The sequence below is a fragment of the Centropristis striata genome, chromosome 18, assembly GCF_030273125.1.
Source record: "Centropristis striata isolate RG_2023a ecotype Rhode Island chromosome 18, C.striata_1.0, whole genome shotgun sequence".
Taxonomy (NCBI): domain Eukaryota; kingdom Metazoa; phylum Chordata; class Actinopteri; order Perciformes; family Serranidae; genus Centropristis; species Centropristis striata.
Window position 1 is genome coordinate 30,648,386 of NC_081534.1, and position 61,729 is coordinate 30,710,114.

The window sequence follows — 61,729 nt, forward strand, 5'->3', positions numbered from 1 at the left end:
GTGCAGCTTTTCAGATAATATTTATGAGTGATAATTAAAGAAAAACAGTAATTAATACAGAGTTATGACAGTTTTTAGTTATGGCATCCATACATTTTCTTGCAACCGCTCCAAAGTTGCCCCCCTGTATCATTTTATATTGTGTTTATAATTTATGAAATTGATTTAAAATATGTTCATGAACCTGGAAAAACATTTCAACAGTACTGCAGTATAAATTTCGTGCCAGCAGAGAAATTAGATTCTGGTGGAACTTCTGATTTTACATATCAACACATAACAAGAAGTGGATGTATTTTTGTAACATTTTGGAAAGATTCTTTGTTTGTAAATAAACAACTTGTGTTTTTACATGTTGCTGCTGTCGGTTTAATGTGTTTTCTTATCACGAGCTGCTGCTTAAAGGAATAAACGGCCTGTCTGAGGGGTCAGGGCGTGAAAAATAAGGACACTTTATTATGTTTTCTCCACTGAAAAGGCACCCTAGATGGCTTTTTTATCAAATTTTCTCCATTCAAGGGCACCCTAGGAGGTATTTTTTCCACGTTTTCTCCACTCAAAGGCCACCCTAGATGGCATTTTATGATCGGTTCCCCATTTAACGGCACCCCATATGACACTTTGTCATGTGTTCTCTGTTTAAAGACACCCTAGAGTCCACTTTGTCATGTTTTCTTCACTGGAAGGCCATTCTAGATTGCTTTTTATCACGTTTTCTCCATTCAAGGGCACTCAGAAGGTATTTTTCTCATGTTTTTTCCACTGAAAGGACACCCTAGATGGCATTTTAAGATCGGTTCCCAATTTAATGGCACCGCATAGCACACTTTATCATGTTTTCTCCATTTGAGGGCACCCTAGAGTCAACTTTGTCATGTTTTCTCCAATGGAAGGGCACCTAAGAGCTCATGTTTTCTCCATTTAGGGTAATCTGAGATGATCATGTTTTCTTTGTTTAAAGACACCCTAGAGTCAACTTCGTCATGTTTTCTCCACTGGAGGACACCCTAGATGGCATTTTATGATCAGTTCCCCATTTAACGGCACCCCAGAGGACACTTTGTTTTGTTTTCTCCACTGGAAGGCCATCATAGATTGCTTTTTATCATGTTTTCTCCATTCAAGGGCGCCCTTAGAGGTATTTTTCTAAGGTTTTTCCACTGGAAGGACACCCTAGATGGCAATTTATGATCAGTTCCCCATTTAACGGCACCCCATAGCACACTTTGTCATGTTTTCTCCATGTAGGGGCATCTTATAGGGCTCTTCACCATGTTTTCTCCATTTAGGGTCATCTGAGATGGCACTTTTTTGTATTTTCTCCACTGAAAAGGCACCCTAGATGGCTTTTTTTCACATTATTCTCCATTCAAGGACACCCTAGATGGCATTTTATGATGTGTTCCCCATTTAACGGCACCCCCATTTGACACTTTGTCATGTTTTCTCTGTTTAAAGGCACCCTAGAGTCCACTTCGTCATGTTTTCTTCACTGGAAGGGCACCTAAGAGCTCACGTTACCATGTTTTCTTCATTTAGGGGCGTCCGAGATGGCCCTTTATTATGTTTTCTCCACTGGAGGCGCCCTAGATTGCATTTAACTGCACCCCATAGGACACTTTGTCATGTTTTCTCCATATAAGGGCATCTTAGAGGGCCCCTTAACATGATTTTTTTCATTTAGGGTAATCTAAGATGGCACTTTATCATGTTTTCTCCACTGGAAAGGCCATCCTAGATTGCTTTTTATCACGTTTTCTCCATTCAAGGGCACCCCTAGGAGGTATCTTCCCCATGTTTTCTCCACTGGAAGGACACCCTAGATGGCATTTTATGATCGGTTCCCCATTTAACGACACCCCCATAGGACAATTTCTCATGTTTTCTCCAATGGAATGGTACTTAAGAGCTCACTTTACCATGTTTTCTTCATTTAGGGTCATCTGAGATGGCACTTTATTATGTTTTATCCACTGAAAAGGCACCCTAGATTGCTTTTTATCACGTTTTCTCCATTCAAGGGCACCCTAGGAGGTATTTTTCCCACGCTTTCTCCACTGGAAGGACACCCGAGATGGCATTTTATGATGCGTTCCCCATTTAACGGCATGTCATCATGTTTTCTCCATTTGAGGGCACCCTAGAGTCAACTTTGTCATGTTTTCTCCAATGGAAGGGCACCTAAGAGCCCAGGTTTTCTCCATTTAGGGTCATCTGAGATGATCTAGATGGCATTTTATGATCGGTTCCCCATTTAATGGCCCCCAATATGACACTTTGTTATGCTTTCTCTGTTTAAAGGCACCCTAGAGTCAACTTTGTCATGTTTTCTCCACTGGAAGACACCCTACATTGCTTTTATCATGTTTTCTCCATTCAAGGGCACCGTAGGAGGCATTTTTCTCCACTGGAAGGACACCCTAGATGGCATTTTATGATCGGTTCCCCATTTAACTACACTCCATAGGACAATTCCTCATGTTTTCTCCTTATAGGGGCATCTTATAGGGCCCCTTAACATGTTTTCTCCATTTAGGGTCATCTGAGATGGCACTTTATTATGTTTTCTCCACTGGAAAGGCACCCTAGATGGCTTTTTTCCACATTTTCTCCATTGCAGGGCACCTTAGGAGGCATTTTCTAACGTTTTCTCCACTGGAAGGACCACCTAGATGGCATTTTATGATGTGTTCCCCATTTAACGGCACCCCATAGGACACTTTGTCATGTTTTCTCCATTTGAGGGCACCCTGGGCACTGGAGAGACCATTTTATCAAGTTTTTCTCCAGGTTAGAGCACAGTAGATGGCACCTTACAATGATTCTTCCCACGGATGGGCACCCGAGAGGGAATTTTATCACATTTTTTCCAGTAGAAGGGCACCGTAGAGTGCATTTTATCATGTGTTTTTCATTTAAGAGCACCCTAATGGGTACTTTATCACATTCTCTCTCCTTGAAAGGCACTGAAACGGGCACTTCATCACATTTTCTCCATTATCAGGCATCCTAGAGGGTGCTTTATCTTGTCATTCCTGCTGCGAGGCACCAAGGGCGGCAGTGAATCCACCACTGCCTTAATGCCTTTTTAGCAAGAAGTTTAGTTTGCTTGTCACCTTTCCTCCTGTGTGCAGTCACTGTAACTTACTGTAGTTTGTTTCTGAAGAAGGATGTCTTTGTGTCTCTCTGTTTAATGGCAGCTGGCTGGTTTCTGCTCTTTATTTGTCATCAGAGAAGTAGCTGCTGACAGCGGCAGTTGTTTTGTTTCTGTGCATTATTCTGCAGGGAGTCGGTTGTTTGTCCTCTTCAGCCTGACGGGATGGAGTTGTTGTTTTTTTCATATTCATGCATAATGAGACTCTGCTGCTTCATGTTAACTTGAAGATGAAAGTGGCTGTTTTCAGTTGTTTTCAAATTGATTCTTCCATTTCCACGTCTCAGTGAAAGGTGACACTATAGTGTGTGTATGTGTGTGTATGTGTGTGTTTGTGTGTCTAATGGTGACAGATGGTTGCACCGTTTTCCTCGGCTACACACACACACACACACACACACACACACACACACACACACTGTGCAGCAAGGGCCTCTTGGTATTCTGTGCATCACTCTGCACTGCAGCAGGACTCTACAGACTCTACAGAGCGTCTCTTCTTATAGCGAGTCCACGAGGGACAGAGTCCGGTCCCTTTGTTTCTCTGGTCCCCGTTAACAGAGAACAACATAAAGCAGAGACTTCTCTCTGCAAACTGAGCATCAAAAACTTAAAGCAGAATTAAGTGAGCAGCAGTGTTTGATATTGGCTCAATAATGCGCAAAATCCTAATTAATAATTAAAGTAAGTATTGAGATCAGGATTATTTAATGTCATACACTTATTGATCTGGGTTTTTTTTTTTTTATGTTATTTTATCAGAACATTTTCTGGAAATATATTTATCATTTCACCGGAAAACCCAAAAAATAAAATGATAAATAATATATGAATATATATATATATACATTTAAATAGATAAATAATAAAAATGTACTAAAAACAAAAAACAATGTAAAAAAATAAAAGGAATAAAAGAATAAATAAAATATTTATATGTAAATGAATAATAAAAATGTACTAAATACAATTAAATAATAAAAAAATAAAAGGAATACAATTATAATATATGTAAATAAATTATAATAATGTACTAAATACAAAAACAATATAAGAAACAGGAATACAATATATTAACATATATTTAGATTTAAATAAATAATAAAATTGAACTAAATACAATTAAACATAAAAAATTAAAAAGAATAAAATTTAAAATGTATAGATTTAGATAAATAATAAAAATGTTCTAAATACAAATGAGCAATAAAAAAAGGAATACAATTATAAATAATATATACATTTAAATAAAAAAATGTACTAAATACAAATAAACAATACAAAAAATAAAATGAATAAAATTTAAAATATATAGATTTAAATAAATAATAAAAATTTACTAAATACAAATAAACAATATAATAAATAAAAAGGAATACAATTGAAAATATGTATATGTATTAAATAGATAAAAAAAATAATATATAAAAATATATTAGACCAAAAGAAGTGAGGTCAAAGATGTCATAGCACACTGCCACAAACTACTGAAAACCTCTAAACATATTTAATCATTCATTAAAATTATTACATTACTACATTTTTAAAGAGTAAACTGCAACCTATTATATAAAAAAACAGTTTTTCCAAATTTGTATTACTTTTGTGCTGCTGTAGTACATCATAATGTGTTTGTAACATTATATATATATATATATATATATATATATATATATATATATATATATATATGCATTATTATTATTATATCTGAGTAGCCCGCTGCTCTGTCACCTGAGCGTTTCCTCCTGATGACTGTGTGTTTCCTGGTGTCGTCTCACTGCAGGAAACCATCAGCAGCTTTTTATTCTCCTCAGATTTCTTGGCCGCGTCCCAACAAGCTCAGCTGACTTCCTGCAGCAGTTTCCTCCGAGGAAACCAGAGAAAGATTCTCTGCTGCTGTTTAAGTCTGTGAGCACTAGAGGGCAGCAGTGAGCTGTGTGTTAACCAGCACTGAGAGGAGATTTATGGTCTGAAGTTACTAACAGAAGAGCCATTGTTGGACAAAAACAGAGAAAAAACTTCAGATTGGGGCCAGAAACATTAATGTTCATAATATTTTGTCAATTTCGTAGCTTGATTGCAGACTTTCTTGCAACTGTTTGGGTCACTTTTAGTATTTTTACTTATTTATTTACCTTGTCTGTTGTTTTACAACAATGCCTTACCAGTTTAAATAAACATTATTAATAATAAAATAATAATAATAATAATTTTAGCCTTACAATGATGGTAAAACAGCATACTAAGTCTAAATTAGCCTACGGACATTACTAACAGGTCATAATGAACATTTATTAATATGATTTTGTCAATATCTCAAGAGTTTGGAATCAAATCTAGACTAGAAATTGTCCATGGTTTTCTTGACAATCATTTTGGTTATTATGAAGAAAACCATGTTAAATGTCTAGATATCAGCTCTTAAATTAAACTCTTATCAGCTATTTTTGTTGTTATCATTATATCTGTCCAAACCAATAGACCTTTGGTTGTAGCAGGCATTAAAATGAACAGATATTGAAGAAAAAGGGTCTAATATATTTTTCCATGACTGTATATCCTATTTTCCTTGACCATGTATCAAACTTTTTTAAAATTAATCAGTGTCTCAAGTGAAAAGCACCTCAAGAATTAACCCAGGATAGTTTCATAACATTGAAAAGCTGAATGCACCAATATACATTACATAATAAGATTAAATAATGTATGCAAACTATTTAGTTTATCAATTTATGTGATTATTTGTGATAAGGAAAATGCGAAGTATCATAGTGCCTCTATAAAACTAGAATGTTATATTATTTAAGCACCACTTTTTTTTTGCACAATACAGCACAACTGTGATTAAAAACATAGACCAACAAGTTACTGCACATTTAGCTTCCATGTCTCCTCTGCAGCTACTCTGAAGTTCACCTGGACCTGGTGGGAAAAACTTCTGACGTGTTCTTTGTAGAAAGTTAGAAGGAAATCAGTCTCTCTTCCTGAGTCAAGTCAGAGGAGCATCAACGTGATGCTTTGAAGCTCTGAATCTGCAGTGATTGTTGCTTTAACTGATGGTGTTAATTAGTCCAAATTCTTATTTTTGGTCTAATGGTTGGCATCCCTTCTTCTGAACAGTAGAATATTGTCATTGTGATTTTCTTCTGTCGTTTTTAAGCTTTCGTTCCTGCAGAAAGGAGGATTTTGTGCAGATTAAACTCGACTTGTCAGGCTCTAAAACACAGCATGAGTTAGAAAATGAGTTTTTGTGTCAGTCACCCCCCCCCCCCCCCCCCCCCCCCCCCACACACACACACACACACACAGATATGATTTGTGAAGAATTATAATTGTGTCTGTCTGAAGGACAAATCATACTAGAAGGCAAACAGGGACTGAATTGTTATTTTTTTCCCTCATTTAAGCTGCGTTGGCTTCTTGTCATCTCACCTTGACAGCTCAGTTAACAGCCTGATCCTCACACACACACACACACACACACACACACACACACACACTCTTACATCATAAGCCACAGAAACACACACACACACTGAGTGAGGTGAGCTTCCCTGCCTTCCAATCCCTAAACTGCTGCATAGATGAGAAATGAAGGATTATTTCTGTAAATCTGCTGCCTCCATGTGCTTGTCTAAAACACACACACACACACACACACACACACACACTTACATCTGCAGTGGGACGTAAGCAGATTATTTTATCAGAAGCTGTAGCGTGGTGTGAGTGTGTACAGTAGTTTCCACTGCAGATGATAATTATATATATACACACACTATAAAAATACTCATATATAATATATATATATATATGAGTATTTTTATAGTGTGGCATTTGTATTTTATCTGCCTAGAATTTAGACAAATTAGTTTATTTACACTTTCGATGTTTGCCTGATTTTTCCTTCCTATTTCTTACAAAAGAACGCTGCATCATTGTGATTCTCAGCTACAGTTTAGGTCATTAATTCAATTATTAAACTGTATTAATTACATAATAAAAAGTCCTTGTATAGTACGCCATCAAGAAAATATTATAGTATGCAATTAAAATGAAAACTTAAAACAAAACATAAAAATTCACAGCACAAAATCCTAAAAAAACAAACCCATCATAGTAGAATATGTCATTAAAAAGTAGCCGTATCATATAGTATAATATACCAAAAAAAATCATAATATATGCCATAAAATAATTAAAAATTTCATAATATAGTATGCCATAAAAAAAAAACATTGTAGTAGTTTTAAAAAATTTCATGTATTTTACATTAAAATAATCCTACAAAAAACAGTATAAAAGTCTTAAAAAATTAGTCTTCTTTCCCATAAAAAAATCCAATAAATTGTGATAGTATAGTTTGTCATAAAAATACCAAAAAATAATATAATACGTTATAAAAAGTAGTCCTAAAAAAAAAAGTTAGGGTTAGGTATGAAGTATGCCATTAAAAAATCCTAAAAAATAAAATAAAACACTTAAACAATAAACTATATTATTCAAAAAGACTTTCAAAGTAACAAATATCTGCAGTCAGCAGATAAATATAGTCTAGTCCAAAATTGGAGTCACTTGTAGTACTTAGTATAGAAATCTATGATATATTTCTCCGTCATCAGACAGCGTTGAGAGTAAAAGAAGAGCCCGTTAAAAACATAGATCATTTATTAAAAGAAGACATGCTGCTACAGTTGTTGGTAGAAACAGCTGCTGTCACACACTGATACTGTAACAGTAGGAAAGTTACAATAATTATATTTACTCAGGGTCACATTATCTTCCTACTATTGATCTCCACAGGATACAAAACACACCACGTCCTCACACAGGGAACAAGCGCTCTTTAAAATAATAATAATAATCATCATCAGTGTGTGTGTGTGTGTGTGTGTGTGTGTGTGTGTGTGTGTGTGTCCAGTCTGATCAGTTCCTCGCTGGTTTTAAAGTGTTGCTGTGGTTTAAACACACACACTGTATTTTTTGCTCGTCTTTGCCGCGTCAGAGCGCGTACTGTCCCTTTAAATGTTCCTAACGAGAAAAATATTTCCAGAAAACGGCAAAAACGAGGAACAAAACAAAACTCGTCACAGATGATCAGAACATGTTTGATGAGGAAAATAAAACAGTTTGTCAAAAGAATCCTGATGACAGAATATTTCTGTTCGCACATGTACAACTCCTCAAAAAAACACAAAATCATAACTTTAATTGAAGATGTTTTTATCTGATTACAGCCGTACTGCTGAGGCACTGGGAGCTTTGCATGAACTATTTTTTTTAATTAAAAATTATTATTTTTATTTTGAACATTGCTCAGATATGTTTCTCTTAATTTATTTCAGCTTTTTGGAGGAGAAAATATATATATTTTTTCATTTTAAATCCTTTTTTTTTTGTCAATTCAGGATCCGTAGTGCACAAATACAAAATGTAAAGCTTTTTTTTATCCAGCAAAAAATTTAGAATATCATCTTATGCATCAGGGAACTTTTGGATTTCATGTTTTTTAGGATAGAGAGACCAAATTTATGTTAAAATCATAACTTTAATAAAGATATTTTTATCTGATTTCAGCCATACTGCTGAGGCACTGGAAGCTCTGCACAAACTTGTTTTTTAATTTATAATTATTATTTTTATTTTAAACATTGCTTGGATATGTTTCTATTAATTTATTTCAGCTTTTTGGAGACAAAAATATATATTTTTCTAAATTTTAATTACATTTTTTCTGTCAATTTAGGATCCGTAGTGCACACATACAAAATGTAAAGCTTTTTTTTGTCGAGCAAAAATTTTGAAAAAAAAAAATCCCTGATATATAATATGCTATGTATCAGGGTTTTTTTTAATTTCATGTGGAATTTCTATTTTTTTGTTTATTTTTTTTTTAGGATTTTTAGGATAGAGAGACCAAATTGATGTTAAAATCATAAAGTTATACAAGCCAAAGCAGAGCTGAAACACCTTAGTGACTTTAAATTTGTGTCCATATTAAAATGGTTCTTATTATGGTAAGTTGATCACAGGACAATAAATTGAGGAGAAACGTGGTATCAGCACTTTGGATAAAAACAAAAACAAAACAAAGGCCATTAAAAAGAAAACACCTGCTACAACTCTCAGGTGTTTCTTTCTTCTTCTAAACAATGTTTGCATTCAAAATGATAATGTACAATCAATGACTCAAACCCAAATAAAACAGATTCAAGAAGTCAAACCACAAACAGAATCGTATCTTTAAAAAAAAACCCTAATAAAATAAAAAAAATAAAACATTCAAGAAGACAAATTGTCAAGCACAGAAGTCTCTATTGCAAACTGACACAGGAACAGAATTCAGTTGCTACATCGAGTTTCACCGTTTCAGCTTGTTGTTGTTGTTGTTTTTTGTTGTCTGTGTCCCTGCTGAGCTGTCAGGTAGTTTTTTTGTCTCTGTTGTCGGGTAAAAAAACCCAAAACTGCAGATTAAATCCATCGTTTTCATTTAATTTGTGCATCGAGAGGATTTAGCAAACTTTAGGTCCGTGGTAACAGCTGAATCTCCATTTTTGTAGTTCCAAAAATACATAAATATGAGTCAGAAAAACAAATATACTCCAAGATATGTTGCACCGATTCTCGTCTGTTTGTCCAACAACCCCGGTTTTTTTTCAGGATTTTTTTTAAACACTCAAAATAAAAGCAAAAGCAGCTTTGTGCTTCTTCTGTCTGCTAACAAACATCAAGACTTTTAGAAAGTATCAACACTTGAGCTTCAGTAGAAACGTGAACACGGTGAGCTGGTTGTTTTGTGCCAGAGTCGTTATGGTCCAAACGTCAGAAACATGGAGAAGTTTTCTGCTTTTTTTCTCACAGCACCTTGAATCAGTAATAATGGCTCCGGCTGGATCTGCACAGAGGCTTCTTGGTGCCATCAACCCGTCCAAAACGTATAAAAACACACAACAATCTTGGTGAGTAGAATTATTCTTATTTACCAAGATTTGTTCTTTTTTTTCTTCCTGTGCAGATGTTTTTAAAAATGCAACTGTGCAGATCGAGCCACAAACACCTTCCTCCTCCATCGTCTGAATTGTGGAAGACTCAGATTTTTCGTTTTTTTTTTTTTCTTCAGCGTGTGCATAGCTTGTTGTAGAAACAAAAAGCTCGGATAAAATGTTCAGTTGGCAACAAAAACACTTGTTGTGTAAGCGAGAAGTGAAACATTCAAAGAAAAGTGATAAAACAATCAGAAGACAATATTCAGAAACAATCTGTACACAGACAATTGAAACTCTCCGGCTGATGATTAATGTGACCAAAATACCAAAAGGCGTTCATGTTTTTCACCGAAACTTTACAGGTATTAGATTATCTTTGCTCCATTAGATATAAAGTCAAAGCTGCACCAGGAACTTAAAAACAAAGATGCTGCAGAGATTTCTCACTGAAATACATCAGTTTGAGTCATTTTTGTGAGAATTTAAAACTTTAAAAACACGTTATATGCCATATGTTTGATTGTATAGGAGTCTATGAGAAAATTACCCTACTTTACATTTGATTTATTACCTCAGTGAACATTTTCCTAACAAGTTTTTGGTCTTAATCTGGTCTTTGAAGTCTTCCTAATTCAGCATGATGTTAATTTTAAAGCATGGTGAAACCCTAACCCTGCTACAGGACTTTAATAAATTTTGATAAAATCCTGCAGAAGTTGACAGGTGCCACTTTTGGCCACCAAAAATCTGAATTTCCTGGTGCAGCTTCATGGAACAAAGATAATCTTTGCGTTCAATCCTTCAGATGGAAACTACAGAAGTCAGTTTTTTTAGTATCTTTAAGTTTAAAGTAGTCAAACATCAAGGGAGCAAGTCATGAAATTTGCTTTTTTTCGAATCAGGGATTAAATCTGAACAAAAAATGCTTTATTCTGTGAATAGAGCCGCTCAGGGACCAGCGTCACAGGACACTACTTGTACTTATCAATACATCTTTTTTTATTTAAAACTGACCTATATATGTATCTAGTTCCCAGTCTGAAGGGTTGAACTGTGCAGTACATTCTGTGGATGTTACAAACTTGAATAAACATAGATGTGTTTAGATGATCCGTATCTAAGTGCGGTATGTGTAACAGTATGTGTGTAATATCTGTTTCAGAATGATTAAAATCAGCTGGACATGTCACACAAGATTTCAAGCTTTCTTTGATTTCAAGCTTCTGATTCACTGAAGGCCTCAACAGGAGAATCCAAAAAAAAAAAAAGGATATTTTTTGGATAATCCTTATGATAGAACACGTATACGAGCGTGCAGCAGTGCATACAGTGCTGAACGGGCTCTCGTAGGTCACTTGGTACAGAAGCTTCTCCGAGCAAAAAGACGACTCGCTGAGCTGCTCGGAGAACTTTTGTGGGTTTCCTGACACTTATTAACCTCCTGCAAAGAACTTAAAATATGAGTTACTGCCTGAAAAACTGCATTAATACACTGTTTTTATGCTTTAGGTTGTGGAACACTAAGCAGAGCGGATTTGCAACCCTCAAGTTGCAGGATTATAGTTGTATTCTTTGATTTTTTTTGTCATTTTGTGACCAAACAGCCATCCTGGAGCTCTTCTGACTGCCTTTAACTCTTTATCGGGCCAAGAACTATATTTGGTAACTTCAGTGGATATCAAAATGGGGTCGTAGAACCACATGGATTTGTAATATTTAGAGAAAAAAGTTGCAAATTTACTAGATTAAAGTGGCAAATCTACAAGAAAACAAGTTGCAGATTTAAGAGATTTAAAGTGGTGAATCTGCGCGAAAAAAGTCGCAGATTTACGAGAAAAAAGTGAACAAAAGCAACTTTGCCAAAAAGTGGCACCTGTCAACTTCTGCAGGATTTTATCAAAATGAATTAAAGTCCTGTAGCAGGTTTAGGGTAACCATGCTTTAAAATTAACATCATGCTGAATTATGAAGACTTTAAAGACCAGATTAAGACCAAAAACTTGTTAGGAAAATGTTCACTGAGCTAACAAATCAAATTAAAAGTAGGGTAATTTTCTCATAGACTCCTATACAATCAAACATACTCTTCAGGCCCAGAAATTGGATGTTTTTAAAGTTTGAAATTTTCACAAAAAGGACTCAAACTGATGTATTTCAGTGAGAAATCTCTGCAGCATCTTTGTTTTTAAATTCCTGGTGCAGCTTTAACTTTATATCCAATGGAAAGAAGTGAACAAAAGTAACTTTTTTTTTCTTGCAGATTCACCACTTTAAATCTCATAAATCTGCACATTTTTTTCTTGTAGATTTGCCACTTTAATCTCGTAAACTTTTTCTCAAAATATGACCCCCCTCCCCCGATCGGTATGTTTTTTTACACATTCTAGCTGTATGTAAAATCCTCCAATATTCTCTAGGGTTGAAATCTGGAATTTGGAAGCATTTCAATGAGTCCTGTTAAGGGTTAATGTCCACTGATGGTGCATACAGAGTGTTACACTCTTCTGTCAGATAAATCCGTCTTGAATGAGTCTTTTGTTGCAGCGTTCACTCGGCCAACAACGTCGCCCTTCACTCCTCTTTTGTCTGAGTGGACAGAGTGGCTGCAGCTGAACTCTGATCAGCTGAATGACTTTATATTCCAGATGTTGTTGGAGCAGCTGTGGAGGCAGCAGCAGCCAGCTGGCCCACAGTCTGTTAGTTTACTAGTCAACACGTGGTTCACAGCCTTCTGACCACTTATTTGGGAAATACTAGCGATTGCAGGTTTTTTTTTAAGATAATCTTTGATCGGTAGTGATGTCCAGATGAAGCTTCATGAACCATAACTTGTATTTTTTTTACCCCACTAGATGGCGCTCTTGGTTTAACCCATTTAAGGCGGGAAAGCATTACCGCAATACTGCCATTAAAACCGGGGGCGCTGTTGTGTTATTCTACCATTAAAGCCGGGAAAGCGGATTTCGTTTTGTAGTATTTCTAGTTTTTTCCACCTATTTTTGGTCTATAGTACTTTTTTTTAGCGGGTCATTTTTGGACATCCCATAATATGGTGTTTTCCCGCTATTTTTGGACAAACTATACCTCTACATGTATCAACAGACTATAAATGACCCATTTTAAGCATTTTTAGACATTTTAAAATTTGACAATTTTACAACAATCTGTTGAACACATTGCGTCATCTAGTGGCCTCAGAAAATAAAGATAATGAAGCTTCATTTGGCCATCACTACGGATCAGAATACTTCTAATTTAACTCAAGTTCTTATTCGTCAAACATGGAACTACATAGTGGTTTATGCTGCATCATTCACATTTAAATATAAGGCAATGTGTCTTTAACTTTTATATAAAACTGGATTTTTTCACAAGGTGATTAAAAGGATGAGAAAGTTACACAAAATTATGTCTTTTTTTGATGTTTCCAAAAAATGTGCTTGTTTCTTGTGTAATACTGGATACTTTCACCTCTTCAGGCCTCTAAAATCCACTGTTTCCCAACTTTTTTGTCCTTGGGACCCCTTTAACTAAAGCCATTTCTATTTGTGGCCCTGAATCACAGGCGATGTTCTCGGTGTGGACTTGAGATGCGAGTGTTTCGGCCTGAGAATGGTGAAAGTATCACGTTTTACATCTTTTTCTCAGGCCTTTAATCAAGTCGTGACCCCTCCAGTTTTTCTGGTTCCATCTCAAACAACAGACACGTTCTCATTGTAGTTACACGATAAATAACATCGACCAATTTGTTAAATAAATAATGTTGTGGACGTTGAATGATGGAGCCAATTAATACTTAGACGCAGAACTTTTTCTTTCATCTTGACAGTAAGTGCATTTCTGTATTCAAGTTAAATGACGTATTTTAACTTCTTGTCATTTCAATTTGAGATTGACTCGTTCTGTTTGAAGAGTTTCTTTCTGGCGTTCAGAAACCTCGGTGGTTATATATTCAGTTATGAGTCAACAGAGGGCAGAGGAAGAGGAGAATGAGAGAGAGAGAGAGGGAAAGAGAGAGAGAGGGGGCAGGAGGTTTGCCGCAGTGCTCTAATGATCCTCCACTGATCTCCTGCAGTGAATCCTCTCTGTATCACTCCCTCTCTCCTCAACTCCTTCCTCCTCTTCTGCTCCTCTTCCCATTGACTCTGTGTCTTTGATTTCCCTGCATACGTTATTGAACTCCCCCTCGTTATTCTGCGCTCGTCCGCTCTGATCAATAGAATCTGCATTTGGAAGTCTACTTAGTCATCTTATTTGAGCAGCTGTTGGTTCAGGACGGGGTTTTATAATGGAGAAGTCAAAGTGTAAATAAGACATTCCTTCAGTGATCCTCGTCTTAAAGCCAACGTGCTGCAGTGGTTGTGGGATAAAAACACCTCCACCTGTGAAACGGCCTCTTTAAACACCGCCATGTTGGAAAAGTGACAACAAAACGAAGCCCGCTCCCAACCCTGACGAAAGATACTAACTGCCTAAACTTTTTAGTTAGATTGTGCGATAGAATGGCATCATAAAAAGGCCAAAACTACCAAGAAATTAATGCATCTTTTGTCGTATTCTGATTAAAAACAATCTTTTTGTTGCAACTCTTCCAGCATGGCTACCTGTCTCTCAACCACTGAAGAATATTTTCTCTTCACTTCTCTACGCTCTTCAATTTCTTACAGCCAGTTGTTGAAAATTGTTGTAAATCTAGAAATAGATATCTTCTTCTGATCGTATGAGCCCTTCAGCTACATGTCTGAAAGAAAGAACAGCCACTCTCAGCTGTGTGATTTGGAGGTTTAGGTTTAGGTTAACCCTAAACTTAACCCTTGTTGTCAAGGATTCTTAGCTACTAAATGGGTAAATGGAGTCCACCATGAAGTCTTTAAACCAGAACAATCAGTCACTTTTTGTCTGAATCTCAGCTTCTAAGAAGTTCTTCCTGTTCCAGCTCAGAAAAGCGCTTGTATGTTTGTTTTTTTTCTCTGTTTTTCATCCATCTTGTCTGTGTGAAACCACTCCAGCTGCAGTGACGGCTGTCCTGATGGCAGGTGGAGACTCTTCAGGAGGATCGGAGCGGCTGGAGAGTCCGGACGGATCTGGTGATGCTCGGAGGGTGGCGTAGTGGATCAGATGCGGATCTGGTAGCCGTCGTTGAGAGTGCTGAGCTCCGGAGGTTTCCTCTCCACCGAGGCCGGCCTGGAAGACAGAGAGAGCGGAGAAATGGTCAGATCACAGCAGGAATAAACTACGTCAAAACTAAACTGTCTCCAGACAAACCAGATCAGACATGTTTCTGCCTCTCACAGCTAGAATAGGATCGTATGTCGAAAAAAGTCAAAAATCAAGTGAAGTTTGTCCAAAAAATGCCAAAAAACACCATAGAATAGAATGCTGATAATGATAATATCATATATTGCCCCAAAATGTTAAAAACATGCAATATTGTAAAATGTCCAACAATTTAAAAAAGATTATACTGTTTTAAGCCTTTTTTAGGAATTTTAAAATTTGACGGTTTTTTTTGACAAAAATTAACACACTATAGTACGACTTTTTTTCTTCTTCCATTTTTTGGACATCTCAAAATCTGGTGTTTTTCCATAATTTTTTAACAGATTGTACTAAAACATGTATCAACAGACTATAATTTGACCATTTTTAGGCTTTTAAAAATTTGATCTTTTCTATACTATGACTTTTTTTTGCGGGTCATTTTTGGACATCCCATAATATGGTGTTTTTTTTGCTACTTTTCGACAACATATACCTCTACATGTATCAACAGACTTTTTAGGCATTTTAAAATGTCACCATTTTTGACAAAAATCGACATAATATACTATGACTTTTTTAAACCTCTAATAGTATAGTTAAATAGTATAGTTTCTCAAAAAAAAAAAAAAAACATATTATAGTGTGTTGAAAAAAGATTTTTTTTAAAAGGACCAAATTTGTTAAAAAAATGTCCAAACTGTCATTACAAAAATCACAGTATAATATTTCACAACAATGTAATTACAATAGTAATTGTATAGTATAATATTGTTGTGTTGTCTGTGTTCTATGCTGTTGTCATTTTCTCTCTCCTGCAGCTCTGTCCCACAACATAAACCTGGACTAGCAAGGAGAGCTTTAAAGCTGCTGTTTGAGGCCTCTGGTGTGGGAACAACTGCTCCTGTTGTCCCAAGCCTGGGATTTGAATTGTTTTGCTGTATGGTTGTTTTGTTGTATTTCTTTGTTAATAAATCCCATGGATTTGTGTGTTTTCTTTGGGTCAGTGGTGGAGTGTTCATCTCCAAAACATGGCCGCCCAGGGCTGGGGCATTAACATGTAATTAAATAAAGTGAAAAATGTTATTTTGCACACCACCACCTCTTTCTGTGGAAGGTCAAGACACTGGTGCACCCATGGTCGAACATAGTGCAGTAGGGTGGCTTTTGTAGAATAACAAAAAAAAACATTATATTATGGTATGTCCAAAAATGGCTGTCTTAAAAAAAAGGCATACTATAGCATGTCGATTTTTGTCAAAAATGGTCAAACTTTAAAATGCCTAAAAATGGAAAAAAATTACTTTTTTAATGTCTGTTGATACATATTAGGGCATTATATGGCCAGAAATAACAAAAACACACCATATTATGGGATGTCCAAAAATGGCTGTCTTAAAAAAAAGTAATACTATAGCATGTCGATTTTTGTCAAAAATGGTCAAATTTGTTGAAATGCCTAAAAATGCTAAAAAAAATGTATATAGTCTGTTGATACATGTTATAGTATAATCTGTTCAAAAATGACAGAACGTCAAAAAAAAGTCAAAAATTGGTTGAAGTGAAGTTAGTCCAAAAATGCCAAAAAACACTCGATACATGGTAATTACCTGATAATGGTAATTACATAGTTTGTTCAGAAAGGTCACGCTATAGTATGTCAAAAATTGGGAGAAAAACATCATAGTGTAGTAAGTCGGAAGAAGTCAAATATAGGTTGAAGTGAAGTTATATACTGAAAAATAAAAGCATAGAATAGTATGCCGATTATGGTAAAAGCATAGTTTGTCCAAAAATATGGCATATCTTACAGTATTTCCAAAACTGGGGAAAAAACATCATAGTATAGTAAGTCGAAAAAAGTCAAAAATCAGTCGTAGTTTGTCAAAAAATGCCAAAATAAAACCCTACTTAAGAATAAGTGTGCTGATAATGTTAATAGCATAGTTTGTCCAAAAATGAAAAAAAAAAAAAAACGGTAAAGCTTTATATTAAGGTCCTTGTAATAACCATTAATTAACAAGTAATAAGGCCCTTGTAAGTCCTTACAAGATGCTTATTAACATTATTGTGTGTTTATAAGCTTATATAAGTGTTAATAATGGCATTACAAACACCCATGACCCACCCATTATGTCTTTGCCATGCCTTTATTAATCTCATTTTGTTTGCTTATTGATATTAAAATATACTTTATTGCTCATCTATTATAAGTTAACTATAAGTTACAACCTGGTCTCACAGAAATCCGTGGAATAGCCACAGAATCACTCAAATTTCCGTGAAACTTACACGGATTTCGCTACAATGCAAGTTAATGACAGTCATATCCCGTGACTATTGGTTAGTTCCAAGTCACGTGACTTTCAAGGTCCCGGCGGTCAGAACAAAAAACACGGCGGACAGTTCTCTCATTTTTTGTGAAAAATCAATATTTTGACTTAGTTTCTGCATAAAAATGGATTTTGATCACATTTGTAGCGAGAAATATATGTTTTATTTTCTAAATATTCACTCAGTGAATATACATAATCACTTTGTATGTTGGAATAGCCACGGGATATGACTGTCATTAACTTGCATTGTAGCGAAATCTGTGTCAGTTTCACGGAAATTTGAGCGAATCCGTGGCTATTCCACGGATTTTGAGTTAAGCGGATTTCTGTGAGATCATGTTGATAAATTAACTATGCTTTTTGCAACTACCGGAGCTAAAGCGAGAACAATGCCTTATTACTTGTTAATTAATGGTTTTTAAGGACCTTATTATAAAGCGTTACCAAAAAGACTATTTTAAAGTTATTCTTAAAATATTCCAAGACAGATCTTTTTTGTAAATGTTCCAACCCCTGACTGTTTGTGTAGATCAGGCAGTGGTGAGATGTTTAGCTCCTGCTGCTATAATAACCCTGTGCCGCCTGCTGAAGCTCCCGGCAGCAGATCATTACCTCGTCCCTGTTGGAGTCGTCTGTATGAAGTGGCAACATGTTGTTAAGTGCTCTGTTGATAACACTAATGGCTTTTCAAGTACCACATTCAAGTGGTTAAAAGTGCTAATGTGCTGCTCTGATATGTCAGAGACAATTAACTTTTATGAAGATTAAAATAACAATGTATTCCACTGAACCCTTCAGGGGGAAAAAAAAAGCAAATTTAGACTAATGAAGAAAACTTTCCACATTTCATTTGACTTAAAAAGAAAAAAACCTGCATGCAGCCTCTTGGATAAAGTGGAGATTTAATAGGAGAAATCAGTGCATGTTAACACGTTTTAACTGTTTTTTTTTTTTTACCTCACTGAACATTATTAAAACATCACGTAATACCACTTAAAAATAGTCAACAAAACTCGATTTTAGTGATGCATATATACATTGTTGATTGTTGTTGTTGTTGTTGTTATTGTACTATGAGATTTGGTTGGGTCATACCATTAAAATATTGGACTATCAATTTTTGCACACTACATCTTACTATTTCTAACCGTCCGGTGTGAAATAAACTAAAAGGTTATGATCTTCTTTGTACAATAATAAAATGTGAAATTGTTGGTAATCTTATCAATATCTGCAATGAGGCATTTATCAGTTATCATTAACAGCTGAAAAAAAGTCCATACCGTCCATCACTACAGGATTTATACTTTTTCTACACTTTTTTTTTTACCTGCCGGTTTTCTATACTAATTATGGGGTCTATTAAAAGTCCAAATACACTAAAGTAACAGTGATTTAAAATAGGTTGGCTGGGCATCAGGACTAATTGATGGTCATAATTGTTGCTTAAATGATTTAGATCATTATCATCATCATGGTTGAGGAAAATGAGCAAAGAATATAACATTGAATAGAGAAAAAAATTGAAAAAACGTGTGAAGTTTGTCCAAAAATGCAAAGAACCCACCATACAACAGCAAATTTATAGTACACACAGACACACACACATTCTTGTACTTCTATCTTTGTGAGGACCATCATTGGAATAATGAATTCCCGAGCCCCTTACCCTAACCTTTAACCTAACCTTCACCATCACAACTAAATGCCAAACCCTAACCCTAGCATAAACCTAATTGTAACCTTTAACCCTTAAACAAAGTCTGAACTCTAAAACAAGCCTTTAAAGAAGTGAGGACCGGCCAAAATGTCCTCACGTCACAAAAATGTCCTCACTCTGTTGGTTAAAAACGGGTTCCGGTCCTCACTATGTAGAAAGTACAAGAACACACACACAGAGACACACACACACACACACACACAGCTTAGGTTGCGTAGATAGTATCTGAACCTTAATTACCAACTGTAATATTTACCGTTTTATAGCTGAATTGCATTTGGGGTTTTATGATTTTGTTGATGATTTCTTGAGCCAATAACTGGTTTATTTCTTAATAATTTGATAGAGTGGTGATATGGCCTTGGATGATTTAAAAAGATTAAATGGAATAACCTTCTTTCTGTATTTTAAAACACACACATACACACACACACACAAGTGAATAATTAGGTGGTTAATCTTGGTAGAGCTTCTCATAAGAAAGGTCGTAGCACTGCCGCGTCACATGGCAACACGGGGCATGTCACTAATTCTGGTGCAGCGTGTGTGTGTGTGTGTGTGTGTGTGTGTGTGTGTTTGTGGTGACTCTGCAGTACGGCCGGGCTGCAGCTGTTGTCCAAGTCAGATTGGGTTACATCCCACCACACAGCTGACAGCACACACAAACACGCTCAGCACCCTGCATGTGTGTGTGTGTGTGTGTGTGTGTGTGTGTGTGTGTGTGTGTGTGTCACAGTTCTCCTGCCACTGAGTCGGAGTGGTGAGTCACCTTTTTTTTTAAGAGCTGCTACCCCAGAAAACATTTCATCCATCTGAGTTAGAAGTGAGAGTTTTAACAAGCTTTCAACAGTCTTTTTGTTATAAGATATATGACAGTAATTACATTAGACGTGACTTTATTTAACCTTTTCACTTGTTTGACACTGTTTAAAACTAAGAAAACAACTAGCCAGGGATGTAGTTAGATTAAATTAAAGAGTAGAACCTATTGGAAGGGATCCACACATTAATAATCTCGTAAAAAATCCTGTTACCCTCCATAACTACATGGCTGTATTTGTGCCAAATTAAAGAGTAGCCATGAGATCTTAAATTTCTTGTTCATTTTAATGCCTGGTACAACTAAAGGTACATTTGTTTGGACAAATATAATGATAACAACAAAAATAGCTGTTAAAAGTTTAATTCAAGAGCTGATATCTAGACATTTTCCATGGTTTTCTTGATAATGATTTTGGTTATTATCAGGCAACCTCCGGGTCTGAGCATGGAGGCCAAGCAGGAAGTGCCTTAAGCTGCATTCTACCGAAAATCCCAGCACGGGGGCGCTAAGTTTGGCTGCAGAAACATTTCTGTCCATTCATTCCAATGCAAAATGAGAAAACTTCTCACTTAATTTATTACCTCAGCATTTTTTTAGGACAACACTATGGTCTCAATCACTAGTAAAAAAATCATCTTCAAGACAACTTCATGTTAATAGTTCTTATAATGGCCCCATTTAGAAAAAAATCATATGATTTGGGGCGGGGCTACCTTTGATTGACAGGTCACTAACAAGGTGAACCGTCATCAGGAGAGAAGCAGAGCAATGCGTATCCACGGCAACGTGTCAATAAAAGTTATATATAACGTTATATAGATATAAAAATGGATGTTTGGTCTCATAACGTTGAGCCTTTCACTGTATTTTCACTTAATGACAGTTTATTTTAACCTTTTGTTCTTTAAATGTCTTGTTCAGCGTTTGGTTGGACTAACAGACACTCCAAGAAGTCGCTGCTCAGTTTTTTGAGGTCAGTAACGTACATTTAGTTTTAGTTTTTTGCCAAAATGAACATCCCAGTTAATGCTAACATGAGTCAGTCAGGTGGAGGTGTCGCTCACAGTCCAAATATGGTCTGCTCTCCGTATCGGAAACAAGATGGCGACAAGTGTAACGCTGAACTCGAGTCTTCCAGCGGGCCACAAACCAACGGGTGACGTCACCGTGACTACGTCCATTATTTATATACAGTCTATTGTTATTATTAAGAAAACCATGGAAAATGTCTAGATATCAGCTCTTAATTCAACTCTCATGAGCTATTTTTTTAATCATTATATTTGTCCAAACAAATGTACCTTTAGTTGTACCAGGCATTAACATGAACAAGATATTGTAGAAAACAAGGTGGTCTAATCATTTTTTCCATGTCTGTGTGTTCTTCAGTGTGTGTAATATGGTAGCCACTGACCAAGGCAGCTTTAAATTCCCAGATTTCTCCCTGGAGTTTGGTTTTATGTTCTCTCTGATTCTATACATGGATTAGTGTTTCACTCGCTGCACCAGTGGCTTCACATCCTGCATCTCAGACAGATCAAAAGAGTGGCACTCACACACACACACACACACACACACACTATGATGACAACGGCGAGTGTCAGCTCAATAGAACAAGGACTCGTCTGCCGGGTGATAATGCTGAGCTGTCAGCAACAAAGGCGCACACACACACACACACACACACACACACACACACACGCGCGCCACTCAACGTCTAAACTCTCCTTGACCTGAAGAGCCGTGAAGAGAGAGGGAGAGGAAGGATGAAACCAGCCACCATTAAAACCACTGGTGGCTCTAAAAACCACCATTATTTGCAGCCTTTCTCTTTCTAAACATCTTGTGAAAACAGTGAAAGTGGTCTGGAAAATAACACCACACACACACACACACACACACACACACACACACACAATTTTCAGCATCTGCTCTGAGTTTCGTATCCCGAGGCTCAAACAGAGAAAGGATGGAAAACACTCACGATTTGTCTCTGCGGTGTGTGAAGCGTCGCTGGGGACTGCTCTGTCGTCGCCGTGGTGATAAGGATTTCCCCCGGCTTCGCTCTTTGATTGGTGACTGGGCGCTGGACGACTTCAGGATCTGAGGAAATCACACAAAGCAACAAACGTCTCAAACTTCTCTATATTTGTGATATTTTACACTTACTTTTTTAAGACTTATATTGAGAAAAAAAATGCTTTTTAGCCTTTTCCAGCTCATAGTTTTGGTTTTAAAGCAAATTTACTGTATGATTAATTCTCACCTTCCTCATTAACCTTCTTTATAGCAGAGTTTTCAGTAAAAAAAAGTATGCTACTGCAGTGGCAAATTAAGGCAGCTCAAAGCCCCCAAGGTCAGATTAGACCAACAACATATACAGACCAAAATCTTCCCTAAACTCTAAGACTAAAAAATTATTGAATTAAAAAAGTAGCAGGAGAGTCATTCAGAGGTTCATGCAGCAGAGTTTTATTCTTGCAAATGTCAAGAGATCAAAACTTAATGAGTCCTTGGTTGCAATCACAGGAGACTGAATAAACAGCATTAAAACATCATATATGTATATGTTCTCAGAAGTAAGTAGAGACCAAAGGGTCTTAAATTGAGCATATGAACACAAACGTGATCCAGTAATTTTCCAGCACAACTAATGATTTCAGAGCTGCTGTTTCCATCAAACAAACCAAACTCCCACAAAAAGTCCGAGCCTCAGTCAGCCAGTTAGAACGGTTAAGAACACATGCTGGTTTTCTATTTAACCTTCACAGAGAGATGCTCAACTCCTCCAGGCGTCTCAACGTACAGAAATTATGCTAGCATGACGGCAACAACCACTGCAGAAAATGCAACTGTGACGAATGGGAAACCAGGAAAACATCCCGCTGTGCACAGAGTGTGTGTGTGTGTGTGTGTGTGTGTGTGTGTGTGTGTGTGTGTGTGTGTGTGAGAGAGAGTGTTTTTCCCTTTTTTTAATCTCCCTCAATCTCAAAAAACCACTGTGAAACAATAAATATGCAGAAAATACAGCTTCAAATGAGGCATTTCATCTGTGTGTATGTGTGTGTGTGTGTGTGTGTGTGTGTGTGTGTGTGCGTGTGTGTGTGAAACAGCAATTTGAAGCTGTCATTAAGGTCTCAGTGGGGGAAGAAGACTGCAGGATGAACGCGGATGGCAAGTTTTCACGGACAAAGCAAAAGCCAGGAAACGGCTCATATTCCACAGCTGGTCGCTCGTCATGTGGCTCTGATAGATATATGGGTTTGTGTGTGTGTGTGTGTGTGTTTCCTCTTTTGCATGTCCTGCAGCCTTTTATAGTTTTATGCTTTAACTCTATGGAGTTTTGGGCTATTTTGTCCATTTTTAATCCTTTCCATCCTGCCTGTATTCACGACTTAAACAATGTTTAAATGCCATGTTGGTATATTTTTTCACCGATATGACCTGATAATAATAATTGATTTTTTATTCTGACTTACTGGATCAACATTTTGAACCAAAAAGAAACAAAGATAGATAGATGATCTTGTGATGGCTTTTATTCTAGTGGGACTCTATTTTATTTGTGTCTTGTGTGTTTAGCGGAACAATTTTGGTCATTTTGTGTCTTTTTTGGTCATTTTGTGTCTTTCGTTGTGTCTTTTTTAATATTTTGTGTCTTTTCTTGTTTTTTAAAAGGAAACCCGTAGAAAATTACAAAAAACGGTCTATAAAACATCTAACCTCAAACAATCTACTTCTTTTTAGTCATTTTAGGTTTTTTTGTCTTTTTTGGTAATTTTGTGTCTTTGTCAGTCATTTTTCTGTCTTTTTTGGTAATTTTGTGTATTTTGTTGTGTCTTTTTTAGTTATTTTTTGTCTTTTTTGTGTCTTTTTTAGTATTTTGTGTCTTTTTTAGTCATTTTGTTTCTTTTTGTGTCTTTTTTAGTCATTTTGTGTCTTTGTAAGTCATTTTGTGTCTTTGTAAGTCATTTTGTGTCTTTATTTAGGCATTTTGTTTCTTTTTGTGTCATTTTTGGTAATTTTTTTTCTTTTTTTGTGTCTTTTCTTTGTTTTTACGTCTGGATGTGATGAAGAAGTCCTGCTTTGGCGGTTTTGGAGACTCCAGAGGTAACATGACTTCAATGTTTCTATTTTATAACCCTGAAACATTATATCCCGTCCTGGATGCAGCAGCCCTGCTGTGTGTTACTGTGAGTTCTTCATAGTCACAACCATTTTATACAGTCTATGGTCACAACACATGTTTTAACCCTATACTTGCGAGGACCGTCAATGACTATGTAGTGCATTCCACAGCGAGTAACATAAACCTAATGCTAACCTTAACAGCCCTTTGAAGAAGAGCGGGGCACAAACTAAATGACCCCGTGTCAAGGTCTGAAACTCAACTGGGTCCTTAGATAGAAACCCATGAGCACACACACACACACACACACACACACACAGTCTGAACTCTCAAACAAGCCTTTAAAGAAGTGAGGACCGGCCAAAATATCCTCACTTCACAAAAATGTCCTCACTATGTAGGAAGTACAAGAACACACACATTCTTGTACTTCTTTTTTTGTGAGGGCACTCATTGGAATAGTGAATTTTTCATCAGTTTTAGTTTTAATTTCATTGTGAAATTTAGTTTTAGTTAGTTTTGTAACCACAAAATACAGTTTCAGTTAATTATCTTTTTTTTTTAAACTCTCATTTTTATTTCAGTTAACGAAACTGTTTTTTCAATTCTAGTTTTCGTTATTTCGTTTCCTTTTCGTTAACTATAATAACCTTGTTCCCTTGCCCCTTAAGTTAACCCTAATACATAAACCTGGTTGTAACCTTTAACCTTAAAATAAAGAGTGAAATCTCAAAAAAGCCTTTAAAGATGTGAAGACCGGCTGAATGTCCTCACTCTGTTGGTTAAGTGTCTGTAACGGTCCTCACTATGTAGGAAGTACAAGAACACACACACACACACACACACACACACACACACACACACACACACACTGAAGTCTATAATAAATTGACATTCTTTGGAGTACAACAGAGATTATACTAAAGTCTCACTAACCGCTACACAGCTGACCAGAGTCTGACTTTAGTGTGTCTGTGTTTTCATGTGTGTGTGTGTGTGTGTGTGTGTGTGTGTGTGTGTGACAGCTGCAAACTCACTGACCTACATATCTTGCTGACATGCAATGCAGTCCATATACCACTATCCAACCACACACACACACACACACACACACACACACACACACACACTCACACGTCGCCTGGTGGAGTTGCATTTGCTGCAAAAATATGCAAAAAGTTGTTGTTTTTTTAAAGGAAACCCGTAGAAAATTACAAAAAACTAAAACCCCAAGGGTCTATAAAACATCTAACCTCAAACAACCCACTTCTCCATGTCTGCTCCGTGTTACTCACACACACACTCATGCATTCCTTCCTTCCCCATCATGCCCTAAATCCCTCCTGACAGTTTATATTCCATGTTCAGCACAAAGGAAACTACATCCATCTCTCCTCTCGTGGAAACAAAGAGTCAAGGTGTTTTCCTTGTTCGCTCTTTGAAGCTTCGTTTCAGTTTTTTAGCTGCCAGGATCATCAAAACACAAGACAACCTGCTGGTAGAACATGAAGATAGATAGATAGATAGATAGATAGATAGATAGATAGATAGATAGATAGATAGATAGATAGATAGATAGATAGATAGATAGATAGATAGATAGATAGATAGATAGATAGATAGATAGATAGATAGATAGATAGATAGATAGATAGATAGATAGATAGATAGATAGATAGATAGATAGATAGAAATAACAATAGATAAAAGGATAGAAAGGACAGAAAGAAAGGAAAAAAAGAAAGAAAGAATGATAGAAATAAGGACAGAAAGAACGATAGAACGAAAGAATGATAGAAAAAACAATAGAAAGGAACAGAAAGAACGATAGAAAAAAGTACAGAACAATAGAAAGGACAGAGAGATAAATAAAGGCAGAAAGAAAGAGAAAACAAAATGATAGAAAGAAAGAGGGAAAGAATGATAGAAAGAATGAGAGAAATAAGGACAGAAAGAATGATAGAAAGTCCAGAAAAACAGAACGAAGGAACGGACAGACAGACTGATAGATAGATAGATAGATAGATAGATAGATAGATAGATAGATAGATAGATAGATAGATAGATAGATAAGATAGATAAGATAGATAAGATAGATAAGATAGATAGATAGATAGATAGATAGATAGACTTATAACATTGAAGATGATACAAAAAACCTCTGTCAAAAAGGTAAAAAATTAGTATAATTTATCTATAGAAGCATTAAAGCCTGGTGGAACCATGTAGAACTGGTTATTGGGTCGATTAAATCTTATCAGAACTGAGAAAGAAGAATATTTAATTCAGTTTGTAAACGTGACCATGAATAGTAGCCGTGTACATCACAAACGTGTATTTTTATACACACTGGTATTTGACTTTGGTTTAAAAGGTCATGTTTGTGCCCCTTGATGTGATTTTCAGAGACGTTTGGTCCTTTGTGTTCCACTACGAAAGAATATGTTTGTATTGTGTTCTGGCAGAGAAACTCTCCATTAGTTGAACCACTAAGAGCTGTTTTACTTCGGCTCCACTCCTGGAAACTGGCCCGTGAATCCCAAACGCTCCATTTTCACCCCACTGTTTTCATTTGTTAGCAGCCTGGTTGATTTGTTTTGTGGTTTGTGTTCAGTCTGGATTGTTTTCTTCTGCCTCTGGCTGCACGCTGCCAAGTTTATCCTGCTTTTAGCTGCACACTTTCCCTTTCTCTTACTCTCAAAAATACTCTGAAGCTCTTAAAGGCATAAAGATATTTTTCACGAGAATATAACCTGGAATTCATTGATTTACTGGGTCATTTATGTCAAAACTACCATTCATAACTGATTCTGGTACATTCATATCTCTTGTTTAAAAGTATAATTGTTGGATGGATGGATGGATGGATGGATGGATGGATGGATGGATGGATGGATGGATGGATGGATGGATAGATAGATAGATAGATAGATAGATAGATAGATAGATAGATAGATAGATAGATAGATAGATAGATAGATAGATAGATAGATAGATCAAAAGATGGAACGAATGACAGAAAGAACAGCAAGATAAAAAGAAAGACAGAAGGAAAGAAAGAACAATAGAAAAAGGACAGAACAACAGAAAGAAGGACAGAGAGATAGAAAGAAAGAAAGAAAGAAAGAAAGAAAGGAAGAAAGAAAGAAAGACGGAAAGAAGGAAAGGAAAAATGATAGAAAGGACAGATAGATAGATAGATAGATAGATCGATAGATCGATAGATAGATAGATAGATAGATAAACAGGAAGAATGAAAGATGGAAAGAACGATAGAAAGAACAGAAAGATAAAAAGAAAGACATAAAATAAATAACAATAGCAAAAAAGGACAAACCAATAGAAAGGACAGAGAGATAGAAAGGCAGAAAGAAAGAGAGAGAAAAACGATAGAAAGAAAGACGTAAGGAAGGATAGAAAGAACGATAGAAAGGACAGAAAAACAGAATGAAAGAAGGAAGGACAGACAGAAAGACGGATGGATGGATGGGTGGATGGATGGGTGAATGGATGGATGGATGGATGGATGGATGGATGGATGGATGGATGGATGGATGGATGGGTGAATGGATGGATGGATGGATGAATGGACGGATGGATGGATGGATGGATGGATGGATGGATGGATGGACGGATGGATGGATGGATATATGGATGGATGGATGGATGGATATATGGATGGATGGATGGATGGATGGATGGATGGATGGATGGAAAAAAGTGGGATCAAATTGTAAGAAGTCTCTATTAAAAGCTATGATTATTCTCCGTACCTTCATCCTCATGTCGCGGCCGTGTTTCTCCAGCTCCTTCCTCATCTCCTGAGCTCCCAGTCGGGCCGCGTTCAGCACCAGATGCTTCCACTCGATTGGCTGGAAGACGTGAGGGTCATGAGGCACATACAGGCCGATCTTCACCTGGGAGAGGCAGAGGTTACCGTTAAACATGAAACCTGAAACACATCTCCTCCTCCTCCTCCTCCTCCTCCTCCTCCTCCTCCTCCTCCTCCTCCTCCTCCTCCTCCTCCTCCTCCTCCTCCTCCTCCTCCAGCCGTTTCTTACCTTCTTCAGAGTGTGCTGGTATCTCTTGTAGGAGCTCTCGAACTCGGCCACCAGTTCTCCCAGCGTGCGGTGCGTCAGTGGTTTGTCCATCAGGTCTTGGCGGCGGCTCATGCCCAGCGACCCGTAGCGTCCGTTGCAGTAGACGCCCAGCACCACGTGGTGGAAGCAGTGGCCCGAGAACTGGGTCTTAAAGCTGATGGGGAAACGCTCGAGAGACGTCAGCCCGTTGGTCAGGTAGCTGGTCAACACACCGCAGTTAAGGAAAGGTTGTTTTCTCTTTGTGTCACACAGTAGTGTTCAATAAAATAGCAGTCCAATGTGACTAAGCAGATTAATCCACGTTTTTAGTATATTTTTATTGCTACATGGCAAACAATGTACCAGTAGTTGCAATAGATTCTCAGAAATGTATTTATTTCTATTTATGTAGCAATAAAAAATGTACTAAAAACCTGGATTAATCTGGTTAGTCACATTGGACTGCTATTATATTGAACACTGCTGTATGAAGTGATGTATTTTTTTAACATTTTTTAAAGAACTAATCCAGACACATCTGACTGCACTGCCAGAGCTCCATATCTGACTATGAACCTGAAAGAAGAACATTTGAGTGCCAAGCGGAGTGAAAGGTAAAGTGTATCTGTTTGGATTTGTCTCCTCAGAGGCAGCAAAGCAGCTCCAGTCATGTAAAATTAGATTCAGTCTGACTCTCTGAAGGCCAATACTGTGAAAATGCCACAGGGTAAACAATATCTCTGAGAGTGCCAAAGTTTGTTCAGCTTCTCCTGTCTGACTGAGTCTGACAAGAGAAACAAAGAGAAAGAGAGAGAGAGAGAAAGAAAGATGAGCTTTGCTAGCATCAGAAACCTGAGGAGGTGATGACACGTGTTCAGGGGATGTGTAGTTAACTTGCTACTAACTAGGAGGTATGGAGTGATTATATGTGTCTTGACCTTTGACCTACTCATTCATTTTCTCTCTCTACCTCTCTTAATACCAATAATCCAGGTTGATAACGATTTCTAAATGTGAAAGATCACATTTTCAGTTAAATATTTCACTGGCCTAAATATCTGACTGTCTAGATCATCGGTCTCAAACTCGCGGCCCGCGGGCCAATTGTGGCCCTCTTGACGATATTTTGTGGCCCCCACCTTGATATGAAAGTTTAATATGAGTTTATATGAATGGCACTTTACCATGTTGTGTGGAAGGTCCCTTTATTAATTTTTTTTGGTAATTCTGTGTCTTTTGTTGGTAATTTTGTTACTTTTTTAAATAATTTTGTGTCTTTTTTTATTTTTTTGGCATTTTTTACTGCTTTTTTATTAGATATAGACAGATAGAAAGGGGGAGACAGAGGGGAAGACATGCAGCAAAGGGACCTCAGGCTGGATTCGAACCCAGGTCCTCTGCAGCAAGCACACAACCTTCGTGGTAAGCACTCTACCAGTGTGAGCCACCGGGATGCCGCAATTTTGTGTCTTTTTTAATAATTTTGTGTCTTTTTTGGAAATTCTGTGTTTATAGTTTTGTGTCTTTTGTTAGTAATTTTGTGTCTTTTTGTAATAATTTTGTGTCTTTTTTTGGTCATTTTGTGTCTTTTTTCTGTCATTTTGTGTCTTTTTTTGGTCATTTTGATACTGCCTCCAGCAGCCCCCAGGTCAATTGAGTTTGAGACCCCTGGTCTAGGTTGACTGTAACTTTACAACTTTTACTGTATATATTTTGACTTTTTTCTGAAGATTTTCAATATTTTAACACAACCTTAAAATCTGGATTCAGCGGGCGTAAAGGAGACTTTCTTTCAGAAGACTGACTGGAAAGAGAAAACCAATATTGTACACAAAAGCATTCAGCTCAGCTCAATAAAATCTGGATACAAAAAAGTTAACAACCCTTCAGTGGAACAGAAACAGAGTCCCAAAAACATGTTCTTGGATTTCACATTTTGTGCTCATTTCACAAAAACTGGTCTGAATGAGGTCTAAAATTAGTCAGATCTCATGCTGTGGAGAGCACAGCTTCACAGTCCAGCACTGACGGGGTCCAACTGTAGCAATCTGTGCAGACACACACACACACACACACACTGCTCTGTGTCCATGGAGGCCTGCCATTGGCCAGACCGCCTGTCCGTCACCTCAGCAGCCACAGCACTGCTGGTGTTTTCATTAAATATTTAATAAGAGCCACCAACACAACTAGACCACTGATCACACACACATACCTGTGTATCACCATGACTGTGTGTGTGTCTCTATGCTGTTAAAGCAGAACAGAAGTGAACAGGTTGTTCTGTTACTGAGAGAAGAAACAACTAAAAGTGTCATAAAGAAACAAACTGAATCTTCTTACTTAGACATTACCTGTTTATAAATTATGACAGTTCACCCTGCTGTAACTCAGGGCCAGTGGTAGTTAAGTACTGTACTTAAATACTATTTTGAGGTACTTCTACTTTCGCTTTAGTAGTTCCATTTTATGTAACTTTATACTTCTACTCCACTACATTTTGAGGCAAATATTGAACTTTTACTTCACTACATTTATCTGACAGCTTTAGTTACTTTTCAGGTTGCGATATAACATAAAAACATGATGAATTTAAGTGATGATGAAGACATTTTTTAATTAAACCTCATAACAGTATATAAACGTAGTTCAAATTAGCCCTAACTCGAGAAAATTAAAAGCTTAAATGTATCCATAATAATAATAATACAATAATGTATAAAACAATCTGAGTGGCCATTCTGCATAATGAGTACTTTTCCTTTTGATACTTTAGGAACATTTTGATGCTGATACTTTTTTACTTTACTTTTTAAAAATTTTTTACATTTCAGTATGTTTTGAATGCAGGACTTTCACTGTAGTGGAGTAATTTCACAGTGTGGTATTAATACTTTTACTAAAGTAAAGGATCTGAATACTTTTTCACCACTGCCCAACCTTCCATATACGGTCATGGAAAAACCATGAGCCACATTGAGCTGACCATTGAGCTGATATCTAGCCATTTTCCATGTTTTTCTTCATAATGATTTTGTTTATTATCAATAAAACCATGTTAAATGTCTAGATATCAGCTCTTAAATTAAACTCTTATCAGCTATTTTTGTTGTTATCATTATATTTGTCCAAACAAATGTACATTTAGTTGTACCAGGCGTTAAAATGAACAAGAAATTAGAGGAAACAAGGTCATTATCCTAAAGCAGTTTCTATTGCAGTTCCTCACCCCAAAAAGAAACAAAATGACCAAAAAACGCAGTTTCTATTGCAGTTCCTCACTCACTAGCTCACATTTGCCAACAAAAGACACAAAATGGCCCAAAGAAGACACAAAATGACCAAAAAAAGACACAAAATGGCCCAAAAAAGACACAAATCGACCAAAAAGAAAAAAATTGACCAATAAAACGCAGTTTCTATTGCAGTTCCTCACTCACTAGCTCACATTTGCAAGTAAAGACGGCTTGTTAGTGAACTCCACTGCTTAGAAGAGACAGATTATAATGTGAAAGGCTAAAAAAAGACACCACACACACTCAGGGTGATAAGTCTGCTGCTATAAACAATGATAAACAACATGCCTGGATGCTTAATGACTGAGAGTTACACTAACACAAAGTCTCAGACACTCAGCAACACACCCTGTTACTCTCTAATGAATAGTTTATTTAACAAACTCACTTCATGTGGAAGGCATGTGACACTGCTAACAGCATCTCTCTCTCTCCTTCTCCCTCTCTTTATCAGTTGCCATAGAAACCACTATGAGGGAGTTGTCCATTTTACAGTAGACAGTACAACATAACCTCTTTTTCTAACACATCTCACTGCTTTGAATGTGTCCGCCTGTAAACAAAAATAAATTCAACTGTTAGTATCCTGACACCCGACTTTAATATCTGTTGAATTCTGTATTTCACTGTTTTCTCTGTTTGAGAAGGAGAAGTGAGAAACCTTATCTGTGGCTATAATGCAGAGCTAATCCACTGGGTTTTATATTCACTTTCTCTCCCTCTCCTCTTCTAGTTTTCCTCTATATATTCCCTTCCTTGCTACATTTTAAAGCAGAGAGATTCAAGATAACAAAATACTGGAAAAGGCATAAAATCCTCTTTGACAAAAAATGACACAAGACACAAATTGACCAACAAAAGACACAAAATGGCCCAAAAAAGAAACAAAATGACAAAAAAAGACAAAATGACTAAAAAAAGACACAAAATGGCCCCCAAAAGAAACAAAATCACAAAAAAAGACAAAATGACCAAAATAGACACAAAATGGCCCAAAAAATAAACAAAATGACCAAAAAAGAAACAAAATGACTAAAAAGACACAAAATTACCAAAAAAGGAAACAAAATGACCAAAAAAAGACACAAATTGACCACAAAATGATTAAAAAAAAGACACAAAATGACCCAAAAAAAGACAAAATGACTAAAAAGACACAAAATTACCAAAAAAGGAAACAAAATTACCAAAAAAAGACACAAATTGACCACAAAATGATTAAAAAAAAGACACAAAATGACCCAAAAAAACACAAAATGACCAAAAAAAGACACAAAATGGCCCAAAAAAGAAACAAAATGACCAAAAGACACAAAATGACCAAAAAAGACACAAAATGACTAAAAAAGACACAAAATGACCAACAAAATGGCCCAAAAAAGAAACAAAATGGCTAAAAAACAAAAACAAAATGACTAAAAAAAGACTCAAAACTCAAAACTCTATGTTTGAGAAGGAGAAGTGAGAAACCTTATCTGTGGCTATAATGCAGAGCTAATCCACTGGGTTTTAAATTCACTTTCTCCCCCTCTCCTCTTCTAGTTTTCCTCTATATTTCGTTCGTCGCTACATTTCAAAGCAGAGAGATCCAAGATAACAAAACACTGGAAAAGGCATAAAATCCTCTTTATGTGTGGTGCCTTTTTTTACTGAGAGTCATGCGCTTTCCACATAATCGGGTGCACTCCCGGCTCTGAGTTTCCTCAGCGGCAGCAGCAGCAGCAGCAGCCTGGGGAATAATCTTGAAATATGAACAAAAGTATGTGGATACAAGTCCGGGCTGTGGTCACGGTTGGTTCCAATTTAAAAGGAAAAACTTCCATTTCTTCTACAATAAATGGTGCGCTGCTATGAAAGAAGTTGCCTGGCCTGCACAGAGCCCTGAGGTCCACCACATCCAAGACCTTGGAGCGGACTAGAACAAGACTTTTACTGCACGGCGTCAGTAGCCGACCTCACTATCACCGCCTTGGATGAATGGGAGCAAATTCCACGGTTGGAAGCGATCAGATAAGATAATGTTCAGCTGTCCATATACTTCTGGCTGTGTGATCTGTCTAAACAGCCTGCAGATGAAATATCCTGTCAAACACTTTTAAATGCTCCACGCTGTCTTTTATATATGTACACTACGGGCCAAAAGTTTCAAGCAAGATCTAATTTGTACAAAAAAAGATCATAGTTTCATTGCTATACTTTATATAATAATGACATTTATTTTGTTGCAAAGAGTCACTTATGAGAACACATTTTTACTATAGTTATCAGGTCTTTGGGTTTTTATTGCTTAGACTTTGTGTATTCTTCTTTCCTTAATGTATAATTCTGAACTCTTGTTTCTTTACTGATTCAATTTGAGCCATTTAGTTTGTCAGAGATATGAACACAGTTGAGATTTATTGGGATTTTTGCATCCAAACTCTCAAAAGCCAAAGAGCTAAAACGAATACTGCAAACTGTGATTTGTTTTATTGACTTTTGCACTGAAGTTGTGACTCTTCCAAATCTTCTCAACCCTAAAACTAAGCCCTTCTTTTCTTTTGCTAACATTTATTCAGCAATGATCTGCTAACATTAACATATACCTAAAGGTACATTGAGGAAAATGGTTCGATTCAATGAAGGTAAAGTCTGATCATGCAGTAAAAACATCCAGAAATCCAAAGAATCCATGCTGGTTTTTAAGAAAGCCATTGTGAACAGAAAATGTAAGTTGCTTCCAAACTTCTGGCCTGTAGTGTATATGCATATAGGCCCGTCTCTTGACTTATTGTTCGAAAATAAAAATTGACACAATAGTTTTTGTGGACCCAATAATTGTTGTTTACATAAGACATAAGCACAACAACTGCAGCCGCCGTCGCTAACTGTACACAACGTCTGGCACTTATTGTAAACAAACCAGCATGGCTAACTGTGCACAGAGTGTCCGGTACTTGGTGTAAAAAAACATGGGTTGCTAAGTGAACACATGCTGCTGCAGCACACATACACACTGTACTGCTACAGAGCTAACTGTTAGCCTATTAGCAATTAGCACTGATTGTCCAGCCTCTTAAAGGAGCCACGCCTCTCTTATAGTGGACGCATTATAACGCTGACTTTTTGTGCTATTTCAGTAATACTGCAAATGTTTGACAGGCAGTAGGAATTGCCAAAAAAAACCCTCAGAAACAGCTGTTTATATATTATTTAGAATATATAATATGTATCTTTATTTATTTTTGTTTATTTATCTAGGATGTTTTAATATTTATTTTCCACATTTCAATTCCAATGTGTAATATTCTTGAGATTTAAAAATTTATTGCTGTGGAAAAGGATGTCCTCAAAAAGTTGTTATCGTGACAGGCCCGTGTGTGTGTGTGTATATATATATATATATATATATATATATATTATAGCTTGTACAGTCTGTGCCATTAGGGATAAGTTTGTTCTGCTTTGTACTTTAGTCTTATTCTGCAAAACACCAGTTGATGGTTAATACAATGAGACACAGAGTCAAACAGGGAACACACAGAGAACTGCTGGGACCCGAGATGAACCCTGAATATCCTGGAGAGATTCACATCTCTGCTAACAGAAGGAAAGGAAGCAAGGGAAGGACAGACAGAAGACAGACAGGAGGACAGACAGGAAGACAGACAGGAGGACAGACAGGAGGACAGACAGGAGGACAGACAGGAAGACAGACAGGAGGACAGACAGGAAGACAGACAGGAAGACAGACAGCTCCAACTGCCACAAGCTACAACAACAGCAGCCATTCATCCCTCTTTCTTCCCCCTCTGACTTCTATCTTTCTACTCCAATCTGCTCCTGTGTCACTCTTCACTATCAACAACAAACAGCGTCAGATATGTTAATCAGTTAGCTGGATGTGTGGAAAACAAGCCAACAAGATGATTGTATCATGATTCAAACAGTGGTAGAATGTAACTAAGTACAATTTTGAGGTACTTGTACTTTACTTGAGTATTTCCATTTTATGTAACTTTTTAATTATACTCCTCTTTCTTTAGCTGACATTTTTAATTACTTTCAGGTTGATATTAGACATAATTATATAATTATATATATATATATATATATATATATATATATATATTTTTTTTTTTTTTATTGAACCTCATAACAGTATATTAGATAGTTAATATAGTTAAATGCATCACATATTTGGAATGGTGTCTATTTAGGCAAAAAAAAATCAACTAATCTTAATTGAGTGCATTTCTGAGAAGACAAACTTATTCTTGAAAATTACCAGTGCTGGAAAGTAACTAAGTACATTTACTGAAGTACTGTACTTAAGTACAATTTTGAGGTACTTGTGCTTTACTTGAGTAATTCCATTTTATGTAACTTTATACTTCTACTTCATTTTCTTTAGCTGACACCTTTAGTTACTTTCAGGTCGATATGAAACATAAAAATCATGAAAAATTTAAAGTGATTTGACAATTTTTAAATTAAACCTCATGACAGTATGTTAGATAGTTAAAATGCATCAATAATAATAATAAACTCATAACTAAATTTGGAATGGTGTATTTAGGCATAACAATTAATTAAACTTAATTGAGTGCATTTCTGAGAAGACAAAAGTATAGAAAATATTATTTTAACACAACAATGAATTGTACCTCATTTTGGTTATACTGTTCATTCATATAAAAGTGAAATATATTTAGTTTAATAAAGTATGTCCTTATAATCTTCACAGACAGAACTTAGACTGGCTTCATGAGAATCACCCAGAGGTGTCATTTCTCACAGTGTTGTTATGTGACTGGGTGTTTCCGGAGCCCAGTGAAGTATCTACAGACATTAAGTCATAGACTGTGTCAACTGGTTAGGTTGGTGCCACGTTACCGTAACAACCAGGTATGTAAACAGGGTGTGGCTGCCCTGCTCATTTATAGTCAAAAGCACGGTCAATGACCTGTGGAGGCAGGTAAGGCCCTATAGCTCAGTGGTTAGAGCACTGGTCTTGTAAACCAGGGGTCGCGAGTTCAATTCTCGCTGGGGCCTCACTCCTTTTTCAGAGTGAGGGACCCGAGGGACCGGTGAAAGGTGACACTGCACAAACACACAGTGCCCCTCACAGAGATAAATCAGGGCTCGTATCTTACACCTGTTGTAAACTGCATGTTTTAGATGAGTACTTACATACTAAAAGGGGGAGATTTCACTGAACCATACCAACAGAGATGGTGTTACACTTTTAGGAGGAACGGTCTTCATTTTAGATAGGCTACTCATTATTTTTTACATTGAACATGTGATTATCTATAGCATGGGTCTCTAACTCGCGGCCCTCGTGATGATATTTTCTGGCCCCCACCTTGATATGAAAGTTTAATGTGAGTTTTATATGAATGGCACTTTACCATGTTGTGTGTGGAAGGTCCCTTGAATTACTTTTTTTGTTAATTTTGTGTCTTTTTTTGTAATTTTGTGTTTTTTTTTAATAATTTGGTGTCTTTTTTTAAATAATTTTGTGTCTTTTTTAAATAATTGTGTGTCTTTTTTTAATAATGTGTCTTTTTTTTATAATTTGTGTCTTTTTTTAAATAATTTTGTGTCTTTTTCGGTAATTATGTGTCTTTTTTGGTAATGTTGTGTCTTTTTTAAATAATTTTGTCTTTTTTAGTAATTTAGTGTCATTTTTTGGTCATTTTGTGTCTTTTTGGGTCATTTTGTGTCCTTTTTAATAATTTTGTGTCTTTTTTGGTATTTCAGTTTATTTTTTTGGTCATTTTGTGTCTTTTTTGTCATTTTGTGTGTTTTTTTAAAGTAATTTTCTGGGGATTTTTTTGGTCGTTTTGTGTCGTTTTTTAGTAATTTTGTGTCTTTACTTGGTCATTTTGTGTGTTATTTTAGTAATTTTGTGTCTTTTTTTAAAGTAATTTAGTGTTTTTTTCAGTCATTCTGTGTCTTTTTTGTAATTTTGTGTCTTTTTTGGTTATTTTGTGTCTTTTTTGGTCATTTTGTGTCTTCTTTTAGCCATTTTGTGTCTTTTTTTGGTCATTTTGATACTGCCTCCAGCAGCCCCCAGGTTATTTGAGTTTGAGATGCCTGATCTACTGTATAGTCTATAGATGGATATAGTCAGATTGCAAGAAAAACACAGGAAGAATTTCAAGCATTTACAAGCACTTCATCCAAAATCCAAGCACTTTTTAAACCTTGAAAATACAACATTTAAATTCAAGCATTTTCAAGGACTTCAAGCACCCGTCTGAACCCTGCTAAATGTGACAGAGTGAGGTTGTTTAAAGGGCAGCGAGCAGCAGAAACTGTCTCGTCTCCTCCTCGCCCTGTTACTTTCCTCACTCCCTCTGGCTCTAACATCCCTTCTTTCCATCACCCTTATGTTATTTCTCTGTTGAGCTCTTGCCACATTCTCCATTCCCCTCCGTCTCTCCTCCTTTCATCTGCAGGCTGCAGCCAGTCTCAATTAAAGTCAGTGTCAGTGGCGACCCTGACAGCCTGGAGACGAGCCACGCTGAAAGTAGCACATGTGAAACTGGACCACCCGTTAGCAGGAACGGAGTGAGATCTCTCATGTGTCGATGTGCCAAAATCCTCAGAAAGCTGTTACACCAAAGCCTTTGCAACACACTGCAGTACAGTAGTGAGGCTGATTATATTTGGACGAGTTGGAAGTGTGTTGATATCTCACCTTCTAACTACAAAGCTGATTAGGAAGTGTTTGGTTGCTTTGGTACAATTCAATCGTACAAACTATGCCACGATTTAGCAAATCATTTAAATGCGCTCTTAATATTTCTCACTATCTTCATGAAAGGAGAAATTCAAATTAATTTTTGCCATTTACTCAAGGCTCTGATAGGCTTGGGATCAATTCATTACTTTTCATTAGAAATGAATCACTCTATCATTACTTTTTCATTTTATTAAAATTGTCAATGCTTTAATCAAGGAATATAGAGAAGCACATTAAAAGTTCAAAAGGAATATACAAAAGATTTTTTTTAAATAAATAATGTTATAGAGCTAGAAGCATCAAATATTAGATACTTTTACATGATAAATTAATAAAAGTAAAGTGATTGGACTAATTATTTACCGTTTCCTCAGTTCGATACTTTGTGCCGTCACTACTGACCGGCTAATGTGACCGGCTAATGTGCAACAGGCTAATGTGACCGGCTAATGTGACAAGCTAATGTGCAACCGGCTAATGTGACCGGATAATGTGCAACCGGCTAACGTGACCATCTAATGTGACCAGCTAATGTGCAACCGGCTAACGTGACCGTCTAATGTGACCGGCTAATGTGACAAGCTAATGTGCAACCGGCTAATGTGCAACCGGCTAATGTGACCGGCTTATGTGCTACCGGCTAATGTGCAACCGGCTAATGTGACCGGCTAATGTGCAACCGGCTAATGTGACCGCCTAATGTGCAACCGGCTAATGTGACCGTCTAATGTGACCAGCTAATGTGCAACCGGCTAACGTGACCGTCTAATGTGACCGGCTAATGTGACAAGCTAATGTGCAACCGGCTAATGTGCAACCGGCTAATGTGACCAGCTAATGTGCTACCGGCTAATGTGACCGGCTAATGTGCTACCAGCTAATGTGCTACCGGATAATGTGACCGGCTAATGTGCTACCAGCTAATGTGCTACCGGATAATGTGACCGGCTAATGTGCTACCAGCTAATGTGACCAGCTAATGTGCTACCGGATAATGCGAGCGGCTTTCTTGGATGTTCTTGTTCCAGGGTCATACGTCAGCACTGCGGTGGATCATGTGGAGCATTCACACATGCGTTGTCTTGTCATACATGCCGGCGAAAATCCAATTCCAATTGCATTATCTGGGTGTCCTAATCAGAGTTGGAGAACTCGAACATTATTCAGACTTACACGTTTACATGCACTTCAGTTGTCCAATTATAGTCAGATTAAGGCAATAATTCATTTTTTTCAAGTGTCATGTAAACGTACTGACTGACATCAACAGTTGAACAAGGCTCAACTATCAAACTGGCAACATTTCAACAAGTCAGTGTCCAACCTTGACTTGAACTTGAGCATCCACACCTTCAGTCACACATCACATGTGCAACAGCACATACAGGAGAGTCTTTTTTTACAGACGTGTTACCATGATGGCTCCAAATCAACGAATAGTCACTGAAAGCAACCACTGATTTGTTGAATTGGCATTTATAGTGAAACCAAATACACCAAACCTCAGGATGTGATGTATTAGTGACCGAGTCAAATCAGTATTTGGTCATTAATAAATAATTAGCCACAATTTCCAATTTTAAACTGTAGTTGACCAAATCTGTTGAGACGGATCAAAACTACATGTTTTCAGGAAATGAAATGTCGAAGCTGATGCAAAAATTACAGACTGCTGCTTTAATATTTAAGCTCTGCCGGATGATACTAAGCTTGTGTTGTGTGTGTATGTGTGTGTGTGTGTGTGTGTGTGGTAGGGGGTTAAACTTTGAAGAGGGCTTGTTGCCAGGCAACACGGTTCTGTAAGAGCTGGAAAGGGTGGCGGTGGTGGGGGGGCATTAGGACATTAGAGCAGCGTGTCTCATTGATTTCACCCGCAGATAACAAAATAACCTCTTGGCCTGTGTGTGTGTGTGTGTGTGTGTGTGTGTGTGTGTGTGTGTGTGTGTTCTTGTACTTCCTACATAGTGAGGACCGGTACACGTACTTAACCAACAGAGTGAGGACATTTTGGAGAAGTGAGGACATTTCGGCTGGTGTGTGTGTGTGTGTGTGTGTGTGTGTGTGTGTGTGTGTGTGTGTGTGTGTGTGTGTGTGTGTACGTGTTCTTGTACTTCCTACATAGTGAGGACCGGTACACGTACTTAACCAACAGAGTGAGGACATTTTGGAGAAGTGAGGACATTTCGGCTGGTGTGTGTGTGTGTGTGTGTATGTATGTGTGTGTGTGTGTGTGTGTGTGTGTGTGTGTGTGTGCAGAAAAAGGATACATTCCCAAAATGACGGCTTCGAGACATTTAATTGGCAAAGACTCTCTGATCATCTCTCTTGCCGTCTCCATTAACCTGAAAAGGAGGAAGAAGAGAAAGATGAGGAGGACATGAAGAAGAAGAGGAGGAGGAGGAGAGTACAGGAGCAGGAGAAGAGGAGCAGCGGGGGGGCGGAGAGGCAGAATTGTAGCAATCTGGTACTGAAACGAACCTGTATAATGAGACAAACCAACACTGAAAAAGCTTCAGCGTTGTGCAACATTGTGAGGTTTATAAATCGATCTCCTTGTTTCTTTTCCCTCTCTGCAGGAAGGTCAGACGTCAGGGCTCTTCCTGCTCCAGCAAGTTGCCCTTTCATTAAACTAACTAATCAGCTTTCAGTAATTACAGAACTAGTACTGTGTGCATGCAGGAAATACCAACGTCTCCAATCACTGTGCCCATAATATAACCTGATTACTGGGAGTAACCAAGCTACAAATTTGATTAACATATTAACATGATTCACAGTGAAACTCTGAAAGCTCTTTAATAAGCCAAGCTTACATGGTTTGTTGTATATTTCAGAGCACCTTAATGTAGGTTTGTTTACTTGCGGTCAAAGAAAGTCATGTTGCTGTCAGTGTAAATAAACGTTAGTTTATCTTATAACATAAACTGTAATGACTCCATGCTTTTAAATGCTCAAAAAAAATAATAATTTGGATTTATAGCATTTCATTGCATGTCCTTTTCTAAGCTGTAGTTCACTTACCCGCACAGTGGACGGCTCTTCTTGATCTCAAAGAACTGGGTTCCCGTGTGGTTGTATCTGATAGAAAATGTTAGGGACAACAGAATTTTTAGAGAAGCTTTAATTATTGATTTTTAGAGATATTCCGCATATTCGTCTCCCTGGCGCTTAGCCATTTTTCCATAAGCTCTGTGTTTCTGTTGTTAGGCGAGGTTACCGCTAGGTGAGGTTACCGCTAGGTGAGGTTGCCGATAGGTGAGGTTGCCGCTAGGTGAGGTTACCGCTAGATGAGGTTTTACTGCTAGGTGAGGTTACCGCTAGGTGAGGTTGCCGCTAGGTGAGGTTACCGCTAGGTGAGGTTACCTCTAGGTGAGGTTACCACTAGGTGAGGTTACCGCTAGGTGAGGTTGCCGCTAGGTACCTGTGTATACTGCAGGAGGGATATTACACATGTCCTTATTCTAGCGATATAGCCTTTATTTTTAAACTTTTCGATCGTGATTTTTCTATTTAAATAAATGAATAAACGTTTAATGTAGCCTTTATTTAGTTGTTTTTGTCCCACTAATGAATTAAATGCTGACTCATCTATAGTTAACACATTAGATTTATTACAACCCTTAAAATCAAAAAGGGCTTTGTGACCCCCCATGGATCTTTGGTGCCCCCCTGTTGGGAATCACTGATCTAAACAACGTTATCAACATTCTCGTAGACGATATATATCACCCACTTCTATCATAAAGAGCTGGTTGGTTTGTGTCAAAGGATACTGCAGAGCCTTCATGTAGTTCTGGATGGCTACCAGCCAATCTGGGACAGACATGGACGGTTTGAAGGTCGGGACTGAGGGAACAGGATGCTGCAGAGAGAGAGAGAGAGAGAGATTTTTATCTCAAAGCAGAGTTGACATGTGGTAACATTCAGTGCCCCGAAACAAGAAATCTGCATTTCCAATGTCCCGTGAAAGCTCAAACTGCTGACTCTCTCTGAGGTTCTAACCGCTGCTGGAAAACATTTACACTGGTCTCACAAAATAAGATTTAATTCAAAGCTGCAGTGCTACATTTATTTAGCCAAGTTACTAGTTTAGTTTCTTTTTAGTGTTCTGTGTTTCTGACAGCTGAGGCAGATTAATGCTCATGGGAATTACCAGGAATTTATGGGAATAAACTGGAATAAATTGTGAATTTACAAAACTGAAGGATGGTCCTCAACAGGGAACTTAAAAATAGTTGGGAAAATATATTTAGCATAATCTTGACTAACACAACCAGATTTCATGCAACACTTGAATATCTGCTATTCCTCAATCACATGTGCACAGCTTACTGCAGGGCTGCTGAGGCCACGCCCCCTACAGAGGCCACGCCCCCTTAAATGCCCTGTGCATTCACATGTTCAATTCATTTACATGTTGAAAGGGACTTTTTTTGGAGGGAGAGGGACTTTTTTTTTTTTTTAATGGTTTTGAATTTGAATGGCTCTTTTTGGGGATTTTTTTTTTTTTGGGGGGTGGAGGTCATTTTACTTTTCAATATTCATGTTTTTGTGGTTCAATGAAAGAATTGATTGTTCAATAAAATAATTAAAACTTGATAAAGTTCTACTTCCAAATCAAAATCTGTTGAAGTTTTTTTAAATCTTGAATATTTCCAAAATTCCCCAGCTTAACTTCCCATGAAAAGTTTTTGGGGAAAATAAATAAATAAATAAAATAAAATAAAATAAATAAAATAATAAAATTAAAAAATATATATAAAAAAAAAAAAAAAATATATATATATATATATATATATATATATATATATATATATATATAAATAATTATAATAATCAAGGTATAATATTTACCTTGATTATTATAATTATTTTTACATGATCTATAGATTAATATAATTATTATTATATGTATTTAATTATACCTTGATTGTTTCTCTTTTTTCTGTAAGTAGATTTGGATAAAAGCGTCTGCTAAATGACTAAATGTAAATGTAAATAAACTGGAAATTTTCCACCTCAATACAGAAGCCATCAGACAGGAGGCCAGTAGATAAATTATTTAAATTTCAGTATTTGCAGGTAGTTTTCTGAGACATATTGAAAAATCAGCTTCTCCATCAAAGTCTGATGTCTTATCAGGACTGAAAAGCCTCAACAGGACAATAATGGTGTTATTCCTACAGCTCTTATCTCTGCTGCTACCACTAGTGGTAGATGTGGTAAAAGTGGAACTTAAAGCACTTTGTTCAAAAACCTGACAGTTAATTTGCATGACACAGCAGTTAGCTGGAAACCAAGAGAATTGATATGATAAAGAGATAGATTCCCAGCATGTTGGGGTTATGTGGTGAGCTCCACCTTCGCCCGCCGGGCCACAGTGTGTGGAGAGGAGAAGGAGGAGAAAGGCGTGTGGTGGAGGAGAAACCACGGCTGTTTGTTCCTGCAGCAGCTTCACCTCCACAACAACCGTTTCAGAGGAAACTGAGGTCACAGATGTGGCTTCATGAAAAGGACACGACCACACCAGCAGAGAGTGAGTCAGAGCTCAACACAAAACGACACTTCCTCTGACACACGGCAGCCTGTGTGTGTGTGTGTGTGTGTGTGTGTGTGTGTGTGTGTGTGTGTGTGTGTGTTCTTGTACTTCCTACATAGTGAGGACCGGAGCATGTTTTTAACCAACAGAGTGAGGACATTTTTGCGAAGTGAGGATATTTTGGCTCACTTCTTTAAAGGCTTTTTTTAAAGATTTCAGACTTTGTTTTAAGGGTTAAGGTTACAATCAGGTTTATGTAAAGGTAACCATGGTTACCTTAGGGTAAGGGGCTCGGGAACAGGGTTATTATAGTTAACGAAAACTAACTAAATAACGGAAACTAGAACTTGAGGTTTTTTTTAAACGATAACTAACTGAAACTGTATTTTGTGGTTACAAAACTAACTAAAACTAACTAAAATTATAGTGAAAATGTGCTTAGTTTTCGTCAACTTTTTTCATACATAATGAAGATGGATACGACAAAGGAAATAAAGGCAAAATTTACTGTGACCTCTTTTAATCTCCCAGCCAACAAATACCCCATTACAAAAAACTACAACTAATCAAAACTAAACTAAAACTAAAGCAGTTTTTAAAAAAAATACTAAACTCACTCTAATTAAAACTGAATTTGAAATTAGAATGATGAGATGATGAAAATGAGGGCCCTCACAAAGATAGTAGTACAAGAGTGTGTGTGTGTGTGTGTGTGTGTGTGTGTGTGTGTGTGTGTGTGTGTGTGTGTGTGTGTGTGTGTGTGTGCAGGAAGGGAGAAGTATAGCAGCCCTATCATTTCCTGTGGCTTTCTGCTGTTTATTTACAGCACAAAAAGAGAGCTGAGGAGGAGGACAACAGGGCAACATGGAGCCAGAAACATGTTGTTTTCCTTTCAAAATTGTTATTGTCCTTGTATAAACCCTGGGCATGTGAGGTCTATGAGATGTATTTAAATAAAGCATTTCTAAAAATCTACTAGAACAGGCCGCTTTGTTATAACCCCACACATATTCATGGTAAAGACACATTCACACATACAGTATAGACATCTGAGAAACACAATCCGTTACGCTTTTAATAGCACTCAAGGCTCTTCAAAGCTGACAATAGGAACCATACATGGGAGTTTTTACATGAGACAATAAACTAATTACTCAGCCAATAAAGCTGTTATTTAACCACTAATGTGTTAAAACTGTAAATCAGCCTTCAAACCAGACACCAATCAGTCAACCAGCCTGTCAGTCATCGAGTGAGTAAAGCAATCAACCAACTGGTCCGTCTCTTAATTACCCAGCCAGTGGACAGACCCTCAGCCCATAAACCAGTCTGCCAGCCAGCCAAGACCAGTAAATAGCGGTTTTTACTGCCACATAATCTCTCATGTAGTAAAAGCCTCACTAAGGCGCAACACACTGGCAGCATCAGCTGGCACACACACTGTAAAGCTGCTTTCTGCTGGGTCAGGGAGCGAGATGACTGGTGATCCCTCACTTTTATCATCCTCTGCTCTCTTCCCTCCGCCACAGAGGAACGTCACAGAGCGGAGAACTTCTACACATAAAGGCTCAAATTTAAAATGCAGGAAGATGAAGTTACACATTTATGCTGCGTTCGATTGCACTCGGAACTCGGAGAGATCCGAGTTGGAAATTCCGACTTCCGAGGTAAATGCGTTTCATTGCTCAACCTCGGAAAACATGGCCGGCCACAGCAAATTGATGTTTGTTTCGATGTCTTTAGAGCATTTAAAAATTATTCTGGGGAAGTACATCAGCTACCTGGTACAACAATGGTTGTGTCCTCTCTGGGTCCAAATATAGGGTGGAATTGTGGTCTGCAAATACTTAAGAAACAAAAATATAATTAAATTTTATCAATTTCCTGGATATAATAAAAAGAAGTGCAGTATTACACCTTATAGACTAATGTAGTTTAAATATGGGACAAACTATAATATTTTTTACACTTTTACTGTGCTTTTTTGTCCCTACTACGATCACACAAACTCTTTAATTAACAGAGTGGGAGTGCAAATACCACTACAAAGTAATCCTACACTTTTAGTAACACAAATGCTAAATTAAACAACACATTACAGACTAAATGTTGAAGATAAAGTGACTGTTTGCTTTGACGTTTTTCCACGTATTTCCGACCTACTCGGGCTGCTTGGATCCTACCCCAATTCCCGAGTCGGAATCCCGAGTTCAAGGGCCGTTCTGTTGCACTTTTCCCACTCGGAGGTCGGATCTTTCCGAGTTCCGAGTGCAATCGAACGCAGCATTAGTCCCTGCAAAAACAGCCCTTGTGCATGCTGCTGAGACATATATATATATATATGTCAAACTGAGGTATTTTAGCTTTCCACAACCTCCAAAACCGTTGGGAGCTGCTGAGGTGGAAAGTCAGAACTATGTCTTGTGAATTTTGATGCTGCCTGAAAATCAGTTACAGCTGTCATAGTCACATTGCGTGTGAACGTAGAGAGGAACTGGCGTTCTTATGAAGAGACTGGGATTTATTCTGGCTCTACCTCATTTCCTCTTTTCTCCCTCTCTTCTGTTATATTCTCCTATCCTTCTTCTCTACTTCATCTCCCTCTTAGAGTTATCTCAAATCCTTCTTCCTTTCCTTTCCTCACTCTCATCTCTCCTCTGTCACGCCTCTTCCGTCTTCATCCTCTCTATCATTGTCCTCACTTCCGGCGTGCTTCCCATTTTTATCCCAATAGCTCTATTTTCTTTCTTTTCTTTAATCCCAGCAGCTCTGCACTCCAGAGCCAGCAGGCAGGCAACCTGAGCCGTCCAGCAGCAGAGACAGACAGCAGAGGGACTGAAACCAGAGACAGAGAGACATGAGGACGGAGCAGAACAGAGGGGCGTCTCAGTGGCTATGGCCTTCCTGGTTTTTGAATTCTGAACTCTATGAAATAGCATCTTTTGACGTTTTATCATGTATGGAAATATAACTGTGTTATTGTGCACAAAAGACATTTTGGAGTTCCTACTTCTAGCCATGATTGTGCTCATTTTATAGAGCTGCACTCTTATAATTTATATACTGCAGTGAAATACCAAAGTCCACAGTGTGCATAGTATTGTGATATTTTGCATGGCAATATGATATTGATTTATGGTCACCAAGTATGGATATTTAGCGTTCGGACGGCCGTCAGTATTGTTGCCGTTTTCGCCGTTCCAGAGGCCGTAGATGGCTCACTTTAAGGTATTTAATGGATATATTGGTATCTTATAAACTAGAAGATCTCAGGAATCTGTAGGCATCAAGTATGTCAGTATCGTGTCGGGTAGTATTTTCACTGAAAATTTAGGCTTTTTTTAATGTGTTCAGGTGATTTTCAAAGCGGTCATGTGACCTCTGATGTCATGCTATCTCAATGAAAACAGGCTCTCTGGGTTCCCACGAGTCTCCTCTTTGCCTTATTTCTTGAAAATAACCAAAATTATTAGCAAGAAAACTGTGGAAAATGTCTAGATATCAGCTCGTAAATTAAACTCTTATGAGCTATTTTTGTTGTTATCATTATATTTGTCCAAAAAAAAGTACCTTTAGTTGTACCAGGTATTAAAATGAACAAGAAATTAAAGAAAAAGGGTGGTCTAATACATTTTTCCATGACTGTATATATAAAGAAAGAAAAAAATTGGAACTACATTGAAATATATATCGATATAGGCGATATGGTCCATATCACATTTAAAAATATATCAATATATTTTTTTTTATCCATATATCGCCCAGCCCTACTTTCAACCACCTTTGCTCTGTTTGTATTAAAAATGGAAACAACTCAGCGAGAGAGAGAGAGAGAGAGAGAGACAGACGGGTCGTATTTCCTGCTGTCAAGTTATCTTTAGAGCGGGACATCCCGTGTGTGTGTGTGTGTGTGTGTGTGTGGCAACAGACAACTGAGATAAAAAATGATTAAGCAAAGTCTCAACATGAGACTCTCTGTTTCTTGCATTCTTCCTTTTCACTTGTATATAAAAGTAATGAGAGCCTTTTCATGAGGACTTACAGTCCTCCAGCACTGACAGCAGCTCTCGTCTCTACTGCTCCACTACAGTAATCACACTAAAGAACACCTTCTTGAAGATTATCGCTGTGCTCTGTAATGCTTGGCCTCAGAGAAACATCTGTCTTAATTAATCCATGTTGGCAGACGTCCCAAAATATAAAAGGTCCAATGCAAAGCATTTGGATGCTGAATTAAACAAAAGACTCCTGCAGAGAGACATGAATTAGATTTTCGGCAGCCCCGACAAATGCTTAAAATGTCCAGTTAAAACTAAAAGTGTTAACCCAAAATCCTATTGTTACAGCCTGAACTGAAACATTTTAATCCACAACAATGGAACTAGAAATACACTGGATTATGGGGAGGAAAAACTTTTGTCCTACTTATTTGTTGACAACATCTGCTGCACAACATCCACTGTACTGGCCGTTTTAACTCCTGCGTAGGGCTGGGCGATATGGACCAAAAGTCATATCCTGATATATTTAGGCTGAATATCGATATACGATATATGGGTCAATGACGTGATCTAACCCAGTGTCAGTTGGTGCAACCAGTAACTTTTTTCCCCCATAAAAATCTGATTATATACAGGAAAATAAATGTGAACTACAATGAGAAAAAACAGCAACAATCCATGTTTACATTGTAACACTATGGTAATAACAAAGTTTACATAATTTGTCAAAACTTTAGAAAAAAATGTTTTTTTTAGAATATTTTCTGCTCAATATTGATGAAATGTGTAAATGCAGAAATACTCAAAAAATGCCATTTGATGTTTTTTTTAAATGAAGTTATTACATAAGTCCACTTAATTACACTGTAGGTGGATAAATTATTTAATATTTGTCATTCTTTTGTGGTTACACCATTTGACATCTTGCCAACCCTTATTTGTCACTGACCCATATATCTTGTTATTTTTATCGCAAAGTGAGAGCAAATGTTCAGTCAAAGTCAAATATGACATGTCACAAGTGGTTTTATTGAAACCGTTTATTTAAGTCAACATAAATACTGTATAACAACAGGAGTACCTTTTAAAAAAAAAAGATAATTAAAGCTCCATAAAGTGCACATTTGAATAAATATAGCCTATGAAATAAAATAGGCCAATCTTTTTCAGAAATAAATATATTTATATGAGAAAAGAATAACGAACATTACAAAAGAACTAAATATAACAAACCCTAGTAAGGGCAGCATTTATATATAGAAAAAGAAAAAAAACTGAACCATATCGATATATGTGATATGGTCTAATTCCATATCACAATTAAAAATATATCTATAACTTTTATATCGATATATTGCCCAGCCCTACTCCTGCCCAGTGTCCATGCATCTGGCTAACATGTAGCACATGATTTAACTGCTGACGACAACACATGCATAGTTAACCAATTTCAAACCTATCGAGTTTCGTTAATGGGGCATAGCAATATGTTAAAATGCCTCGGAGAAGATTAAAAAGTGGAAAATGATAGAGAATTTGTTTTTGTAGAGGTTTGTTTTTCTATTTTTTCTTTGGCAACAGTCTTTTCTCAGAGGAGTTCCAGCCAGTTTTGTTTCCCATTAAAAGTCCTTTACGTAGTCCAGTTGGTATCCAGAGATTATCCACTACCCAGATTGTATTAGAGGGATTATTTCATCCCTGTGCCAAGACTTCTATTCTGTTAATGAGGACACAGAGAGTGGCAGCATGGGCCGGGGTCACTGACAATAACACAGATGTAGACTTTGAATCTGAGGGCACCACACGCTGTTTGCAATTTAAAAACAATTTACACAACCTAAGTTTACTTTCTGACGCATTTCCCTCCAAAACTGACCTGGAGGCTGACTGAATGTAAATACAAAGTTCTCATCACCACTGGATTTAGGGCTGAGCAACCCATTAACTCTGTATGAATTATGGAGGTCCAGCATCTATTTCTGTCTGAATAGGAACAGAATAAAGTTACTGGTACTGAGTAGGGCTGGGCGATATGGACCAAAAGTCATATCCCGATAGAATTAGGCTGAATATCAATGTACGATATGTATCCTGATATTTTTATCGCAAAGTAAGAGCAAATGTTCAGTCAAAGTCAAAGCTAAATATGACATGTCACAAGTAGTTTTTTTGAACTTTTTATTTAAGTGAACTTAAATACTGTATAACAACAGGAGAACCTTTTTTTCCAAGTCAAAGCTCCATAAAGTGCACATTTAAATTAAAAAATATCTTAAATGAAATAAAAAAAAATGATGAAATAAAATAGCCAATCTTTTTCCAAAATAAATATATCTATATGAGAAAAAAATAACAAACATTACAAAATAACTAAATATAGATATATACAAACCATAGTAAGGGCAGTATTTATATATAAAGAAAGACAAAAAATTGAACTATATCGATATATGCGATATGGTCCAATTCCATATCACAATTTAAAATATATCAATATATTTTTTGTATCGATATATCGCCCAGCCCTATTGTAGACTGTGAACCTGAGTGCACCACACTCTGTGTTTGCATTTCAAAAGATGTTTACTTTCTGACACATTTCCCTCCAAAACTGACCTGGTGGCAGACTGAATGTAAATACAAAGTTCTCATCACCACTGGACTCACTATGAAGTAACTTGTATATTTTGTTATTAATTGCGTTTAAATGTTACACCAAGCAGCTGTAATAAATTTCCCAATCACAAAAAACATAAACCAGGAAACATGCTGACACCTACTAAATTCTGATAGGTCAAATTATGATTCTCATATTACACTGTTTGTACCAATAATAAAGTTATTCCTCATCTTTCTCTCCTCCTTCCCTCAGTAAAAGCCACAGTTAACCGTTCTCAGTCGGTGTATCTGTATCTGTAGTAACCACCTGTGTGCACGCCGTTCATACACGCATGCACGCACACGCACACACGCACACGCACACGCACACACACAAGGGTCAGGTTGCATATCAACAATACAACTACAGTGCAACGCAAACCAACGGACACCTGAGGTGCACCTGCAGAGTGCACAGCAGTGTCATAGCAAAAGAAGCGATTCAAAGCAAAACAAACATTAATATCATTTTATACGTAACGATCAAGAATAACATGATGAGAAACAAGGTAAATAAACCACAAATACTATGAGGTCATTTTAGGAAGCTTTCTAACTTTAAAATAGAGTTTAGTTGTCTTTTCATTTCACATATCCATCAATAAGTAATCAAATAAATAATAAACTGGGTGATACCTGTGTGTATATAGATATATTATTTATTTACTTATTTTTCATTTATTTATTTTGTGGTTATAAATATAAAAAAAGCCTATGAAATAAAATAGGCCAATCTTTTTCCGAAATAAATATATTTATATGAGAAAAGAATAACAAACATTACAAAATAACTAAATATGACAATCCCTAGTAAGGGCAGCATTTATATATAAAAGATTAAAAAAAATTGAACTATATCAATATATGCGCTATAGTCTAATTCCATACCACATTTAAAAATAAATCAATATATTTTTTATATTAATATATATCGCCCAGCCCTAATTTGTACAAACAGAAATAACAATGGCAATATAGAAAAAAAATTGAAGTAAATAGAGATACAACATACAAACATGTATTAATGTAACGGCTCATGTGTGCACATTTTTCTACGTTTGTTTGTACACACGTCCTCCTGTTGTCCTTCTGGCCACAACAACACTATGGGATTTTGGCGCCGCCGGCCAACTGGGTCACTAATGACCACATGGCCAATTAGCAAGGCTAAACAACAAGCAGATTCCCTCCTCCACGGCCTGGAACACAACAAGCATTCATCCAAATCACTGACGGGAAAACTATGAGGAGAATCTGGGCTGAGAGGCCTCAGCAGCAGCAGAGATGTGTATCATGCGTGTCATGAGGGAAGCCTGAAGAACTAGTCCCACTTATTTCTGTCCACTTCAACTAACTTTGGTCTGTTTTACTGCTGCACAAAGACACTTTTATGACTACTACGGTTATGATTATTATCTTCATCAATAAATCTACTGATCACTTTTTTCCATGACGTCTCAGAGCTGAAGGCGATGTCTTCATACCTATTCATACATAAGCTGGAAGCAGCAAATGTTTGAGGTTTTGCTTAAAAATACCATTAAAACAATCAAATTAATGATGATAATATTATCATTGTTGTTAATTAACCAGTTGGCTCAAAAGCATTGAATATAAAGGCAAACCTTCTCTTGAATAATTGTTAGTCAAGGTTAGTAGTTTATGTAAAGTTGCTGTAAATCATCACAGAACATTCTTTTCATTCGACAGTTGGAGGTCAAAGGTCAGCATCAGCTGTTCAGCAGCACTGGAGCTGTTTGGCTTTTAAGGTCGTACTCAGGGACACTTTAGCAGAGTGAAGAGTTATTGCATTTGGGGTGAACGTCTGTTTACTGTAATACTGTCTTTATTATACAACATAAGTGGTGTTTCCATTAGGGGAAAGAGTGGCGGGGGGAAAGTCTCAGGCCACGCCCTTTCAAATGGCCACTCACTCAGCGTGTCTCCATTTCAAAAAAAGGCCCCAGAGGGATTTAGGAGACTCCGGAGGTGACGTATGGTTTTCAATTGTCGCGTAATCACTTAGCGACAGCTTCGACCATGAAAGTCACATACGCGACGGAATAAACACATCGCAACGGTGGCTGCAGTCACTTACTGTGCACAGTGTAGCCGCTAATCATAAACAAACTAGCATGGCTAACTGTGCACAGTGTAGCCACTGATCATAAACAAACCGGCATCGCTAACTGTGCACAAAGTGTCCAGTGCGTTAAGTGTTGGGACTGCTGCCTTCGTACATTTGCACCTTAATTACTGTGAGAAATGCTGGATCTTATTCTCTTCGTTCACAAGATCAATTGTTGCTTTCTATGTCACATCCTGCTTAGCGTTCTATCCCATCAGCAACCAGGCTTTTTTCAGAGGAGAAAAATGGCCCTGCTCTTCTACAGGGCCAAAAAACGGCCGGTCAAACGGCCGCTAGAGCCGGCTCATATTCAAATTAGGGGCTTTTTGTGTCTTTTTTGGTAATTCTCTGTCTTTTTTGGTAGATTTGTGTCTTTTTTGGTAATTTTGTGTCTTTTTAAATAATTGTGTGTCTTTTGTAGTAATTTTGTGTATTTTTTTGGTCATTTTGTGCCTTTTTTGTGTCATTTTGTGCCTTTATGTGTCTTTTTCTAATAATTGTGTCTTTTTCTGGTAATTCTGTGTATTTTTTGGTAATTTTGTGTATTTTTTTGTCATTTTGTGTCTATTTTTAGTAATTTTGTGTCTTTTTTGGTCATTTTGTGTCTTTTTTTTTTTGTTAATTTTGATACTGCAGCGGCCCCCAGAAAATTTGAGTTTGAGACCCCTGGTCTAAACTGTTTGTCTGTGTCATTTCAGCTAACTGTCTGTACAGTATATGTCTTAACTAAAGCCAAGTTATTTTGGTACAAATGAGTGTGTGTTTCACGTTGGTGAGTCAGGAGTCACAATGAGTTACACACACTGTGACCAGGCCAAAAAAGCAGAAGTAACATCACTTGACAGGTGTGGAACCCCAATTTAGCACACTTGTTGTCATGGTAATGTGCATTATTCCTGTGTGTGTGAGTATGAGTGTGCAGCTACGAGTGTGTGCATATGTGGAATGTGAAAAGAGGTTGACGTTAACACCTGTGCCATGGTAAACACAAACACACACACACACACACACACACACACACAAACACACTTTGCACATAATCTGACAGCGTGACTCATATCACAACAGTCATTTCCTTATTTTTGTCGGAACAGGACGCACACAGAGTGAAGAGAACATCTGGAGGTAATAAGATGCAGTTGGTTTGGTGCTTGATGAAAGCAGATGAGTGTACTGATTGATTGGTTTACAGCTGCAATGATCCATTAACAGTTAATCAATCAGTTAATAGTTTGACTAGCGAAGATCTGTCAATTCCAGCTACGCAACCACGAGAATGTGCTCCTTTTTCTGCTTTAAATATGTATAAACTGAATATCTTGGGTTGGGATTAAAAATAAACCTATTTGAAAATATTACCTGGGGCTCTGCAAAGTTATGCATTTTCTCACTATTATCTGCTATTTTGCAGACTAATCCACAGGTTCATTCAAAATGAAAACTATCATTAGTTTATATAATCAACATTGTGCTGCGAATAAGCATTTAATAAGTACAGAGTTTGCACTTGGGAAGATCAAAGCACCAACCTAGTCACAGCATGAGAGCGATTAGACCTGCCAACATGTGTATACTCTATACACGTCTCACACACAATGAAAGCCAGCGACGGCTCTATAGGCAGCAGAGAGGGAGAAACCTGAGCAGCTCTCACACACATCCATCCTATCTGTTCACAGCAGAGCACAACAGGGCTGGTTACATTACAAGAAATAAAGTCTTTTTAATCCTTCAGCTTGAAGAAACCCTTCATTAAGAGTCCATAAACACTGATTATACTTCCCTGAACCTCAGGCATATTGCTACTGTCATGTGAACACCTTCAATGTCAACTTGATTTTTTTTAACTTCAACTAAATCAAATCAAAATCACTTTATTCATCCCCAAGGGGAAATTCAGTTAAAAAAAACAAACATTCAAAGCAGTCCTTTAGAGCCTCAGTTGCCTCTGGTGTCCATTTCCTGACTGTGAGTTTAGTTGGAGGCTGCCTCCACACACAAGGTTTGTAACAAGTCTCCAGAAGAACTAAGTTGTGGTCCAATCTTCCTATTGGGGGCATGGCAGTAGCTCTGTAAGCTTGCTTGACATTAGCATACAGCAGATCAAGGGCTTCCTTGATCCCAGAACAAAATTCAATACTTTAACAATGATAAGGACAATCAAAATCCTGCCATGTATCCCCACTATGTCTAATGTCTAATGCCAGACTATATCACAAATGAGATATAGTCTGGAGACCACCTATTCATTTTTCCGTAGAGGAGGCGTGGTTTACGATCGTCCAGAGTCGTTTATTGGGCGCTATGAATGTCTATCATAAGCAACTGTAGGTAGCTGTTAGCCAATCGCCAAACCGCATTAGCTTAGCCACTAACGGGGCTAGTTGGTAGATTAAGCTTTTGCCAAATCCTGTTGGAAGCAAGGCTAAAACATCCTTTTTAGTGGTGATAAAGGAGTTTAAAGTCAAACGTTGTTCTTCTTTTAAAATAAACTTTCGCTCTAAACTATCTAGAACACATCTACAGCTAGATCCAAAGAGAGCTTTGTGTCTGCTGCAGCCATGTTGGATTTTACCCTAAACGGTGCCACCTGCCACCATTGGGAATTCATTCACACTCCGATGAATGCAGCATCTGGAGCCATTTGGGGTTCAGTATCTTGCTCAAGGATACTTTGACTTGTAGGCTGCCATGGTCAGGGATCGAACCACCAACCCTCCAGTCAGTAGGCGACCGCTCTACCAACTGAGGCACAGCCGCCCAAAGGGTTGAAAATTAGTACTAATTCCAACACACTGCCCAACTTGGCAGCATTGCAGCATTATTTTTTCTACAACTTCAAACACTGAGGGATGTACCAATCTGAGCTGGCTTACCTTGGGGAGGTATGCAGCATTTCGTATCCTGTCCACCATTTCGTGGCCCTCAGGGTGCACAGCCGCCACATGGGACCACATCCTCTCCCAGGTGGCACCCTCAATGGGGAAACCGGTCCTGTTCACATAGAAAAGCACCCCTCCATCCTTCTCCTCTTCCTCCCCAGGAGACCGGGAGCTGTTGTTGGGTGGAGAGGCGGAGGAGTCCTCCTGGGTGCTGCAGCGGAGGAGGCAGTGCGAGCTGGTGCTCTTGGACCGGCCGTGCCTGCTCAGCTTGGCCGGTGAGGTGCCAGTCCGGCTCGGGGAGTTGGGTCCGGTCATGATCCCACGAGGGCCAGGAGGAGGAAATGTTAGGGCAGGCAATCCTCCTCCAGCTACAAGAGCTTCTTCTTATTTATCAGTGTTGGACAGTGCATGTTGTTCTTTCACAGCAAACCTGGCAGGGTACAAATAGGAAATGTCAACCTGACGAAATATATTTGGCATCCTTGAATCAGGCTTGCATTAAAGTAAAAGAATGTTATTACACTGTAGTAAATTAAATCTACAGTAGGGCTGGGCGATATATCGATATAAAAAAAATAGAGCTGCAACAATTTATCGATTAATCGAACAATAATCGATTATTAAATTAATGGTCAACTATTTTGATAATTGAATAATTGGTTTAAGCTGTTTTCTAACGACAAAAGTCCAAATTCTCTGATTTCAGCTTCTTCAATGTGAAAATGTCTGGTTTCTTTGTTCGTTTATCACAATAAACAGAATATTTCTTTGGTTTGTGGACAAAACAAGAGATTTGAGGACGTCATCTTTTGGTTTGGGAAACACTGATTGAGATTTTTCACATTTTATTGACCAATCAACAGATTAATCGATAATGAAAATAATCGTTAGTTGCAGCCCTATCTAACAAAAATAGAACGATATATTTTTAAATGTAATGTGGAATAAGACTATATCGCATATATTGATATAGTTTTAAAAAAATCTTTACTATGCTGCCTTTACTAGGGTTTGTCATATTCAGTTATTTTGTTATTAAATAATTTTGTTATTCTTTTCTCATATAAATATATTTATTTCATAAAAAGATGGGCCTCTTTAATTTCATAACACAAGTTTTTTTTTATTGAAATTTGCACTTTATGAAGCTTTGATTTTGAAAAAAAAATACTCCTAAAATTACTTGTGACATGTCATATTTGGCGTTGACTTTGGCTGAACATTTGCTCTCACTTTGTGATAAAAATATCAGGATACATATCGTACATTGATATTCAGCCTAAATATATCGGGATATGACTTTTGGTCCATATCGCCCAGCTCTAATCTACAGTACAGGTGAAATTCTGCACCGTAAGGATCAGTTCTAAAAATTGTTTCCATAAAGGTACATAAGAGGATTTATAAGATGAGTCCCACCGAGGAGCTACACCCAAAGAACATCTGCCTTTCCTATTATGGAAGAGGAATGATGGTGCTACAGTAGAGTGTGCAACCTTGTCGTCATGACTCCAGATCCTCCCCAATGAAGCAACAGTCGACCATGACTGATTTCTTTCATAAAAACCATGCAGTTAGTGTAAAAAGCATGAACATGACAGCAAAATCTAAAAATGTGTTTAGAGAAATAATAGGTCCCAAAGGACCCAATAACATCCTGTAGTAAATAAGGTGATAGTAGGGCTGGGCGATAAGGACCAAAAGTCATATCCCAATATATTTAGGCTGAATAACGATATACGATATGTATCCCAATATTTTTAATGCAAAGTAAGAACATAAATCCAGTCAAAGTCAAAGCCAAATATAACATGTCACATGTAGTTTTATTGAAACTGTTTATTTAAGTGAACATAAATACTGTATAACAACAGGAGTACCTTTTTTTTCTCAAATCAAAGCTCCATAAAATGCACATTTAAATAAAAAAGTATCTTAAATAAAAGCCACAGCTTGCCTGGAGCAAGGATCGCTGTGCAAATTTGAACTATATCAATATATGCGATATGGTCTAATTCCATATCACAGTTAAAAATATATCGATATATTTTTTTAATATTGATATATCGCCCAGCCCTAGGTGATAGACAAAATCCTACTAAACATGATAAAATCAACATTGAGTATCCTAGGGTACCAAATGTGTAAAATACACCATGAAACCAAGAAGAAAATTAAGAAGAAAATACAATCAAGAGTTTTTGTTCCTACAGTGATGGAAAATGACTTGTCTAACGTTAGAAATGTACAGTTTGCGACCCTTTAAGGTTTCAATATACTCAATATATGAGTATTAGCTCCTTTATAAAATATTTTTGCATTGACAGCATGAACAAAACTTGCAGCAGAATGAACAACACTCACTGGTGAGTAGGGTACAACAGACTGAAGTTAATATCGAAACCGGGGATTTTTGCTTTGAGTGCATATTGCTGAAATATCCCAACCGTACCGTATCTTCTGCCGGGGCTCCAAAATTCACATAAACGAGGGTTCCTCCGGTTTAAAAGGCATTTGACTCGAAAAACACACAGTAAGACGAGGTAGATCCCATTCATACCGAGGCGGCGTTGTCCACCACAGGATGTAAAGTCTTGTTTTGGTTCGAGGCTTTGTAACTTCACCCCTTCTTGTATGTATCAAGTTAGCACGTGTTGGGCCGGGAAACAGTAGTTTCCCCTTCAAAATAAAGCAGGGCGTTTGTTGATATTGCGTATTTATCAAATAAATACAACAAAACCTTGCAATATCCTCATACATCCATCACATCTTCGCTTGTGAGTCGGTTGAGTGTAATAGTGGCGGGTTAATATCCAGAACTTCAACCGAGAGAATCCAGTTCTTGTCGGAGCTGTTTTTATTTTGAAAATACGAAGCGGAAGCTATCTAGCTATCTAACAGTCCTCACTCTCACAACACTGCGGGGGCCGTTGCCTCCCACCTCCCCAGTCCGGGAAAATGACCTCCTCTGTGCATTCCTCCCGGTCATCAGCCCGCACGGCGCCTCGGTATCAACTATCTCCTCATAAAATCCGACTTCATGTTGATAAAAAAAGGCTCTTCAATCCCTCACATGATTAAATCATAGGGGATAAAACGGACCTCCTAGCTACCTGCTCTTCTCCCTGTATCCCTCCGTTGCTCGTATCCTCGGCAGCCACCAACGTTCGGCGGCTGCTCATTGGTCGAGCCAACAATGAGGGGCGGGTCAAAGAGTACGCGCTACCATATTTGGAACTGACGCCTCTCTCTGATTGGTGGGTTTTGTCAGAAGGCGTCAACAAGTGATAAATCTGCAACAAATGGGATTTTTTTTGCCTCTTGTTGCAACTGTTGATTTTTTTTTTGTGCACATTTTGTACATTTTTGCAGGTGCTTTTTGTGATGGATTGATTCTCAGAATATAATAAAATAGAATTTAATTGAACAGAGTAGAATACAAAATAATCATTCTGAGAGCAAAAGTCCACACACACACACATTGGAGGAAAAAAAGACAAATATTAGTTTTGATTAGGGCTGCAACTAACGATTATTTTCATTGTCGATTAATCTGTCGATTATTTAAACGATTAATCGGTTAGTTGTTTTGTCAATAAAATGTTGAAAAATTTCAAACAGTGTTTCCAAAACAACAAGATGACGTCCTCAAATCTCTTGTTTTGTCCACAAACCAAAGAGATATTTAGTTTATTGTCATAAAGGAACAAAGAAACCAGAAATATTCCCATTGAAGAAGCTGAAATCAGAGAATTTGGACTTATTGTCTTTTTAAAAAACTGCTCAAACCAATTATTCGATTATCAAAATAGTTGATGATTAATTTAATAATTAATTATTGTTTGATTAATCAAATAATTGTTGCAGCTCTAGTTTTAATAAAACTTTAAATGTGTGTTGTTTTTAAAAAAAAAAGCTATTTCAAGGGATCACTCCATTGCATATAAATAAGATGCAGGGGTAAGTGCTTACAAAAAACGTAAATAAATGAAAATGTATTTAATATTTGAAAATGTATTTGATATTTGAACTACCACTCAACAGTACCTACATAACAGCACAATAATGTGCCTGACAGCAAGTTTATTAAGCCAAATGTATCATTGTTATATGGCAATCAGTCATATCAATGTGGGGCTATTACTTTACCACTGTGGTAGTAACTTAACTTACACCTCCCCCTGCTGGCCTTATGGATGAAAAGCTTTCAAAGGTGAATATTGTCAGGCTGGGCTCAAGGCAGGACCCAGACGCAGAGCAAGTGTACTTAAAGTCTCTTTATTCAGGAAAGCAGCAAGAGTTATTCTAAACAGAGTGAAAAAACAAAGGTGCTACAAAAACTGCTGAAGCTGAGTTTAAATAACTAATAAAGAAAAGCTTTTTACTCCTAAAGGAGGAAAAGCACTGGAAGCCTAACTACACGAATAAACTAAACTAACAAGTCCTAATCTAAGAAACGGGGAATTCTATCTAAGCTAACAAGGGGAAAACTAACAGATGAAAACTCTTACAAACAAAAGGCGCTCCAAAAAGGAGGGACCAAACCTGATAGGGAAAATTAAAGAATCTATAAAATACTCAGAAAAACATGGAGAAAGGACTAAAAGGGTGAAATATAAATGAACACAAAATCACTCCAACCGGAGGAAAACAAAACGGAAATCTAGAAAAACTGAAATGAAATGCAATTTCGTTATAAATTAATGCTGCATACTATATAATTGGCTCAAATATATAAAATACTATCTAAGAATACTGGTTAAATTCAACCCAAACTTATTCAGAGAATAAAAACTGACTTTCTTTTTGCACCAGGATGCTTTAAACCTCTGAAGTCCAGGAGATTTTGGTTCAAATTTGTCAACTTCCTCTGCATTAATTTCTGTCTCTGTTTAGCATCTTTCAGTCTGTCCTTACATCACATGCATGGCTCCTTTTTCTCCTCACAAACTCACAAACTTTAATTTTATTTTGATTAACAAAGTATAAAGCTGCCAGGAACCCAAAATACAGACAAAAGACACAGGTGTCTTTGGAAATGTACAGTTTTAAAACCATTTATACACACAAAAACAGCAGGAAAAAACAGTCTATCTGCATGTAAATTAATAATAGTAACAGTTTTCATTGTAGAAAGAAAATTCACATTGAAAATTGAAAAAATGCACATGTAAAAATGCTTTCAACTAGCTTTCTCAGCTTGTCTGCATATCATATATTAAAAAAAAGCTATTACTGTAAATAAAACATGTGTATTTTCAATAAATAGATGGACTCCAAAGGCTTAACTAAAGAAACATTTAGTTAAACAATTGCGGTTATCTTAAATCAAACCATACTGTTTTCATGTTCTGGTTTATTTAATGGTATCATAGAGTTGGCTGGGATCAGCAGAGGCTCCTGCAGGAGAAGAGGGAGGTTTCACGGTGCTGTAGGTCACTGCATCCTCACCCCGAACCTATAGGACACGAGAGATTCACAGAATAACACAATAATTACACAATAGGACATAACACGACTAATATCACAGCAGTACCAGACACTTACCCGTGTGTTACTGTCGGTCTTCTTGTGGACGATGGAGACATAAGAAACTCCGTCTTCAGGATCAGCCTATGGAGAGAAGACAGCATCATGATTGGTCAATAACGAATGAGTTCATGCTGACTCACTGTTTCATTATGTTTTTATATCCCTGTCTGTGCTGGGAAGTTATGTTTCCCTCAGGGTGTAATAAAATGAAGCAACTACTCTTTTTTTTTTTTTATCTTTCTATTGCATTCCGTGCTGGTGCAGAGCGGTTGCATCATCATCATTTCCTCTTTTCTTCTGTCGTTGAAGCAAATGAGTATCAGAAGTCCCCATGTGTCTTATACAGACGTGTTTTAAAGACCACATACAAACACCAGTGAGTGAAACATGTGTAGTGTGTGATCTCACCGTGTCCCGACTGGTTCCTGGAGCAGAATCAGCCACTGCAGGATTTAAGCTCAGTCCCTGGAT

General features: G+C 37.2%; 1 protein-coding gene and 1 non-coding gene across 2 annotated transcripts; one reads left to right on the top strand and one right to left on the bottom strand.

Moving 5' to 3' along the window:
- Positions 1-14,773: 14,773 nt before the first annotated feature.
- vash2 (vasohibin 2) lies at positions 14,774-58,856 on the bottom strand. The gene is made up of 9 exons (XM_059356806.1): positions 58,179-58,856; positions 55,721-56,156; positions 42,292-42,380; positions 41,540-41,596; positions 40,786-40,860; positions 28,472-28,709; positions 28,184-28,327; positions 22,266-22,384; positions 14,774-15,327 (listed from the first exon to the last, which is right to left on the bottom strand). The coding sequence occupies exons 2-9, from the start codon at positions 56,039-56,041 to the stop codon at positions 15,258-15,260; spliced, it is 1,113 nt and encodes a 370-aa protein (XP_059212789.1). The 5' UTR covers positions 56,042-56,156; positions 58,179-58,856; the 3' UTR covers positions 14,774-15,257.
- trnat-ugu (transfer RNA threonine (anticodon UGU)) lies at positions 36,747-36,819 on the top strand. Its single transcript has one exon. It is a non-coding gene; the product is annotated as a tRNA-Thr (tRNA).
- Positions 58,857-61,729: the final 2,873 nt, after the last annotated feature.

Bases quoted from the DNA above. Each gene is read 5' to 3' on its own strand.
- vash2 (XM_059356806.1), bottom strand. From the start codon at position 56,041: ATGACCGGACCCAACTCCCCGAGCCGGACTGGCACCTCACCGGCCAAG. The intron at 28,710-40,785 runs GTATCCTTTTTC...TGTGTTGACCAG, and splicing joins GAAGCCGTCATTTTGGGAAT to CTACCTGACCAACGGGCTGA. The intron at 28,328-28,471 runs GTAAGAAACGGC...TGCCTCTCCCAG, and splicing joins ACCAGCACACTCTGAAGAAG to GTGAAGATCGGCCTGTATGT.